At 49.4% G+C, this 72,089-nt stretch overlaps 2 protein-coding genes across 2 annotated transcripts in view; one reads left to right on the top strand and one right to left on the bottom strand.

The window, feature by feature from the left end:
- Positions 1-8,640, top strand: part of CPED1 (cadherin like and PC-esterase domain containing 1) — a 17,708-nt gene extending 9,068 nt beyond the window's left edge. The window contains exons 8-11 of the mRNA XM_078612872.1: positions 3,583-3,684; positions 3,837-3,924; positions 5,743-5,889; positions 6,646-8,640. Of these exons, the coding sequence (XP_078468998.1) occupies positions 3,583-3,684; positions 3,837-3,924; positions 5,743-5,889; positions 6,646-6,771 (463 nt within the window). The 3' untranslated portion in view covers positions 6,772-8,640. The remainder of the gene's footprint in view (positions 1-3,582; positions 3,685-3,836; positions 3,925-5,742; positions 5,890-6,645) is intronic.
- Positions 8,641-29,440: 20,800 nt separating this feature from the next.
- LOC144731853 (uncharacterized) lies at positions 29,441-61,128 on the bottom strand. The gene is made up of 6 exons (XM_078613142.1): positions 61,057-61,128; positions 54,091-54,339; positions 52,124-52,525; positions 43,004-43,357; positions 38,909-39,067; positions 29,441-29,950 (listed from the first exon to the last, which is right to left on the bottom strand). The coding sequence occupies exons 3-6, from the start codon at positions 52,497-52,499 to the stop codon at positions 29,712-29,714; spliced, it is 1,128 nt and encodes a 375-aa protein (XP_078469268.1). The 5' UTR covers positions 52,500-52,525; positions 54,091-54,339; positions 61,057-61,128; the 3' UTR covers positions 29,441-29,711.
- Positions 61,129-72,089: the final 10,961 nt, after the last annotated feature.

Below are 72,089 nucleotides of genomic sequence, written 5' to 3'. Positions count from 1 at the left end.
GAAACTCCGATCAAAACTGTCACGTTACCATACATAGCAGGCGTGACCAAAAAGATCTCCAAAATTCTAAACAAACACAAGATCCAAGTCCGATTCAGTACAGTACATAAAATCCGTGATCTAATTCCATCTGTGAAGGATGTCATCCCTGACTTGCAATACCTTGGAGTCTATAAACTGAGTTGCAGCTGTGGTGACTGTTACATTGGGGAAACGAAACGTCATGTCTCTGATCGTGTCCGCGAGCACAAGTCAGATTTGAAACACGGCAAAATTGAGTCTTCCGCCGTTGCCGATCATTGCTACAACGCGGTGGGCTCTCATGAGATTGTTTTCTCCGAGACTAAGGTGCTCTGCAAACCCTCTGGCTACCATCAAAGGTTTGTACAGGAAGCCATTCAGATATACAAACACAGACATAATTTCAACCGTGATGATGGGTACAAACTTAGTAATCATTGGAAAGATGTTATCAACCATGCAAAAAAGACTTAATTACACATTTTTGGACCATCTTATCTGACAGGCACTATTTTACTTTATTTTACCGAGTGTTAACATCCCCAGTGTTTAACAGTACTCTTTTTATTGTTCAGCCAGCACTGGTATAAACATGGGCATTTTCGTTATTTTCTATCATGTGTATCAACAGGTGCTTGTACATACACATGTCCACGTACACTTGCACCCCACACTCTCTTTTGGCCTCCCCTCCCCCTCTCCATCCAATACGTTGGCGTGTGCAACAATAGTTGCTTGCGCACAACCACGTCCACGTCGCCGACTCTCGTGTACCACTTCGTGCATTCTTTTGGCCCCGCCCCCCTCCCGATACGTTCTACGTAGCACTTCGTGCCTTCTTTTAGCCCCGCCCCCCTCCCTCCCGATACGTCCCATTCATTGGCTACCACATTCTGATGAGCTCCCCCCCCCCCCCTCTCCTCCCCCCCACAACTTGCATTTAAGGGATTACATCTGGAATCCTTGCCTCACTTGATGCAGCAAATCTGGCTGTGACTGTCCCACCTGCTGACGGAGACTTGTGTTGCCTCCGAAACGTCGTGATTTTTATTGTTTTATTTTTATTAATTTAATTTTTTACCTACGTGACTTTACCGAAAGAACTAAGAGTATGTATACGTTTAGTGTATTTGGCTGCTAGAATTTTTTTTATTATGCCCCGGTTTAATGATGGGTGGCTGCTTCTGCGGATCTCGGCCGTGCCAGCTCAGCTACCAACGGTATCGTCGGTGCAACATTTTTACTCTTTGAGAGTCATGAATCTGTGCAGTCGTTGGTGATTGTGCTCAGGGCTTTGCGTCTCACCTGCTCAGCCTCTCAACTGGCCAGGCGGGTCACAGCGGTACAGCGAGCCGCTTACATTCGGAAAAGGTTTGCGAGTTCAGTTCCTGGTTTGGGGGGTTGACGCAGCCTCTCAATCCTTCCGGGGTCAATAAAATTAGTACCGCTTTGTGCGAAGATCAACAGCGGTTGCCCTATGTATATACTTGCCCCCTGCCAGAGGAATGTGGAATTTCCATTACTGGCTCAGCTCTGTTAAGAGGAGATGAGCACCGTTGCAATGTTCGTTCCAGCAGGACTTGTAAACCTCTGACCATTGTGAGGGTTTCCACTGTAATAGTTTGTCAAGAGCAGCGGGGTTCGCTGTGGGGGGTAACTGGTGTGACATTAGCGGTGCGGGGTAACTGGTGTGACATAAGCAGAGTGGGGTAACTGGTGCGGGGTAACTGGTGCGACGTAAGCGGAGTGGGGTAACTGGTGCGGGGTAACTGGTGCGACGTAAGCGGAGCGGGGTAACTGGTGCAGGGTAACTGGTGCGACGTAAGCAGAGTGGGGTAACTGGTGCAGGGTAACTGGTGCGACGTAAGCGGAATGGGGTAACTGGTGCGGGGTAACTGGTGCGACGTAAGTGGAGCGGGGTAACTGGTGCGACGTAAGCAGAGCGGGGTAACTGGTGCGTGGTAACTGGTGCGACGTAAGCGGAATGGGGTAACTGGTGCGGGGTAACTGGTGCAACATAAGCGGAGCTGGGTAACTGGTGCGACGTAAGCAGAGCGGGGTAACTGGTGTGGGGTAACTGGTGCGACGTGAGTGGAGCGGGGTAACTGGTGCGGGGTAAGCGGAGAGGGGTAACTGGTGTGGCGTAAGCGGAGCGGGGTAACTGGTGCAGCCTAAGCGGAGCGGGGTAACTGGTGTGACGTGAACGGAGCGGGGTAACTGGTGCGACGTGAGCGGAGCGGGGTAACTGGTGCGACGTAAGCGGAGCGGGGTAACTGGTGCGACGTGAGCGGAGCGGGGTAACTGGTGCGACGTGAGCGGAGCGGGGTAACTGGTGCAGCGTAAGCGGAGCGGGGTAACTGGTGCGACGTAAGCGGAGCGGGGTAACTGGTGCGGCGTAAGCGGAGCGGGGTAACTGGTGCGACGTGAACGGAGTGGGGTAACTGGTCCGACGTGAGCGGAGCGGGGTAACTGGTGCGATGTAAGCGGAGCGGGGTAACTGGTGCGACGTGAGCAGAGCGGGGTAACTCGTGCGATGTAAGCATAGTGGGGTAACAGGTGCGACGTAAGTGGAGCGGGTAACAGGTGCGACGTGAGCGGAACGAGGTAACTGGTGAGGGGTAACTGGTGCGACGTGAGTGGAGCGGGGTAACTGGTGCGACGTGAGCGGAGCGGGGTAACTGGTGCGGAGTAACTGGTGCGACGTGAGTGGAGCGGGGTAACTGGTGCGGGGTAACTGGTGCGACGTGAGTGGAGCGGGGTAACTGGTGCGGGGTAACTGGTGTGACATAAGTGGAGCGGGTAACTGGTGCGACGTAAGCGGAATGGGGTAACTGGTGCGACGTAAGCGGAGCGGGGTAACTGGTGCAACGTAAGCGGAGCGGGGTAACTGGTGCGACGTAAGCGGAGCGGGGTAACTGGTGCAACGTAAGCGGAGCGGGGTAACTGGTGCAGCGGGAGTGGAACGGGGTAACTGGTGCGGCGTAAGCAGAATGGGGTAACTGGTGCGGCGTAAGCGGAGCGAGGTAACTGGTGCGACGTGCACGGAGCGGGGTAACTGGTGTGACGTGAGTGGAGCGTGGTAACTGGTGTGATGTGAGTGGAGCGGGGTAACTGGTATGACGTGAGTGGAGCGGGGTAACTGGTGCGGCATAAGCGGAGCTGGGTAACTGGTGCGACGTAAGCGGAGCAGGGTAACTGGCGCGACGTAAGATCCTTCCTCATATTGTCTCTGTGGCCCCAAGCAGCGGCATCTGCCACTGCGACGTTCGTCGGTCCATGCACGCTAACGCGAGTTGCAGCACAACCCATGCTGCGCACAAACGTGCACCCTCGGCACCGCGTGTCCCCATCACTCATCGTCGTACGCAGAGCAGCAGCAACAGCCAGCTGCTGCACGGCCTCTCGGTTCGTTCAGGAGGAGCCTCACGGTGTGAGGCTGTTGTGTGTGTGCGTGCGGTGTGCATGTGTGGTGTGTGTGTTCGTGCGGTGTGCACGTGCGATGTGTGTGTGCGTGTGGTGTGCACGTGCGTTGTGTGTGCCGTCTGTGCGTGCGGTGTGCAGCTCGCGACCCCTTATCGACGGGTGGCGCACCGTGCTGCTGCTGGGCGGCGTGCACTGGCTGTGGCCCCACCACCTGCGCTCACTGGACCTCCTACTGCGGCGGTATCTACCGAAATTCGTTGCCATGAGCTACATCTTTGATGTTTCGGCAATATATATATATTTTAAAATAAATGTACATACCCCCAGTTGTGAGCGGAATATTGATGCGCGCTGCTTGCCCGATGTACGTTGCCGAATGCCTGTGGCCGCAGGGAGGGCTTGTCCAGGGCACGAGTGCTGGTGAAGACGCTGAGCATGGGCTTTGGCCTGCCAGTGGAGAGCACGCGCTCCCTGTCTCTGGTGAGTGCGTCCGGCACAAGGGGCACTGGCCACGCGCGAGGCCCCAGCTATCCCTAGGCCCACACACAACTCTCAAGGTGACGGCAACCCCGAGACGGCAGCCAGAAAGAGAAAAGACCGGAGGTGGGAGAGAGACTTAGAATGAGCACGTGTTTGCAGTTTGACCTCTCTTTAACATCCCAAGTAGTTCGTGCCGTCCACCGGGCACGTGACCGTGGCTAGGGTAAGGGAGCTGAGCGTGCGTGGCTGCTTGATGGAAGCTCCAGATGCGGAGAAGTGACTTTCCCCACAGAGGAAAAGTTCACTCCGGCCTTCAATGGAAGGCCTTCGTAGCTAGGCGTTTGGGTCTATCAACGTGGCCTGTAATCCAGCACTGGAGGCGAGGGTTGGTGGATCGCACGAAGAATATTGTGAAAGTCCCTTCCAGTGGGCGTCAAAGAGTTGTATTCTATCACGCCAGAAGGCAGTACAGCAACATTTGGACTCGACCTGGTATGTCTCCCCCTTTGCACACGTGGGGGTTATCTTAGTGCTCCAGTTTTCTTCCACTCATTCCTTTGCCAATAACGCTCCATAATATATAGAGGACTGCAGAGCTTGGGAAATTGTTGGTGTTGGGTCTGTGTTTCCTCCTTGCGCCGCTTTCAGAGTGAGTGAATAACATGCGTCTTATATAAGTTTCAATTATTATATATATTAATTATAGTTGCTGTAGCAGCCAGCACTGCCAGTGATACGAGAGATGTCGAGTGATAGGAGAGGGGAGAGGTAGGCAGAGTGCGTGGAGAGGAGTCAGATGGGCCAGTGCAATGGAGGACGTGGAAGATGTTGAGGGTGATGTTGTCCAGGACTGAATTTGAAGCCAGCGGAGGGATTCAAGAGTTATGGTATGTACGTACGTGGAACTTCTTTCGCACCGTAAGTATAACCACCCGTGCTAATCGGAAGGTGCGTGGGAAGGACAACTCCTGCACAAATGCCGTCGGCCACAGTAGCACAGATTCACCAACACGGATGCCTTGGCTTGCCCTCCGGCCACCAAGAGTTCAACCCGTAGCCCGCTCCATCCACCTGAAATCCGCATTTGACTTCCGTGGACAGAAGCCCACCATATGGTTGAAGGGATTTTGGTTCTCAGCACCCCTCAGGGACCTACACACTAACATGGGGAAACAGGTCCATGGGTGTGAGCGAGAAGTTTTCCAGATGGCACGTGGATCATCTGAGGTTTGGAGGTGAGGCCACTGGGGAGGCCATGATATTGAGAGGTGGTCCAGACATTGATGAGAATCGCAGCATCAGCTGGGGCGAAGCAGGTGACAGGTTGTGGGAGAGGGTTGTGCAAAGGAGGAGCCAGGAGGCCGAGAGCTCGGGATCAACGATGATTCTCTGATGACGTCCTCTACCCACACTTTTCTGGGACATTATCGTGTCTGAGGGTGTGCATTGCATACGGAAGTGTGATACCAGGTTGTGCGCGTGCGTGTTTGTGCGTCTGTTGGGGAACGCTTAGCGCGCCGCGCCATGAACCATGCAACCCAAGTTCAATTCCCACTCGCCGCCCACACCAGTGATGATTATAATCGTCACAATTATCTGAACCAATCTTGGGCCTCCCCTAGGTTGATTCAGCCTGAAATGAGTACAAATGCGGTGTATAAAAGGTGTAACCGCTGGGGAAACAAAGGCAGCCGGGTGTGTTGACCACCCGCCCCCTCGTGCACCATGCTGGCCTTCATGGGTTTCTCGCTCGCAGCACTTGCCCCAAGAGTCTGTTCCAGGCTATACAGGGAATTTTGTATTTGTGTGTCCCTGCAGAGTGAGCAGAGGGCCTTGTGGCAGCGCAATGTAGGCATCGTGCAGGAAGCGCGCACGCTCGGATTCTCCATCGTGGACACGTGGAACGTAACCGTGGCTCGGCCTGCAGAGTTCCTGCCCGGCAAGTGCAGCTGCCACTTCCATGAGGTCCGCTCGCTTGCTTCACTAACTTCACCCCTCGCTCGCTTCGCCCGCTTCACTCCTCCTCGCTTCACCCGCGCTCACTTCACCCGCTTCACCTCTCCCTTGCTTAACCCCTCGCCCAATTCATCCGCGTGCTCCCTTCGCCCGCGCTCGCTTCATCCGCGCTCGCTTTACCCGCGCTCGCTTCACCCGGGCCTCCCATAGGTCGACTCAGCCTCAAATGAGTACCTTATGCGGTGTGTAAACATCGACACTGGGGAGACGAAGGCGGCCGGATGTGGTGCTGGTCAGCCACCCCCTCGTGTACCGTTCCAGCCTTCATAGGTGCTCACTAATAGCACTTTCCCCAAAAGTCTCTCAAAACTATACGGGGGATCTATGTCTTTGTAGCGGGTGTGGGTAGTGGGGTATGTACAGCGGTAGTATTGCGGTTAGTGTGCTGTGCTACGAACCCAGCGATCCGAGTTCGATTCCCGCTCACAGCCAACACCAGTGACTATTATCTGAACTGGTCCCTGGCCTCCCCAAGGTCAATTCATCCTTAAATGAGTACCTGGTGCGGCGTGTAAACATCACCACTGGAGAGACAAAGGCGGTCGGGCATGGTGCTGGCCACCCACCCCCTCGTGTACGTTCCTGTCTTCATAGGTGCTCGCTAACAGCACTTTCCCCGACAGTCTGTTAAGGCTACACGCGGAATGTTTGTGCTTTGTATCACGGTGTGTTCAACACGTGACGTGTGCCCTCTCTGCGCGTCAGGTAATCCCGAGGTCCCGTGTGGATGGGAGAAGCGCTCTCCCGGTCACCACCTTCCACGTGGAGGGAGCGATCAATGCTGCCTATTCCGAGATCCTCCTAGCGCTTCTCTGCTCTGACCAGCTGTGACACCGATTGGAACGGCCTCACCGGTGTTCCCTTAAATCTCGGCGCCCAGTGCCCGTATCCTCCGTGAGGTTTGAGGTGGCTAACTGGCATCATGCTGGAGAGAGGGCACGCGTCACACGGGCAGGGCGAGCCAACAAGGCACATTTGGAAGATTTTGCCAGACAGTATATTAACTCTTCAGGTAATTCAGGAGTTATGGGGGAAACTGCCTGGCACCGGCAGTGTCCTTCGTTTCTTATGGCCCCAGTGTCTCTCCACACTAAAGCGCCCTTGCTATGGGCTCAGTCGGGCTCACAGCGAGGCCCCTTTCCTCCTCAAAGACATCACTAGCGACGTGTTTCTTGGCTCCCTAGTCCACTGTGCTCTGCACATGAATGAACGTGAAGGTGGGCATGTGGTGTCCTGTGTGTGTATTGCCAACGTGGGGTCACTGCTGAACAGCGATCTTTACCGGATCAGTTAAGCGCAATGGTGCTCATCCGAACACGGCGAGTCCCTGAAAAGGTTTCAACTTCAACACGGTGTCATCAGTTACTTTGTAGTCCGTCAACCCAACGACAATGGTTTTGAGCAAGAGCAGTCCACCAAGTGGGGTCTGACATCGCGTGCCAGAAAATTTGTAGCAAAATCTGCACTTGATAACACGGCAGAATGTGTATACCTCGACCAACGGTTGAAAGTGGACTGAATTCAACGAAGGTGAAACATGTGGAGGAGAGAGGCAGGATGGAGTTGTTTGGGAATGCTGGACTTGAAGAGCAACGTACGAATGTGGCTCCCGGAGGAAGTTTCTAACGAGTGCGTACCACGATGCACAGTTCAGGGACACGCTCGTTACGAAACGGAGAACAACACTTAAGCCCACAGAAGAGGCATGGAGAGATGCACGCTTGGATTTGCATTGAGACACAGGGAGAGGAACACGTGGATGACAGAACATGTGCAGGTTCATAAAAGTGGGCTTGGGCAGGACAAGGATAAGTGACAGCCAAGGAATGGAATGCGTCCACTAAAGAGATGGAGCGACGAAAACGGTTTGTGTGCAGGTGAATTATTACATCGTAGGAATGTGGAGGCAGAAGATTGGGATCGCCTCCATCGAGCAGTGGATTGATCATGGCTGATGATGACTTTAAAAGGCACGACCTTCGGAAACCTTAATCCAAGTGGACTGCTGTTTTATGGAAGCAGATTATTATTTACTTTTCCTCTCCAGTTTGTGAGCATTGTTAGCGAGTGACCTTGCTGCTACGGAACCACTCAGCCAATCTGGATGCATCCATAAAATAGGCCCAGGCAGCAGAGCAAGGCTGCCGTTTGATGGATTCGGTGTTAATTTTCACGATTAATCCCCATTTATATCCCCCTGTCTGCGTGCTGGGGCAATTTTTTACATATTCATAAAACACATGTACTGTTATATACAATTCTTACAGCGTATACATCCCTGTACATAGCACATATACATTTGTATATAGACATATTTTATATGTATAAATGCACGTTACGTTTTCGATGTTTAATATATTCTGTGTAGTCAAATCCATACTCTATCTCAACACTTCTATCCAACCTCTTGTCTCAACATACCTAAAGCCTACGTGTCGAACTGATATCTATCCAAAATGCCACATTACACCATCTGGCGAGCTCTTGTGTAACGATTAAACAGCTCTGCCTCCCTGGAGCACTGCTCTCTATTTAAGACACCATTCACAATTGGAATAAGACGACGTCAATATCTCCAATGATGCCTGGGCCGATTCACACTTTTTTTTCCTGTACGTCATTTTCTACTGGTCCACATCCATGATCGGTATTTGTTATTGTTCAGTCTTCTATTGTTTGTAATAAAAGACTTGACCACGATGTCTGGCTCAGTGTCCTTTATTCGGTTCGTACTGTATTCCCACACGGCTGTCTCTACTCGTTCAGTCTCCACAGTGCTGACTCCGATGTCGCTCCAGTCCACAACAGCAGCCCCGCTGCTGTTACTCTCACACAGCCCCTTTTGGCTGTACTTGCTGCAGCTCCTCTCTCCTTCGTCCACTCCGCAGCTCTGACAGCCTCGTGCTGTCTCTCTCTCTTCGTCGCTCCTGCCACTCCTGGCAGCCACACCGCTGCCTCTAACACACAGCCCTTCTGGCTGTCTTCTCTGCAGCTCCACACCACTCTGTAGCTTCCTCCTGTCCTCGGGGTTGGCTCCCGCTGGCCGACGGTGCCCCCCCTCTTCTCACTCGCCCGCGTGGCCTTACTCTTTTCCATTCACACCCCGACTGACTTCCCCTTCCGGTTTACCCGCTTAAGGAGCCGAACCTTCCACCCACGTCACGTGACTCCACCCCCTGTGACGTCACATCCGGAAGGTCGCTTACGCCCGCATTACACCACCCTCCCCCGTAGAAAAATCCCAGCCGACCTCGGCTGACCAATAGCAAATCGTAATGCGGCGAACCGACCTTCCCCCCTAAAGGACACTAAGCATACAATATAACAGCAAGAACAACAACGCAAGTAACATCAACGAACGTACGAAAAGCATGCAATAAATACGACTGTAAGAACAAGAACAACAACACAGCAACAATCAACGAAACGTAAGCGATTTGGAACGTGTGCGGGTCGCCGGCCCGTCCCGGACGGTCGGCGGCCCACTCGCAGAACGGGAACGCGATGGAACTCGAGGAATGACAGGGGGTAATTCCCCTGTTACGGCTGGAAGTCCACCAACGTCCCGTGTCCCTAAAGAATTAGTCTTGGGCTTGTCCCGCGAATGTGCCTGCAGCGGGGTCGGAAGGGCTGCAGGGCTCGAAGGTCCCGCAGACCTGGCAGGCGTCCTTTGAGCAGGGCCCCTCGTCCCCCGCAGTGTCACGGCCGGCCTGTCTGGAACAGATACGACAGGCGCTCTAGCAAGATCAATGGATGCAGGCAGGGGAGAGTCAGCAGCAACAGACCCCGGCAAGGCAACATTGGGGGATGACGCATCATGTAGGGGAGCAACATATGGTTTCAAGCGCGACGTATGCACAACCCAGCGACGAGATCCAATTTGGACGCGTGCTGACTGTGGGTTGGGAACCGCAATGAGGCGTACGGGACCATGCCAAGGTTTGTGCAATTTAGGAGAGGTTCCCTGCCGTACCTGTGGACAATGAAGCCAGGCTAGGTCCCCAACCTTCCAGGGGCACTCCCCCTCGGACCGTCGAGCATACCGCTCGTTCCGGGCCTGGGCTTTGGCCGTAGCCACGCGGGCATTCTCCCGCGCCTCCGTGACTCGGCGAACCGTGTCCTGAATGTATTCAGGAAGTGGTTTACGAGGTCCCTTCACCCCAGTTCCCAATTGCACATCCACCGGCGGCACGTTTTCCCGACCATACATAAGGTAAAACGGCGAATACCCTGTAGCCGCATGAGGCGTCATCCTGTATGCCGAAAGCACTCCGGGGATGTGCAGATCCCAATCTGATTGTTGTTCGCTAACGGTATGGCAAAGCATGGCAGACAATGTCCTGTTCAGCCGTTCAACCATACCATCCGTCTGCGGATGGTATGGGGATGTCCGTACTTTCTTAGTCCCAAGGCCCGCGCACACTTCCGCCAATAATTTAGAAGAGAAATTCCTGCCCTGGTCCGTGAGGAGTCTCTCAGGTGCCCCCTTGTCCATAATGTACCCAAACAAAAAGGCGTCGGTAATGGCCGCGGCCGACTGATCGGGCAACGGCCAGGCCATCGGCCAACGGGAGAGGTACTCAACCCCTACCAGCAAATATTTATTACCCTTCGCCGATGGTGGGAAAGGTCCCAATATGTCCAGTGCCACCAATTCATTGACTCGAGACACCTGAATCGACTGGAGAGGCGGCACGTAAGGATGTTTAGGCGGCTTACGTCGGGCACATGCAGGGCACGCGCGCACGTGCCCTACGACATCTGTCGCCATGGCGTGCCAAAAATAATGACGTTGCAACGTCAATAAGGTCTTCTGCACCCCTAAATGTAAGAGAGTGTCACAATGGAGAGTTCTAATCAACTCGAATCGCAAGGACGTTGGCACCACCAGACGCCAGCGTTCCTGGAACCCCTCCCGCCACATAAGCAGACCATCTCGGAGAGCGGTTTGCGGCCCCACAGCCGTACTCGGACTCCCATTGTCCCTAGTAGACCGCTTCCGCAAGGACACCAACGACTCATCCATCATCTGTTCCCGGATCCAGACAGACCGCGGCAGATTCAAAACCCCGTCAGCCGGTCCCGGTTCCATCGGAGTATCCGACTTCTCGACGGCCAACGTAAGCGGCTGAGGGGGGTTTAGAATCGGCGAACACCTATGCGTCCCCAACGCACATTTACAAGGGGCGCGCCGCGGTAATCTGGAAAGTGCGTCAGCGTTCGCATGGCGCACTCCCTTCCGATGTTGAATTTGGAAGGAAAATTCCTGTAGCGTGTCCAACCAACGTGCCAACTGTCCGGATGGCTGGTCAATTTTAAGGGCATATTGCAAGGCCGCATGATCCGTACGCACAATAAAAGAACGACCGTAGAGGTACGGTCGAAATTGCCGTAGGAAAAAAACAACCGCCAATAGTTCTCTGCGAGTGACACAGTAGCGGGTTTCCGCAGGAGACAAGACTCGGCTACCATACGCCACGACACGCTCTACACCCCCTTTAGACTGTGATAATACCGCCCCAATACCTGTGTCACTCGCGTCCGTATCAAGAATGAATGGGTGATCTAAATCGGGATAATCCAATGTTGGGGCCGTAGCCAATAGATCACGCAGACTCCGAAAGGCCGCCTCCTCCGGCTGTCCCCAAACAAACTTCCGTCCTTTACCCGTAAGGAGATGCAAGGGCCTCGCAATCGTCGCAAAACCCGGCACAAATCTTCGGTAATACGAGGCAAATCCCAAAAACCGCCGAACATCCCCCACGGTGGCCGGAGTCGGCCAATTCCGGACGCACGCCGTCTTTTCCGGATCCGTGGACACCCCCTCAGCACTCACAATGTGCCCCAAATAACGGACGGACCGTTGCAGTAGGTGACATTTCTTTGGTTTGAATTTCAATTTGGCAGAACGCATCCTCGTGAACACTGTCTCCAGCCGCGTTAAATGTTCCTCAAATGTGCGGCTGAAGACAATAATATCGTCCAAATATATAAGACACGTCTCCCACTGCAACCCCGTCAAAACGAGCTCCATCAATCTTTGAAATGTAGCAGGGGCCGCATTCAATCCCATCGGAAGACAGTTGAATTGAAATAACCCCTGCGGCGTACGGAATGCGGTTTTCTCCCGTGAGGACTCGTCAAGGGGAAGCTGCCAAAATCCCGAAGAGAGGTCCAGTGTGGAAAAGAACTTAGCCCCCGACAATGCGTCGAGGGAGTCATCCATACGCGGCAGGGGGTACGCATCTGCCACCGATATCTTATTCAATTTCCGGAAATCAACACAAAATCGCAATTTGCCATCCTTTTTCTTAACCAAGACCACAGGAGTGCCCCATGGGCTGTTAGATGGCGATATAATGTCCGCAGCCAACATGTCTTCCACTGCCCCCCGAACGTGTTCTCGCTCCGCAGGACTCATCCGATGCGAATTTAATCGAATAGGGGCAGCATCGCCCGTCTCAATGTGATGGTAAAGCAACGATGTGCGGCCCAAATCCAAATCATCGGAGCTGAACACATCGGAATACGTCAACAACAATTTACGCAGCGCACCACGTTGCTCCATGGACAGGGAAGAATTTTCGTCACATAAGTCAGCAACCCAACGATTATCCGAACCCCTTGGCTCGGAAACCCCAGCAACCACTCCCCGGCTATGCGGACAATCGTGCGTCGCAAACGCCGTAGTGGCATGTGCCACAACCGTACCGGCCGGAACACGGACGTTTTCCACCCCCGCATTAAGCACCTGTAAAAACGGTAATTGATCCGGCCGGACGATGGTCTGTGCCCCCACTAACGCCAACCCGGTTGTTATCATGGCGGACGGTGACAACAAGACCCCTACTGCTCCTAGCCGATCAGGCAGGGGCTTCCGATACCGCAAGGGTATAAGCATCTGTGAACCAGGTGGGATGTCCACAGATGCGACGGACAGAGCCTGCACTTGTACGGCCGAAGCAGGTCGCCCCCAGGGCGACGGCAGAAACGAGATTTGACGGCCCCCCGGCAGTTCAATACAATTCTCATTGATTTTGATCAAAATGGGCATCTTAACCAAAAAATCGGTGCCTAACAAGCAAGGAACCGCCAAAGATCTCGATATTAACACAACGCCCGAAGCCGACACATCCCCAATAGATATCTTAGCATCCACCTGGCCCACGATACCCATGCTACCCCCGTTCGCAGAGACGCACGACCCATAAACCGGACGCACAGCCCCCGGCGGGATGCCCAACAGATGGAAAATGACATCCGAAATAATAGTCGCAGACGCGCCGGAGTCGACCAAAATGCGTACGTCCACCCCTTGTATAGACCCCGGTACAGTGGACGAACCCGTAGCGGCCGCGACGACTCTCCGTGCCAATTTGCGCCACTGCGTCACCGAGCGACAAGGCCCCGTCGAAGGCCTTTCTTTAACAACAACATTAGGATCGCGCAACGAAGGTGATGGGTGAGGTGCAAAGCCTTGCCGGGTGTCTGGTGCGTGCCGACATGCCTGTTTCGGAGGATCTTTAGTCGGCTTGTCCGGTACCGAGGCCTCCTGCTGCGGCGGAGCCGGGAAGCGGGCCCAGCAGTCTTTGGCGTAGTGGCCCCTACGCCCGCAGCGGAAGCAGTCGGCATCGTTGCGCCGAAGCGCAGGCCTTGCATCCCGACGGCCCCGTTCCGGTAGCGCAGCGCGCGGCCCCGGCCCGCCGCATCCCGTCCATGGAGCGGAGGCGGCCGTCAGCTGTTGAGGGCCCCGGTCATCCGGCACGTAGACAGCCTGCGCAGGGTCCCACCCCAGCGCGCCCCCTTCTTTGACGGGCCCGCCCGTCCACGCCGTCACTTGCTTCCAGCGACGGAGATTAAATTGCGCATCGAGACACTTAGCAGCCGCCCGGGAAGTTAGTTTCTCATGCCCACACACAGGCATGGGGATCCCTAGATCCCGAGACAGCTCCAACATTTTCCCTAATATGAGAGGCTCGAGCAGGTCCTGTGGCGTCTCAGGATAAGCTGCCATGGCCAGCTCCAGCACCGCACCCCTGAACGCCACGGGCGACTCCTCTGGTGCTCGTTGTCGTTGAGCGAATCGCCGATGCGCATCATCAGGTGGCTCATAAGCGTCGGCCATTTCTTCAAAAACTCCACATAAAGTCGTCTTCTTATCGGTCGTTATGGAACGGAAAAATCGAACAGATTCGTCATCCAGTAGAGTCGGCAACACCTCCAAGGCCTCAGCATCGGTCCATCTTGCTGTGCGTACCGCCGCCAAGAATCGGCAGGCGAAAGCGCTCCAATCGCCCCCGATGGAAAATTCCTTAACTGTGGTAAGGTGGCGACTCCGACTCCTCTTCACGCCATCTTCCAATGGTGGTTGTTGTGGTGGCAAATTCAAAATGGCGTCGGCCCGCGGCGTGGCCAAGATGGCGGTTTGGCGCCCCGGAGCGCGCAAGATGGCGGCTTCTTGCCGCGTGGCCAATGGCGGCGGCAGGGCAGGCAACGTGGCGGCCCGTGGAGCACCGACTGCTTCCTCCGTCGTCCCTGGCGTGACGAGGTGACATAATTGCGTCAGGACGTCCTTTAGTGCCTCCAGTTGTACCGCCATCTGTTGCCATCTTCGATCAGCGTCCGATGATGTCGACGGACCCGCCACCGCGCCGACATCTTCCACTCCCGTCCCCGTGCTCGCCTCAGCAGGGCTCTCCTCCACCACCCCAGCAGAATCCATGGTTGGAGGGAGATCGTCGTCGTCGGACGAAGAAGCCGATGCAGGCGCCGGAGTAACTTTCTTCCTTACTTGCTTCGACATGCCGTTGCACTTCTGACACCAGTGTAATAAAAGACTTGACCACGATGTCTGGCTCAGTGTCCTTTATTCGGTTCGTACTGTATTCCCACACGGCTGTCTCTACTCGTTCAGTCTCCACAGTGCTGACTCCGATGTCGCTCCAGTCCACAACAGCAGCCCCGCTGCTGTTACTCTCACACAGCCCCTTTTGGCTGTACTTGCTGCAGCTCCTCTCTCCTTCGTCCACTCCGCAGCTCTGACAGCCTCGTGCTGTCTCTCTCTCTTCGTCGCTCCTGCCACTCCTGGCAGCCACACCGCTGCCTCTAACACACAGCCCTTCTGGCTGTCTTCTCTGCAGCTCCACACCACTCTGTAGCTTCCTCCTGTCCTCGGGGTTGGCTCCCGCTGGCCGACGGTGCCCCCCCTCTTCTCACTCGCCCGCGTGGCCTTACTCTTTTCCATTCACACCCCGACTGACTTCCCCTTCCGGTTTACCCGCTTAAGGAGCCGAACCTTCCACCCACGTCACGTGACTCCACCCCCCGTGACGTCACATCCGGAAGGTCGCTTACACCCGCATTACACGTTTATGAATAATCTCTACAACGTAGTGGTGTCGGTGACAGCTGGGCGCTTTAATGACCTTGGATCCATCCCCCTTTCTTGCGTGCTAAAGGTGCTCTGTGGCGAGGTGACATCGTAAGCCGTGCAACTCGACTGTTGGTCCACCTGATTGCTTAATGCTGGCGTTACTCGGTCTCGCATTCCTCGTCCATAGCTCAGGCTCTGGCACTGGCTCAAAGTGAGCTATGGCTGAATGCTGCACTTGAGCCGGCTGACCGTGGTTCCCAGCCGCGCCCGGGGATTTTTGTGAGCCGAGCGCTGAGCCAGACCCCTGAGTGTTGGGAGGCCGAGCCATGACTACGCACAGCGGCCTTCGGTGTTTTCCCATAAAACTCGTTGCACTGCAGGCTGCCGCCTTCATGTTTGGCACAATAATGAAGTAATTCACTCTCCACGGTACCCTATAAGCATTTATTGTTACGGTTTTTGTAGCATCATTATGAACAGTTATATCGTGAGTATTTAAATACGACATCGGTACATGATGTACGTTGAATAAAATGCACAGCAACGCACCATCGGGACTCTTCTCTTTACGTGGCGGCATACAGTAGTAGCGGCGTCCATTTGAATAAAAAAATAAGAACTTGCGCTCGTCGATTTGCACACAAAGCAGCCTTGCACGTCGGGCTGTCCGAAGCGCGCACGCGAGAAAAGCAAAACCTCTCGACTGAAAAGCTGCACCCCCAGACGCGTGAAGTCCTGAGTCGTGGGAGTTTCCTTCTGACAGTGACCCAGACCGTTAGGGCTCCGGATCTCCCAGTGGCTTGCGTTCAGACACAAACCAAACCCGCAGTTGCCACGTCAGGTATTAAAACAGGCAATGCCACTTCCACTCTCTCAGTTGTGCTCGTCGTATTCCTCCGCCCAAAGCTGGGACACGACACCATCTTGCACTCGCCTTGATGTCACCGATTCTTACGCGCTTGCCACCATTGAATGTGAATGGCAGAAAACAAAGCAAGCGGAAATTGGGTCATCGCAGACAAATTCCACTGTGTATATGTGGTGGTCATGTTGACACACACGCGCCACAACCAGGGGGCTTACCGGTATGGGATGGTTGTGTACTCTTAGCCGGGACCCGCCGGGGGGAGGGGGCTGTGGCCAGTGTCTACGATCCCACAGAATCCCCCGCCCCTCGGTGGGGAGCAGTAGAAACCGGTCCGGACCGGTCGGGTCAACTGCGGTTGGAACCCCTCTGAGGGGAGGGGGCTGGGGGAAGCTATGATCCCCCAGAACCCCGCCCCTCATGGAGAAAGAGTATATAAAGCGGGTCCCTGAGAGCGCGAGTCAATCCGCCTCAAGCCGAAGCCAGAAGCCACCTGGAGAAGAAGACGACCCTGGACCCCAAGCCAACGACGTCCTTCTAAGGGTCAGGGCTCAGTGCGGTGCCAGTGGTCGAGAGGTTAGGACCCTGAGGTTCCCTCGGCCTGATGTCCTTCTAAGGGCCAGGTCCGGACGGGCCAGCGGTCAGGGACCCACCGGGCCAGCGGTGGGTCAGCCTCCCCTAGGTCTAGCCAGCCGGAGGGCTAGAGTAGTCAGAGTTCTAGGTACGATAGCCCGGAGGCTGTACCTCCCCAGGTTGTGGTTGGAAGCGGCCATTACCCCTTTGTGTTAGGGTTTAAGTGTAAACTGTTATGGTATAATAAACCGTGTTTCCTCTACGAAGACTATGTCTGCCTACAAGAACGTTACATATGTACACTCAACTCTGTTAAGATCTACAGCAGCAATAACACATTCCTGCGGAGGGAGCTGGTAGGAACGTTGGGTTGCTCGGTCAATGGCCAGGGTCAACGGCGGCGTGGTGTATTCCGCAAATATGCCCGACTGTGAGGGCGGGCACAAGCCGGCGTGAGTAGGTTAAACGTTGAGTTTTATAAGGGCACCACAGGGTGACCAGCCCCACCCCACCCCACCCAGCCCCTCCCCACCCTCCCCCCACCACCCAGCCCCTCCCCACCCAGCCCCTCCCTCCCCTCTCCACCCAGCCCCACCCCTCCCATTATTGGATGCACGACGGACGGACACAATAATCCCCTGTGGGCTGGTGGAACCAGGAGGTTCCTACCAGTATAAGGCATCGTAGAAACCTAAAACATCCACACCCACAACCAAAGTATGCTTGCCTTACACCTTTTGTCGTAAAGCGACTGCACCTGAACAACGCCATGACGTTGATGTCTCTTAAAGCATCGCCATCGGAGATCAGAAGTGCCGTCGCATATTGAAATCGGCTCAACATCAAATTAAAACCTGGTGGGACTGAAAAACGAAATGTAATATTTTGAAACATATACCGGTAACTTTACTGTCAAATTAAACAATATAAACTGTAATGATCATGAATATCCACTGGAAAGCTCCAGCAATCGTGCTAAATTAAACAACACTTTTACATTCTAGAATGTTGTAAATATGACGAATAAACTTATTTATGAGGCACACGTTTATTGTCTTTTACTACAGGGTCCCTAGCATGAAGGGTATATCGGTCCCTTCATCCGCTTCCTAGGGAGCTATGGCCTCCGAACTATACAGGACCTACTCTGGTGACCCTTTCCATATCGTCCTCTGGCTGGGACCTAGGGGAGGCTACCTGACCCTGACCTCCTGGTAGGCCTCCGCAAGGTAAGGTAATTTACCCTTTTTACCGGGTAAAAGGGTAAAGGGTAAAGGTGTCGACATGCCAAGGGGTAAGGTAAAGGCAGAGCCGGCCCAGCCACTAAGCGACCCTTGCAATTGCAAAGGGCCCCGTGGCCAGCAGAGGGCCCCCTAGAGTCACTGCTAGCTAGTGGGTGAAAAAAATCATACATCAAAGGGGCCTCCAACCAAATTTTGCTTAGGGCCCCCAAAGGTCTAGGGCCGGTTCTGGGTAAAGGGTAGGGTAAAGGTAGCTCGGAAGAATTACCCGGTAGGGTAAAGAAAGTGCGAAGTGTTACCCGGTAAATACGGTACCTTGTTTACCGCTAAAAGCTCCGTGGCACAGTCCGTGGCCTCCATTTAATAAGTAATGTTTAAAAAAAACTTTTTTTTAAAACATGCTTTTATGAAATGTACTAGTAATGGCAGAACTCCACGACTCCAGGAAGTGGCCCCGAGGCTTGCCACAACGTCAGGGACCGTGGCCAATTACAGCCGTCAGTTGAGCGTGGATAATTAGACCCAAGCCGAAATATAACATATAAAAAGTAATGTTTTAAAATGTTTTCTATTTTTTATAGAATATAGTATTGTCATCAGTATGACATAAGTATACCAAGTTTGCAGTCGATACCACATTGGGAAGTGGGTTAAAATTGAGTTACAATATTTGAGGACACGACAAGAGTGAGTTAAAAGAAAGCGTGTAAAATTGGAATAATCGAGCGTATTTTATATGAATAAAGCGCTCTACCTAGCATTTACTATTTAAAAATTTTATATGTGTAGTACCCCAGTATTTACCCTTTAATCGGGTAATTTGTATGGGGTAAGAGCAAAAATAGGGTAAAAGTAGGCTCGTTGCTTTTTACCTCTTACATTTCACCTTACCTGCTAAAGGGTAAAAGGTAGGGTAGAGTGATTGTATTGTGGTAAGGTAAAAGGTAGGCTCGTTGTTTTTACCTTTTAACTTTTACCTTACCTTGCCGAGGCCTACCTCCTGGTCCGTGGGTCCTGACCACTGGCCTCACTGAGCTCCAGCCCTTAGAAGGCTGCAGAGCTTGGGTCCAGGGTCCTATTCTCCAGCCCGGGCTTCAGTCTTCGGCGTGTAGATAACTGAGCCAGAGCTCCCTGAGCTCTGGCTTATATACCCGTTCGTGGCCGGCTCCGCCCTGGCCACGCCTTCCTTCTGGAACACTCTTCAGGTGACATCATTCCCCCGGTCCCCCCCTCCACCCGGGGACCCGGAGAATGTGTCCCAGGATCCGTTTACTGGGATCCACTGTTGGCCTCTCTCTGGCCCATGGCATGTGCCCTAGCGAGGTAACGCCTCTGCACTCTATTGACGGTAAGTGGAACCTACAGGCTGTTGAATGGTGAGTGACAATCACCCCGACACACCCATGAGACCAGAAGCCATTCGAGGTGGACTCGCTCCCACGCGAAGTGCACAGCATTCCACTTAAAGGGCAGTATTTTTTTGTATCTATTCTGTTTCCAACCACGAGCAATTGACGGGAGGGTGTGTCACGAGCCGTGTACACATTGACGAATTATCCTGTGCCATCTCGGCAGCCGACCCGCTCGAGTGTCTGCAATCCACTCTGCCCAGCGACGGGCGATTCGTGAGCGCCGGGGGATTTACCGGCACGCGTTCGTGGGCAGGTGCTTGTGAATGCAAACTGGTGAGCATCTGCAATCGACTGCTTCCGTCATCTGACCTTTACACACCCCGTCGTCTCATCCTTTACGCTTAACGATTGCAAGCCGGTTGCAGAAATTAACTTAAAAGAAAACCTAAGGGGGGCAACGGAGGGATATGGCGAATGCTTTTTTAAAGTCGGGTGTGTTTCCATCGGGCCACTTTAGGGAAAACCAGGAGGACCTAACTAATCTTCAGGCAGAAATGATTGCTGTCCTGCAAGCCAGGCTATAGTCCACAGATAGAAGAAGCCTACAGGAGGCACACATGGATACAAATACACAACACGGTTTTATTATTAAGCTTATTTACTGCAAAAAAGCCTCAGTGTCAAATTTGGTCAATTAGGACCATGACCGCTGGCACAATGGCCTAGCTACTCTTTGCATGACGTTATGGGATCTTTAATGTCAACTCTGAAGCACTGTACGGTTCATACAATGGCATTAGTGTTTAATTACACCAAATAACTAGCAATTATTACACGAGAGTATACAATGTTTTTTTTAAATTATGAAAATAACATTCAATGTTCATGAGCTATTAATAACATTTTAAATAATAAAAATGTTACATTATTGCAATATTACCAAACATTATGCAGGAGCAAATATCCACCGTATATCCGAAAGCGTTTATTCTCAGCTGCTATTAACACGATATATTAATTTTTGTGTAAGCATTATGGGCCACGTGTAGATTTCACGTTGCTTTAATGATTGGTTTAATTTAGTTACTTATAACTTCCACAACATGCTCGACTCGTTTAATATCTAATTAAAAGCCATCACATATGTCACTCAGCTCATTTCCTCATCCTATTTCCAACCGATACCCATAAAGAATTGCGTGTTACTTTAGGTAAATATAATCAGTCTCCAGGTGAAAACTCACAAATACCAACTTTCAATAAAAGTATGCAGTGCCGGTTGAAAGCACATACTTAGACCTGCATAAAGTCACAGGGAAAGCAAGTCTACGTACGTAAGCACATTTCATGTGGAGTGTGAATAACACGAAGTTGTATAAGGATGTCTTATTGTGTAGTCTGTGCAATATATCAGCAACAACTTTGTCATGAAATGTTTATATCTGTTCCCCCATGGATGTCCACATGAACCATGTTTTTTTGGGTTAGATCACGTAAGTATCGTGTCGTTAACCCACCACCACCCGATACAGCCAATTAGTAAGGTTTGTCACGTAAACAAAACGTGGCAATTCGTTATTAGTTCAGCACACCGGTGTGTTAGAGAGTAGATCCACAACATTTACAATTTGAGTACCGTGATGTTTCGCTGGTAATAACATACAGCATCATCGGGCGATTTTGCCAGAGTTGTACCAGAAATGTTACAGTACTCAAATTGTAACTGTTGTGGATTTACTCTCCAACACACCGGTGGGCTGAAGTAGTAACTAATTGGCACGTTTTGTTTCCGTGACAAACCTTACTAATTGGCTGTGTTGGGTGGTAGCAGGTTAAGGACAAATTTATACTTACACGATCTAATCCAAAAAACCTTTACTATGAATATTGGTCGCGAAAGCCTATATGTCAAACTCACATGAATCAGTTACCCTTGATTGATGTCACGAGATAACTATATCTGAGCTCAATAGGATGCCACCCGACTAAGATCACTTTTGTTTGTAATTATTCGTCTGAATGGTGCAGCACAGCCCAAGACATCCAATGTTAGGTGTGTCTCGGAAATGTGTGCGCCGTTTTGGTTTTAGGGCATGTAATGTTCCTTTTCTCACATATAGTTCAGTGGTGTAACTGAATGTCCTTTATTTGGTCAGTTGAGAGTCCATTTATTTTTTATTTTATCATCCCACTTGTTTACCAAGGAAAGCTTGGCAGGACCCTCCTGAAAAATGAGTCTTGAGGCTCAGGCTTTCCTTTACAGGACCCACCTTCTTTCAGGAGGGTCCTGCCAAGCTTTCAGTCAGAGATGTTGCTGCTGTGTCAAAATTTGCAGATATTTTCTTTTGAGCAATGGTATGTGTGGCCAAAGGCAGTTACTTTTTATGGTTTTTGTTTTGCTATGGGAAGAACCAGAGAACCTGGAGGAAACCCATACAGAACAGCCAAATAATACACTAGCACCACACAGCAACGCACCCGGGTCAGGAATCAAACCCAGGTACTTCTTGCTGCGAGGCACAATTATTACCACTGTGCCACAACCTGCCACCCATTAAGATCAATAACCACTTTTGCATTGGATTGATTAGAGGCATAAACATAGAGACAGGATTAAATGTATCATAATTGTTGATGAAATGGTAATTATAACCAATGAAAGCCAACTGCAAGAAATTATAGGAAAACATTCAAACAGGTTTGCAAAAGTTGGGCTGATGTGAATTATGGGCAAAATAAGAATATTTTTCAATCAAAACCATCACCTTGCCATACATAGCAGGGGTAACCAAAAAGATTTCCAAAATCATGAACAAACACAAGATCCAGGTCCCATTTAACACAGTACATAAAAATCGTGATCTGATCCCATCTGTGAAAAACAATATCACTGACATGCAATATCCCGGCATCTACAAACTAAGCTGTATCTGCGGCAGCAGTTACATTGGCGAAACTAAGCGACACGTCTCGGACAGTGTTCGTTAGCATAAGGCAGATTTGAAATACGGTAGGACCAACAATTCTGCCGTGGCTGATCATTATTTGAATGCGGCAGGTGCACACGAAATTGATTTCTCTAAGACGATGGTACTTTGCAAGCCCACTGGCTATCAACAAAGATTCGTTCATGAAGCCATCCATATATACAGACACAGACACAATGTCAACCAATGATTTGATTTGCGTTCTCTTGTCAAGGGAGCACAGGTCAAGTCATGACTTGATTTGTGTTTTGTTACCTTAACCCAGGGCACATATTGCACCGCCCACTTAATTCTGCCACCAAGACGTTTGGTTGGCACTGCATGTTCCATGCTTTCACCGCAGGAGTGCTTGTGCCACGCCCACTTTTTTTAAACCTTTAAAAAACGGTTGCCTTTGGTGACCTCCCCCTCTTTCCTCCTGAAGACGATCGCTTGTGTTGTGATCGAAACGTTGTGGTTTTTATTTTTTAATTTTACCAAAAGAACCCAAGAATAAGTCTACATTATAGACTGCCAGTACGATCACCAAGCTTAAAAACCAGGTTACAGTCGACATTACAGACTGCCAGTATACTCACCGAGGTTAAGAACCAGGCTACAGTCTACATTATAGACTACCAGTACGCTCACCGAGGTTAAGAACCAGGATACAGTCCATATTATAGACTGCCAGTACACTCACCTAGCTTAATAACCATTGCTAGTCTACATTATAGACTGCCAGTACACTCACTCAGATTAAGAAGCAGGCTAGTCTACATTAGTGGGTTTTGTTTTTATTATTTTTTATTCACTTTATTTTTATTTATTTTCTATCTACGTGACTTTTATCGAAATAACCAAAGAATATTAATTCCTGCAGTCACAAAAGTTTTGAGTCAAAATCTTTTTCAAGTCTGACCATTGTTGGAAGGAAACTGGAGAAAACAGTGTAACGTGTACACAATTCTTCAATGTGGATTGGGTCTGAAATGATGAAGAGGCCGGCGAAGGCAGGATGGACTGATTTTTGGAAGACTGAATTTTATCATGAATTGCAAATTACCACTGTGGCAAATCCCAGTGACTCTTAATATGAGCCATGTACAATAGGCTCAAGGAAGCTAACAGTGATTAAGATTTCAGAGATTGGTCCTGGCGTGGGAACATAATTACTGTGATTGGTTCCGCCACGGCAGTGAACAGCCTAAAAACTCAATACAACATTGTAAAATGTTTTTTCAGTTGAAACTCGGTTATTAACACGTGCCACATTAAAAAAAATATAAAAATCATGGATGTTCCATTCATACCTCATGAAGGTTCAACTGCAATGGACACAGTACAGTACATCTATTCACATGTCCTGAATGTCTTACATTATAATGGAAATATTCTCCATTCTTTGCGAGGACCTCTGTGTTTAGTTCAGCATCGGCCTCCACAGAGAAGGCTTGTATATCGCGAGTACCCAGCAGTCGGCTGCCACCTGTCCTCCAGAATCGACAGTAACAAGGCTTACAGAGAACCAAAGACACAGCACAGTGGAACTGTATCATACAGTCGCTAGAACACACCACATCCGCTGATGAAGAGTAAGGCCTAAACACTCGCGTCTCATCTCCGTGACCACCCGCCAGCATCGTTCGATTCACTGCACCCGGGTGCCCGTCTCGTGACGTTCTCCTCTGCACTAGGGATTGAACCATGACCCTACTCATTTCTTTGTACAATGCAATTTAACATTTTAGGCCCAGCGGGATATTTTACAAAGTATATTTGTGCTCTCAGGTAAGCAGGATTTAAGATCATAAATTCACAACACACCACCACCACCGCGTTTAAAAATTGATTCTTAAACTTCTTTCTAGCTCTCTCAAAACGTTCTGTACAAACTTTTAAGACAAACGTGCGTTTTCTAAAGTGGTTATTCTTAACTCTAAAAACATTACGAATCATGCTCAAGGCTCCCTTAAACAGCTATAGAGTACTCTAAGGGTACAATTAAAAGCACAGTGATTTTCTAACTTCAAACACATTCTTCCAGCACGTTCGAAAAACACAATTCGGATTTTAAAAGATGAAGAGTTCTGGCAGCATCAAATAGCTCGGCATAAGCTTGTTAAAACAGACACAAAGACTCAACGTCAAATAATGCCAGTTGTGAAAAAGCAGTTGAAATGCACAGTATCTTGGGAGGGTATAATCTGCACCCGGCAAGCAGACAAATTTAGCAGAGGCACATTATCTGGGGCTAACTTTCAGCTGTAGAGGTAATTTTTTTTTAAACTTCCTCTTACCACAATTTATATATTTTAAATCACTTGGATAATAATGCAAGGCACAGAAGACACTGTAAAAGTGCTTGCCACAATGTGTAAGCCCCAACGCCACCTTCACTGGAATCATTACCCACAGCAAACGCCATCACGGATAAAACTTTTGCGATTTGTAAAGTAAAAACAACTGCAGGAAGAGTGTCGGATTGCTCAAAACAACCAGGGGAAGGCTTCCTGTACACGCAGAGTAACTGGGCCATTACATCTCTACAGCACGGATAAATCTTTCAATTGGTTGTCATCTCCTCGCAGAGTCTTTAGGCGAGCTTCCCCCCCTTTATGCCATGGATCACAGGAAAAAAGTACCAATGCCTGGGTAAGTGGGATTCACAGATCGCCTTTGCAATGGATAACAACTCGGACAAAGGGGCCATGGATAAGAGACGTGGTACTCTTGTGGAGCACTCGTAAGTATAAAATAGCCTTTTTTTTAATACAGGAACCATTAAACTATTTTTATTTTATCAGGTAAGGTCCACTAAGCTATACGACTATTTTTCAGAAGCGACCTGACCACAAATGATAGCTCAACGAAGTGGCTTATCACGTGGAAATTTATAGCAGCCAAATACTATAAATGCATATTCATTCTAAATGTGAAGAGAAAAACCGGAGGACCCGGAGAAAAATCCACACGACCACGGGGAGAGCACGCAAATTACAAATATACAGACGTCAGGGTCGGGATCGAACCCATGACATCCTGTATACCAGGCGAGATAGTTAACATCTCACCACCGTGGCACACCTTTTTAAAAAATATCCCCAAGCTCTGGCCAAAAAATGTTCGATGATTGAAGAAATTTGTATTTTAGCCTTTTGTCATGTAATATAAAAAACGGTCCATGGTATTTAGAGCACAACGTATACAGTATTGTAATATTTCCATTACATATACCTTCCACGAATTAGGGGAACGCTAAGCATTACCGTAGTGTGGTTACTCGTACACAACGGATATAAAAAGCAATTAAAACAAGGTCCAAGTATCGTTACATGACCTTTTGAGTAAAACAGTCAGCAGATATCAAATCCCAGTGCTCCTGCCTCAGTGGTCTATGCACAGTTGGGAACACAAAAACAAAACTGTAAAAACGTAATAAAATAATTCTCACGACGTTTTGGCCACAACGCAAGCATCCGTCCTCAGGTGGAGAACAGGTCTGTCGAGAAGACAGTCTGAATGGCACGCCCCAGGCTTGGAGCGACTATTTATGCTGGGATGGAGGGGCGAAGAGCGTCTTGACAAAATAATTTGCATATCAAGAGGAATTGAGCATATTTATGGGAAATGCAGATATGCGATTAGTATTATTTGTGAAATGCGTAGGAGGTTTGGTGAGGGGTTTAAAGTCATTATGCCCATGCATTATGCAGGATTAGCAGTATCAAAGGGAGGGAGTAAGGTTAGAATTAATAAAGGGAAGGAATGTTAATAATATGGCGCCGCAGCAACTAATATGCTTATAGACTATACATTCTAATATTACACTATGTATTATTCTACCCACCCAACTGTATACCACACTGCTGTATATTCACTATACAATTACGATACTATATATTACCTTATACATTGTATTAAACATTACACTTTTATACTATTTATTATTATACGATATGCTATACACTATACCATTGACCGTCACGTGAAAGGTACTAAGAGGAAGCAACGAAATATGTCAATGGGAGAGTTGTGAGAGGAAGCTTGCAGCGGAGCAAAGAATCCATTCCCTGCGGAGAATACAAGATATATAGTCAATGTCAGTGAGTGGACTGCGGTCTGAAAGTCACCGTAAACGTGATCACAATCAGTTAAGATCCGAAATGGTTTATTACGTCCTTCCAATTATTGCTGAGCCAGAATCCATCTTCTCGGTTGAAATTATCTCTGTGTTTGTATATGTGGATTGCCTCATGGACGAATCTCTCATGGTAGCCGGATGGCTTGCAGAGAATCTCTGTCTTGGAGAAGTCAATATCATGTGAGCCCACTGAATTGTAACAATGATCTGCCACGGCTGAGGTGATTGTCCTACCGTGCTTCAAGTCTGCTTTATGTTCACGGATGCGTTCTGAGACATGTCGGTTTGGTTTCTCCAATGTAACTGCTACCACAGAGGCAACTTAGTTTGTATACGCCAGGGTACTGTATGTCTGGAACCACGTCTTTTACAGACGGGACCAGATCACGGATTTTATGTACCGTGTTGAATTGGACCTGGATCTTGTGTTTTACCAGGATTTTGGAGATCTTTTTTGTGACCCCAGCAATGTAGGGTAAAGTGATGGTTTTGAAAGGCTCAACAGGATCCTTCTTGATGGTTGGAGTGATGGCTTTGCGGATTGTGTAGTCGGAGTAACCATTAGCCTTAAGAGCTCAAACCAAACAGTTCTTGTTGAAACCTTCTGCAGCCAGGCCACCAAGATTATATGGCTTGCCAAAGATACATAAAGAAGATACACCTCTTCGTCCCATTATCTCTACTATCAACTCCCCCACTTACAAACTGGCTCGTTTTTTGTCTGAAATCCTGCGGCCTTTCACTGGAAAAACCACCTCTGCGGTACTAAACTCTACTGATCTGGTATCGACAATCAAGGGAATTTCCCTGTCTCCAGACGACCTGCTTGTCAGTTTTGATGTGGTTTCCTTATTCACCAAAGTTCCTGTACCTGACACCATCGCAATCATTGAAGACTTGGTTCATCAAAGACTGGATACTGGGGTACCCCCCCCTGGTGAGACACTGCTTAACCAACACATACTTCACCTGGAATGGAACTTTCTACAAACAAACTGAGGGCACCCCAATGGGCTCCCCCCTATATCCGGTTGTAGCCAACGCTTTCATGGAGAAATTTGAGACTGACGCCATCCAGACTGCCACTCTACACCCGACCTTATGGAAGAGGTACGTATATGACACTTTTGTCATATGGCCACACGGCCGGCCTGCTCTAGACCAATTCCTCGACCACATCAATTCCATACACCCAGCCATCAGATTCACCATGGAAGTCGATAAAAGATGGCAAGCTACCCTTTTTGGATGTCCTAATTAAAAGGAGACCTGATGGTTCAATGAGCCACTGTCTACAGGAAAGCCACCCATACAGATGCTTACCTAAAACCGGATTCCCACCACCATTCATCCCAGAAGAATTCCCTCATCAAGACTCTATACCATAGAGCCCAATGCATCTCCGACCAGGAACACATTGCCAGTGAACTCAAACACGTACGCCAAGCTCTTAAGGCTAATGGTTACTCCGACTACACAATCCGCAAAGCCATCACTCCAACCATCAAGAAGGATCCTGTTGAGGAGCCTTTCAAAACCATCACTTTACCCTACATTGCTGGGGTCACAAAAAAGATCTCCAAAATCCTGGTAAAACACAAGATCCAGGTCCGATTCAACACAGTACATAAAATCCGTGATCTGGTCCCGTCTGTAAAAGACGTGGTTCCAGACATACAGTACCCTGGCATCTACAAACTAAGTTGCCTCTGTGGTAGCAGTTACATTGGAGAAACCAAACGACATGTCTCGGAACGCATCCGTGAACATAAAGCAGACTTGAAACATGGTAGGACAAACACCTCAGCCGTGGCAGATCATTGTTACAATTCAGTGGGCTCACATGATATTGACTTCTCCAAGACAGAGATTCTCTGCAAGCCATCCGGCTACCATGAAAGATTCGTCCATGAGGCGATCCACATATACAAACACAGAGACAATTTCAACCGAGAAGATGGATTCTGGCTCAGCAATCATTGGAAGGACGTAATAAACCATTTCGGATCTTAACTGATTGTGATCACGTTTACGGTGACTTTCAGACCGCAGTCCACTCACTGACATTGACTATATATCTTGTATTCTCCGCAGGGAATGGATTCTTTGCTCCGCTGCAAGCTTCCTCTCACCACTCTCCCATTGACATATGTTGTTGCTTCCTCTTAGTACCTAGTATAAAAGTGTAATGTTTAATACAATGTATAAGGTAATATATAGTATCGTAATTGTATAGTGAATATACAGCAGTGTGGTATACAGTTGGGTGGGTAGAATAATACAGTGTAATATTACAATGTATAGTCTATAAGCATATTAGTTGCTGCGGCACCATATTATTAACATTCCTTCCCTTTATTAATTCTAACCTTACTCCCTCCCTTTGATACTGCTAATCCTGCATAATGCATGGGCATAATGACTTTAAACCCCTCGCCAAACCTCCTACGCATTTCACAAATAGTACTAATCGCATATCTGCATTTCCCATAAATATGCTAAATTCCTCTTGATATGCAAATTATTTTGTCAAGACGCTCTTCGCTCCTCCATCCCAGCATAAATAGTCGCTCCAAGCCTGGGGCGTGCCATTCAGACTCTGTTTTCTCGACAGACCTGTTCTCCACCTGAGGACGGCTGCTTGCGTTGTGGCCGAAACATCGTGAAAATTATTTTATTACGTTTTAATAAATACAAATTTTTACTTATTTTATTATTTCCATTCTAAGTGACTTTACCGAAAGAACCAAGAAGATGAATCCCTGCAGTCACGAAAGCTTTAAATCAAAATTTAAAACAACTGTAGTTTTAAGAAAACCCAAAATAGAACAAAGCACACCAAACAGACACCAACCACCCTTCCCAAAATTGCAAAACATACATTACATTCCAATTCTTAGCTAAACACTTTCCTGCTTTTGGAGTAAACGCCTCATCACTGCAAATTAACATTTTCACTTTTGAATGAACCGTGACAGAATTGCAGTGCGATGCAAAAATGTCAGATTTTATTTTTTTTATAAAAAAAACACGTCGGAGTTACGGAACTCCCCTTCCACCTGCACCTTCGCTGAGCCGCCGGCAGAAGCGGGGCCGTGGGCTTCGGCGCCTACTTCACGGCCAGGCCCAGGGCGGCCTTCGCCTCCTTGTCGCGGTGGGTCTTTTGGTGGATCTTGAGCGTGGACGCCTGCGAGAAGCCCCTTTCACACTCGCCACACTTGTAGGGCCGCTCGCCCGTATGCGTGCGCACGTGCTTCTTAAGGTTGGACGTGTCCGAGAAGCCCCTGCCACACTCGTTGCATATGTGTGGCCGCTCGCCCGTGTGCGTTCGCTGGTGGGCCTTGAGGGAGGAGAGGTGTAGGAAGTCCTTGCCGCATGCCGTGCACACGTGCGGCCCGCTCGCCCCTGTGTGTCCGTTGGTGGTCCTTGAGGCCACCAACGTTGGCGAACCTTTTGTCGCACACCGTGCACATGTACGGCTTCTCGTTTACCCCACCTGGGTGCAGACACAATGGAGCGAGCGCGGTTTAGCGGCCGTATTACAGTCAGCGAGGCAGTCACAAGCAGAAATCCAAACATCCGCAATCGAATAACACGTGAATCTTTAATTTGCGGATTATTGGTGGTTTGCAAAGTTAAATGTCAGAGCACTCAACCAGCGTTGCGGAGATCCTCTGTTACAATCCTGGCAGCCACCTATGATGATTCATAAATGTTTGCAAATACAGTAGAACCTCGCAGATCGAACGCACCAGAACTCTAACAAATCGGTGTTCGAACGATATTTCCGAACATTTTTTGCCCCGGAAACCGAACGAAATTCGGAGGTCGAACGGGCAATCGCGATTTGAAAGAACCTGTACGGCTGAAATGCGTATGGCCAGCGTGCATGACGCCTCCTCCTCCTCACCACCTTCCACTCAAACCATCAACAAAGTGACGTTCAATGTTCATTTATTTCATTTATTCCAAATATTTATTCATTTATTACATTTATTGTTTCTTGTTTTTTTGTATGATTTTATGCATGTAATTACTGTAAACTTTGTGTAAAAATGCTTTATAATGAGATATTTCTTGTGTCTTGAACCAATTAATTAATTTAAATGCATTCTTATGGGGAAAATTAATTTGGTGTTTAAACAAATCGGTGTTCAAATGGCCTTCTGGAACGAATTAAGTTCGATCTCTGGGGTACCACTGTATAGTACATTGATATATATGGGAACTTTTTGCCAGAATCCAAATAATGAAAAAATAAGAATAGCCTTTACCCTTTCTGGCAATAAAACAGGTGTTAAGATGTTCAAACACCAAATAGATACCTATTTCGAGGCATCAAGTCTGCATTAACCACACACCTTTCAAACTGAATGGCCTACACCAGAGACAGCCTTCTTGCTGCAAGGCACAAGTGTTGCCACTACATCATGCAATTACACCACATTTTAGCTTTTAGCTAAAGCCTTACTTAATCTCAAGTTAAATTAAACTTTTGTAACTTATCACCACCCCCTCACCTCAACCTCGATTCCTGTCCAGTGAGAGATCGGTACATGGTGACAGGCGGTAGGTGTGTGACGAACAAGGGGCTGTGGAGAGTGGGATGGGCCGGTATGAGGTCACGTGGTTCAGAGGAATTGGAATTCGGCCACACTCCACTCGGTTCAAGCATTTACATATTTTTTCCAGTCATTGCACTCTTTTTCAGCAGGGTCCTGGATAGGCGCCCCCCAACAACCACAGCGTGCGGCGGCCCCCAACAGACTGGTCAAGTACATCCTTAAGATTGTGCGGTGGGCCTTCATGCAGCAGTGGATTTAAGCACAAAAAAACCTCCAGCACTAATGTAATGGACAAAGCACGGCTCTGCCTCAGGGCAGCAGTGGACCGAGCATGGCTCTGCCTCAGGCCAGCAGTGGAGAGAGTGCGTCTGGCTCCCTCACGGCAGCAGTGTAGAGAGCGCGGCTCTCCCTCGGGGCAGCAGTGGACAGAGCACGGCTCTCCCTCAGGGCAGCAGTGGTGTTGTATATGCCGGATTATGAAATTTTGATGAAAAAATAAAAATTAAAAAAATTTCGAAAAATGCGTAATTCGCATAAATTATGATAATCACGGAGATAATCGTATTGATTTATGCGAATGCTTGCGATTATGTTAATGTGTGCAGTTATGCTAACTAGGCTTAGTTCGTTATCCAGAGTTGTATCAATCGGGATAAACGATTATCTTTGATTTAACATTTATTGATTATCTTAGTGTGTTTATGTTATGTTAGGTCTCCAAATTCATATCTCAACGCAGGTTACAGTTCTTATGAATAAGACAGTTTTGCATGGACTGGGAAAGAAGCACTCGAACACTTGGTGTTAAACAATTTTAATTCTAAACAAACATATGACACTCTAATATGCAAAGGCAAAAGTATACGTCAATAGATTCATCGGCAAGATTATGCAATTAACGAAAATAAATGACTAAAACATTTCTTATTCATGTAACTCGACGGCAGCAACTGCTTTGCACGATCAGTTGATATTGAACGCACCACCTTGAAATGACAACCCTTTTTGAAACACAAAGATAACTTTTTGAAAGTCTTATTCGTGTGCGTGTTGTGTGTGCGTTGTCCCCTTGTAAAATTAATTATTATTATTTTTTTAGAGCCGGGAGTTGTGTCGTTAGCTTGCGGGGGGTGGGGGAGGGGTTATACAACCAGCGGCCAGAGAGGTTCTCTCACGCTTGGGCGTGGCCGCAGCGAGCCCGTCCTGCTTTCTCTCTCCACTGCTGGATTGAGCGGCGTTGGCACGATGTTCCTTGAAGAAACTTGCTTGCTTGGCGCTTGATGGTTCCGGGGGCTTGGTGCTGCTCGTGCACTCTCTCTCCGCTGCTAGATTGAGCGGCGTTGGCACGATGTTCGCCGTCGTGGTGCGCGATGATTCCGTTGTCGGATAGCGCGCAGCTCCTCCACCGCTGGATGACGAGTTGGCACAACGCTCGGTGACGCCCGGGTGTGCTGCTCGTGCGCTCTCTCTCTCTACTGCTAGATGAGTGGCGTCGGCACGACGCTCCTTGAGGAAACTTGGTTGCTTGGCGCTTGATGGCGCCCGGGCTTGGTGCTGCTTGTGCACTCTCTCTCCGCTGCTAGATTGAGTGGCGTTGGCACGATGTTCGCCGTCGTGGTGCATTGTTTCCATCGTCCACTGCTGGACGTCTTGTCTGTTCTCAGCGGGTGCTGGTCGGTGTGTGTGCATCAAACACACGGCGCATTCGATGGCGCTCTCCTCTTCAATTGGTGGCAGCTCCAGGCTTCTCCACTGCTGGATGATAACATGTTGAGTCGGCACGATGCTCGCCTTCGGCGGTGCCCAAAAGCGCTCGCAGATCATCCGCAGGTCGTCAGTGCTGACACTCTTTCTCGGTTGCTGGTCACGCTCTCTCCCTTGGAGTGCAGCTACCAGATTCACCCGGGTACCCGATGGCGCCTCTCCCGCCCTTCCTTCAGGTTTTCGCTGGTTCAGGTTCTCTCACGAGAATGATAGCTGGAATTTCGCAAGCTTCACTCGCACTTAACCACACCTCGCCACTTAGTTCTGCGAGAAGCGACACCGGCCATCGGTATCGGTGTTTGCTCCCTCACGACGCTCCGCCAGCCGGAGCACGGCTGAAACCCAGCCTCGACCCAGGCTGAACTCAGACTTCTGCCCTAACGACCCCTCGTCGTCCCATCTCTCCTCGAGGCATGATGCGCCCCAGCTCCCTTGCGAGCCCCGTCGCAACGCTGCGTCGCAAGCCGAGTCCCGAGACTGAGCGCGACTCGAACCAGACTGCACTGCGTGATGTGCGTTTGTGTTTTAAACCCAAAAACGTGAACCCCTCCCCTCTGCGCATCTCTTGCGAGAGAAACAACAACCGAAAAACAGACGTCCCTGCTATCCAAGGCACAGACCCCCCCTCGCGACCCTTTGACCCCTTCTCCCCCTGAGTGGGTCGTCCCGAGGCCAGATCCCTCTCTATTTGATGGCATTCCACGTTTCCCAGATGCCTGTCGTGGAATGTGGCGAGTAGTGGGTTGTTTTCATTATTTAATAAAAAAATATAAATATTTAAAAAATGTTGGCCTAATTATTCTTAATATAAATTTTTGAAAAACGGGGCATAGATACAATAATCCGCCCTTTTAAAAATTATCAGTGGTCGATTTGGCCACTGGCGAATTTTTAAACAAAATAAATGCCCCTTTTTTCCGTTATGAAGCCATCAGCCGCCCTCGTGTTTCGGCGGTTATTCCTTACAACGCGCGCGTACGTATCACAAACTTAGCATGGTTACATTTGAAATAAGGAAAAAATTTTTTTAACATCAAGGCAACAAGTTACATTGGTTCTTATCCATCATAACTACTGAAATTTTTTTGTCATTTTTCTTTTTATATTTAAAAAAAAAATTTAAATTTTTTTTTATATCCTGGGAAACACTAGGTAGTGGTTTCGAACGCATTTATGCGTTATTTTCCTCATGTTACCTCCTTGCCATATTTTTTCCAAGCTCCGAGTGTCTGGTTTACCACTTATCGCTTTGATCATTCGATCACGGTTTTCAGGTTCGTTTTTGTAATTTCCTCTATCACTCTCTCGCGTTGTGGGAGTGTGTGGTGTAAAATTGTGCTGCGCATAATCAGAATTCGCGCACACAACCAACTTCTGCACTCCGTTATCAGTGGCACTTGCTCCCTCTGCGACAACATGCACATTTGCCGAGTCAGTGTGTCGATTCTGTGCCCCGTGGTGTCTCCCCCTCCGTGTCCGTGAGGGTGCTGGATTTCGACACAACTCTCGATACGTTCTGGAAATTCACCTCCTCCATTTCAGCACTCCGATCCACATTAATTTTTGTTTCATTGGGATATTTTCCATTCAAATGCTGACGCCTACACTCCTCAGGGCGTGTCTGTGTGCTCCATCTCCCTGCACCACCATCGCGCAATCCTGCAACGTGCTGCACTGTTTTTCCTGCGCGATCCGGTCCTTCTCTTTGTCTCTGCTGTCCGTTATCTACTGTCCGATCACACTTCACTGCAGTCATGTTTTTACGTGCGTCAATTACGGGAGCAGTGTTTGCGTTCTCTACCACATTCGAATTGGTACTCGACGCATTTAGGTTTTCCTTATTATCTGTCTCTCTATTCCCTCCTGGTATAGCCGGTGGGGGAATCGGTCGGAAGTGGACCGATTGTGTTTGACCTCCCCTCCTGCGATCGTCATGAATGTTTGCCTTTGTGCCTCCGCAGTCTATGTGCCACCCTCCCTCTATATGGTTATCTCGCCATCGGGGTGTGTACTTTTGACCTTGCTTGTGTCGTGGCATGGGGTGGTGATATGGTTCTGCTCTTAACCTCCACATCCTGCGATTCTCGTACATTTTTGGCCCCATGCTTCTCCAATTTGTGTGCCACCTTTTTCCTGGATTGTTACCTTGCCATCTGTGTGTGTAATTTTGACCTGGCGTGTGTTGGGGCATGGGGTGCTGATATGGATCTGCCCTTGACCTCCACATCCTGCGATTCCTATAAATGTTTGGCCCCGTGCTCCAATCTGTGTGCCAATCTCTCTCTGTGTTATTTTGCCGTCTGTGCGTGCGTGTTCGCTCCTCTCTGTATTGTGGGGCAGCTTGATGGTTTTTATTTCTCTCTGAGAGGCTGGGTTCATTATCCCTCTCCCTGTGTTCTGGATCCGAATTATGATTCTTAGCTCTGTATAACCATGCCATGTACGCCTTGCTCTCTATGCGGTGTAAGGAGGCTGTTTCTGGGTTCAAACCCATTCTCACACTTTCTGTAATCTCTGGGCTCAAGGATTCAAAAAAACATCATTTTGAACATATGGTCCCCTACGTGATACCGATTCACATCGCCTGCATAATACGCTTTTTTAAATTGTAAAAGGTAGTCACGTGGGTCCTGGTCCATGCTCTGGGTCGATTTTACAGCATAAAACCCCTCAGTGAGTGTCGAATATTCTCCAAACTTCCGAATCACTGCCAGGCTCAGTTGTTTGAAATCATTCCTAACCTTGTATGGTAGCGACTTTACCCATGGTATAGATTGTCCATGTAAACTCCTTTTCAACAGAATCGCTTTCTCATCCCGTCTCCTCAGACCTCTGATCATTGCCTCCTCTTCTACTGTTGCGATGTGGGTGTGTATATCCCTGTTCTTATTGTGTGGGTCAAAATCGGGAATTCTGATGAGAGCTTTGTCCATCAATTTAATGGTTTTACTGTTGAAAGAGTATTCGGATAGTTGGTCATTGTCAGGAGTCATCAGACGAGCTGCCACTTTGATCTGTGCTGTGTCGGGCGTGTTGCCAATTCCCTGCAGTTTTTGCCTCTGCTCTTAGTGGAGCATATCCTGGCAACTTTATTTTAACATTTTGCCTCACTCTAGCTTCGGGGTTGTCAGTCCCAGCTTTTTTTATTTTCCTCTGTATCTCTCCATCCCTTCTCTCGAATTGTGAGGAATTTTCTTTGTCAAGGATATTTTGGTCGATACCCATAATTTTTGTGCGATCTGTCCCTGGACCATGTGCACGTACCCAAGAGTGTTGTGTACTCTTACTTTCATATTTATTCTGTGGATCAACGTCTGTGAGTTTCGCTGGTGTCGCGAACACTGATTTCTCCTCCCTTGCGAGGGTGTGGGGACATTTTACCTCGTTGAGTAGAGACGGTTTCTCTCCCGTTTCCTTTCCGAATTTTTCCTCATTCCACAATCTCTGTCTGTATGCCTGTGTGAAAAGGCATGAGTCCTGTCCTGCTTTTTCTGCAGTTTTTACATCGTGTTCGCCTTTGTCACATTTTATCGAGTCAATTAGTTTCCCTTGAGGTGTATTAGTGTCATCGATACAGCTCCCTTCTCATATGTCTCTCTGCCTTGTCTGTTCTGTAGCAGAAATGCCTGTACGTTTTAATACGAGTTCCCAGTATTCCACAATCCATTCAAAAATTCCTCCTAATCCTAGCATCTCAAGTGTGGCAGGAGCTACTTTGACATTCCCTTTCAGAGTGCATATAACAATTATATCACAGTGTAGTCAGTTTGACTCGAGCTATTCTGTTATTTTCAATTCAGAGTGCGTATCTCTAACACAGTTTATCACAGGATGCAATCGGTTCGATATGATGTTATCTTAATCCCACTGTATTTGTTCCAACCTGCTATTCTGGAGTTTAACCTCAGAGTGCGTTTTTTTTTAAGGTTTACGCCCGTTTACAATCACAAGGCAATGTTGGATCACAATACTCTGGTTAACACGTAGTGATTTGTTCCTTCATCCATGCAAAACACTGTCTGCGAGAAATCCCGGATGATGCCACCCACTATGTTGTATATGCCGGATTATGAAATTTTGATAAAAATGAAAATTAATAAAATTTCAAAAATGCGTAATTAGCATAAATTATGGTAATGTATATAATTATATGCATAAATTATGATAATCACAGACATAATCGTATTAATTTATGCAAATGCTTGCGATTATGTTGATGTCTGCAGTCATGATAACTAGGCTTAGTTTGGTTATCCAGAGTTGTATCAATCGGGATAAACGATTATCTTTGATTAAACATTTATTGATTATCTTAGTGTGTTTATGTTATGTTAGGTCTCCAAATTCATATCTCAACGCAGGTTACAGTTCTTATGAATAAGACAGTTTTGCATGGACTGGGAAAGAAGCACTCGAACACTTCGTGTTAAGCAATTTTAATTCTAAACAAACATATGACACTCTAATATGCAAAGGCAAAAGTATACGTCAATATATTCATCGGCAAGATTATGCAATTAACGAAAATAAATGACTAAAACATTTCTTATTCATGTAACTCGACGGCAGCAACTGCTTTGCACGATCAGTTGATATTGAACGCACCACCTTGAAATGACAACCCTTTTTGAAACACAAAGATAACTTTTTTAAAGTCTTATTCGTGTGCGTGTTGTGTGTGCATTGTCCCCTTGTAAAATTAATTATTATTATTTTTTTAGAGCCGGGAGTTGTGTCGTTAGCTTGCGGGGGGTGGGGGAGGGGTTATACAACCAGCGGCCAGAGAGGTGCTTGCTCGCGGTCACGTGACACACTTCAACCAATCCGGGGGCGTACATGTTTGGGAGGGGCGCACCTCTGGTTGGCTGCTTGCTCACGGTCATGTGACGCACTTCAACCAATCCAGGGGCGTACATGTTTTGGAGGGGCGCACCTCTGGTTGGCTGCTTGCTCGCGGTCACGTGACGCACTTCAAGCAATCCATGCCGCGTTAATCAGTCACAGAATTTACACTATGAGACCTCCTTTACCAGTGGCAAAATATAGTAATAGGTTTTTACCCTTTCAACTGGTACAAAACTGACACCTTTATACAAGGGGTCATGTTTGCAATAACCACAACACAAGCAGTCAAAATGCAAACAAAAAGAAACAACTCTGATAATGATATGCACTGTCCTTGAAGTTGATTGGTCCACACCAGAGACAGCTTTTCTTAGAGCCTAGTCTCCATTGGTGTTGGACCAGATGACGCCAAAAAGGTGTCAGTTTTTGTACCAGTTGAAAGGTTAAAAACATATTACTACTAGAGTCACAGAATGTTAGAGCTGGGTGTTTATTTTAAAATGTCATCCAATTAATGAGCGTTCATACAAATGTAGGAAATCTGAGCTCCCTGAGCAAACCCATGCCTTGGACGAGGGGACAATACTCTATATCCCCATGTATAGATGGAAATAAACAGATGGCGATGATTCAACTTTCTGTGCCGCCTTCTCGCGAACCAAGATATGGCACCTCGACGCCCAGAGTGCTGGATTACAGGCCATGTGCCCAGTCACCCCCAAGTAAGGTTCAAGCACCAGGATGGCCCAAATACAACCGATGGTGGAAACAAGCTCCAGATCAGCTTGGTTTTGATATGGCTTGCAGTGGATGTAAAAACTAAGGTACTGCAAGGATGCAGAGGATGGCCGAGGAATGGTGCCACAAAACAATAAACTAAACTAAAACTTTAAATTTTATCAGGTAAGGCTCACTGAGCTATATAGCTCTTTTTCAGAAGCGACTTGGCCACAGATGAAATAGCTTAACCACGTGGTGTATCACGTGGACATTTAAAGCAGCCAAATACTCTAAACACGTGTTTATAAACGTGGAGGGAAAAACTGGAGGACTCGGAGAAAAATCCAAGTAACCATGGGGAGACAGGCAAATACAAAATACAGGCGTCAGGGTCGGCATTGAACCCACAACCTCCTATATACCCTGTGAAGTAGTTTACATCTCGCCACCGTGGCATGCAGCTAACTAAAGTGTGCTCATACAAGTGTACTCTGCGTGAGGCTCATGCATTCATTTTACTTTGTGAGAGGCGAGTAATGGTGTCGCGAGCTGGGACCCACCGTCACTGAACACGTCACATTCACTTTCCACATCCCGGTCTCCCAAGGCTTCCTCCTCCCCATCCACCCAGCCAAGGGGCACGGGTCCATCTCCTGGGGGGCACGTCTCGTCTGGCAGCTCGTAGCTCCCAGCCTCCACCTGCACCTCCTCTCCTGGGACTGACAGAGGGGGTGGGTGGGAGGCTGATTGATGCCTGGGTGGTCAGTGTTAGAATTAGACATGGCAAATAGCAGCAGAATTGACACGAGGCACAGGTAAATTATAAAGTGACAACAGTTATATTTCGGCATAGGAAATGGACAAGCGTGTCTGGGTTGGACATGAGGAATAGGTGGCCGGGACAGGATTAGACAAGGAGAATGGTGACTAGGGGAAGGGACAGGGCTAGACACAACGAATTAACTAATAAGAGGGTGAGAAGCAATGTGGATTTCCATATAGGTGGCTGCTATTGCTTGTAGTATCAGGTTAACCAGCAGATTGTGTTTTATGCTAAATATTGCTGTTAAAACTCATATAAACAGGTCCAAAAGTTGATAAGTTAAACAATATCTCAACTAGATGTAAGCCTATATTCCAACCAATTAAATGTTAATTAGTTTCAAGAAAATTACCATAAATTACACGTGTACAGTTAAGGGGTGCATCGAATATTTGCTTCACCTTCAGATTTCGCTGAGCACCACGTGTTTTTTAGTCCTGGTATTTTGCTGAATGTAGCATAGAATAATTCCAAGTATAATTTTTGATTAAATTGCATTATTATATGTTTGGGTCACATGTTGTGTGTGAACTGGTGTGGGTCAAGAGGTGTGTATCTAGTGGTGTATATGGTGTTTGTGATGTGTGGTGTGTGTGACGTGGTGTGTGTGGTGTAGTTGTATGCATGACGGTGTGTGGGTGGGTGGCGTGTGTGTAGATTGCCCGGGAGAAAAATAAATTTAGAAACTTCTTAAAACTTAAAAACATAACATATACAAATGAAAAGAAAACTTAGATCATTACCTCATTGATTAAAATAAAATCCAACGCGCAGTGGAAATAAAAACTTAAGCTCGCGCGCCAATATTCGATTCTTTAAATCGAGCAAAGGAATCGAAGGTTGTAGATTTATTTAGAATCGGCCTATTCCCGTTTAATCGATACCACAAACGCTCTCCAGATATCCATTCTCGCCAGTCCTGTATGAGGGTTGACGCCACACACTTCATGGTGATTCCCCCCCCCCCCAAATACAAAAGTATATTTTTAAACGTTTTACATTGTGTACAGAATGGGAGCTAGCCACATGGCAAATTTAAAGTTTGTAGCCTAGTATATTATATCCATTATTTCCTCCCCCAGCTGCGCATTTGTGCGAGGGCCAACGCAGAGGGTTTGGGTGACATGACAGAGATGTGACGTCACAGCTCACTTGCCGTGCAAAATATATGCATTATTGCGCCCCCCCCCCCCCCAAAAAAAAGTTTATTTTTATAATTTTTGCATGGTGTACAGTCTGGAAAGTACCCACATGGCAAATTTCAATTTGTTGCATGTCGGGAAGTACGCTAAACATGTTTAACAGACACATTCACAAATTTCCCTTTTATACACAGAACCTTGGAGATCGAACGCACCAGAACTCGAACAAATCGTAGTTCGAATATTTCCGAAAAAAAATTGCCCCAGAAACCGAACGAAATTTGGAGGTTGAACGGGCAATCGCGACTTGAAAAAACCTGTACGGCTGAGACGCGTATGGCCAGCGTGTATGATGCTTGCCCAGACAAAGGGGACTCCCCTTCCAAACAATAACACCACCACCTCCTCCTCCTCACCACCTTCCACTCAAGCCATAAACTCTCCTTACTACAGGTAAAGTGAAGTTCAAAGTTCATTTATTTCATTTATTCCATATATTTATTCATTTATTCCATTTATTTCTTGTTTCTTGTATGATTTTATGCATGTAATTACTGCAAACTTTGTGTAAAAATGCTTTATAATGAGAGATTTCTTGTGTCTGGAACCAATTCATGTCATTTACATTAATTCTTATGGGGAAAATTAATTTGGTGTTCGAACAAATCGGTGTTCGAATGGCCTTCTGGAACGAATTAAGTTCGATCTCCGGGGTACCACTGTATATAGATTACCACAGTCTGGATGGGTTCCGCAGGATTGAAAGTATGACCTGGTGGTCTCCCTATTTAAGTAGGGGGACCGCACAGACTGTGACAACTACTGGGGTTATCTCCCTCCTCAGTGTGCCGGGAAAGGTCCTAGCAAGGAGTATTTAACATGGTCTTGCCAGGCAGCACGCTGAGGAGAGGCTTGCAGAGCCCCAATGTCGTTTCAGGCCGGGGCGGCAGTGCACGGACGCCATATTCTCTGGCCGTCTGCTACGGCAGAGCTGCAGGGAATTCCAACAGGACCTACATCTGTGCTATATTGACGTGGTCAAGGCCTATGATACCATCAATAGGCCAGGGCTCTGGGTTGTTCTTCGTGCTTTCGGAGTCCCTGACTGCTCACAATCGTAAGGACTTTCATGATGGTGGGCAGGCCCAGGTAAATACTGCATGGCCAGGAGTCACCTTGGGATGCGACAGGGATGTCCTCTGGCTCCTACACTATTTAACATCTCTTTCGACCACATAGTTCGAAAAGCTTTCCATGGCTGTACTTCCCATTGTACAGATACAATGGGAGGCTGATTGATGCCTGGGTGCGGTCGAGGGATAGCTCCCTATTGGTTAACCATGTTATATATGTTCATGATCTGGTGGTTGCTGTGCACTCAAATAAGTTGGATACACTGCTGTTGAAACTGGAGCATACTACTAAGAGGTGGGGCCTTACCATCAGCCCCACCAAAACTAAGCACCTGACTAGGTATTTTGTGTCATCCAACACTCCACCCCCTCAACTCCCTATTACTTATGGGGCAGTTGTGGAGAGAGTAGAGAGGTTTCTGTACCTGAGTAATATGCTGTTGATCAGCTCCGATTTGACAGCAGAGGTCTCATTCCGTAACACTGGGTGGAAGCTACCTGGGTCTGTCAATCCGCATGAAACTTCCGGTCTTCTTGGCCAGTCATGTCCTCCCTTCTCTATGCTTGCGAAATGTGAGACCCTCTAATGGAACATCTGTGCCTACAATCCATCCTGGGTTTAACCAGACTGGATTGTGTGAGCTCACAAATCCTTGAAAGATCATGACACAATCCCATCAGTGAGCTTCTCCAGCAGACAATGCTGCGTTGCCTGGGGTATATAGGCCGCATGTCCAGCCACAGCCTGCACAAACAGCTTTTGTTTGGCTGGATAGAGGGGACTATTCGGGTATGGCAACCTATGGCAACTGGGTTTGTCCCGTGACGTCCTGCCAGCGAGCATTTGCCACTGCACATGGCCTCAAAGTGCACCTAGCTTGGCAGAAGCGCCGTGGTAATATTACCACCACTTAGTGGCAAATAACGGTACTTATTGTGACGGTGTGTTGGTGTGGTGTGTTGGTGTGGTGTGTGACGTGGTGTGTCTGTGTCTCCGTGTGTATGTCTCCTCCTTTTTGTGTGTCACCATCTGTCTGCTTGTCTGTATCCGTGTCTGTGTATGGCTGTCTTTGTAAGGGTCTGTGTGTGTGTACGTGTTTTCGTGATAAAATCAAGTGGTGCTCATGCAGTTCCTTTGGTCACACTGCATTGTTGCTTTACGAAATTGAGGCTTACCAGGGATAATATGAAGAAACTGGACCATGGATAATGGGTGTTTCCAAGGATCATACAGCTGTCGCAGATAATAGGAGTCTCGGGTAATAGGGCCGTGGATAAGAAGAGTTCCCATTTAAGTGCTATTCGAGGAACCCCTAGTACAGGGATCGGCAATCTGCGGCTCCGGAGCCGCATGCGGCTCTTTAAGGACTGCTTCATGGCATTATTCACATGCGTTGTGGCTCTTGAAATATATATATTCTTTACCGAATTCGAAAAAGAATGGCTATTCTTGTTATTTTCTTTACAGACCCCTGTCCTAGCAAACATTGTGTGACGAGATGAGTAACGCTCGCCTACACTGTGCAGTGCGGCGAGGGTAGAGGGATAAACACGAACCCGGCGTCTTCAGGGAGTGCATCTTTTGATGAATCCTCATGGTGGACGCTTGTGAGAAGCCCTTGGCGCACACGCCGCACTTGTAGGGCCGCTCGCCCGTGTGCGTGCGCACGTGTTTCTTCAGGTTGGACGTGTCCGAGAAGCCCTTGCCGCACTCGTCACACACGTGCAGCCGCTCGCCCGTGTGGATGGTCCGGTGGACCTTGAGGGACGACAGGTGCTTGAAGACTTTCCCGCACGCTGTGCACACGTGCGGCTGTTGGCCCTTGCCCCTCTGCCGCCTCTTGGGGGTTTTGGTGTCGACGGCAGACGCCTTCTCAGCCGCCATGCGCACGCACTGCTTTTCTGCAGCCTCTGCACAATCAAAATATAAGCTCTTTTTATAAAGTTTTTACTATTACGCTCATTTACTCGGGAAAGCCTCACCGAGTCAATGGTGACCTGTAACATCCACTGCGAAGCAGACGGCGTGGAGTGTGTTAACAGTTATTACACACTGCAGTCATGACCAGGGCAGCCACTGGATTTGAACCGCGAACCTCAGCAACAAGCGGCGAATGTGCTAGCACTTGTCCGTGTCACCACACTGTCACCAATAGGAATGAGATTAGTCTTGGATTCAATACCCCAGCGGAATGCCCTGCTGCTTTTAGAAGTCGTTAATTCACAAGTGTGAAAGAGATTGGACAGTCGTGGATTTGCAGAGACATGTAGAAAGACGGAAAGTGCAATTGAAAAAAAACGAGCTTTGGAAAGGGACATCGAGAGAGATAACGTTGAATTTCATGGTGAGTCATAGAAAATGAGAAATAGGTGAACAAAAACGTGGACACAGAGACGCAGAGACGGAAAGTGAGAATTGGTGACAAAGTAACAGATTGAGAAATATGGAGATGGCCACAAGAAGGTACCGACAGAGTGAATCATGGAACGGGGAAAATGAGACAGACACAGAGATGGGAGAAACTGGCAAGGGGATTTCCAGCAGTGCTCAGATCACACATGCCCCCTGCCAGGGACACAACTATGGGGGGTATGCAGTGTCATGCGATGCATAGAGGCCCAGTCGGCCACAACGGGGCCCCGAATCAACAGATGATAAACAAGGACAAAATTTTACACCATTGGAACCTCATTTGTCAGTAAGACAGTCTCATGGTGACAGTGCACATTATCAGAGTTGTGTTTTTTGTTTGCATTATGACTACAGGTATTGTGGTCTATGCAAACATGACTCCTTGTAATAAGGTGTCAGTTTTGTTGCCAGATAGAAGGGTAAAAAACCAATTATCAAGGACAAAAATGTTAAGAAATTTTTGTTAAAAAAAATGTTCCAACAATTAACCATAAATACCAAAAAGCATTATTACAAATGAAAAATATTTGTGAACATCCACAGCGTAAAATATAGTAGCACTACTGCTGGTGTTTTGCTACTGAACACCACCAGGCTTTTTTGCGGACATGCGCATGAAAGCAAAACGGATGATAACTTAATTGTGAGTATTGTTATCTTTAAATCCTCTTATTAATACTGTCACCATAAGACTGTCTTCCTCTAAACCCAATACACGGATAAGCCATAACAGAGGTTTTTGGTACTCTTTGGTTCTTTCGGTGAAGTCACATAGGTAGAAGAAATAATAGATCACGACGTTTCGATCGCAACGCAAGCAATCGTCATCAGGCGATTGCTTGCGTTGCGATCGAAACGTCATCAGGCGATTGCTTGCGTTGCGATCGAAACGTCGTGATCTATTATTTATTCTACCTACGTGACTTTGCCGAAAGAGCCAAAGAGTATGGATACCTGCAGTCACAAAAGCTTCAAATCAATAGAGGTTTTTGGGTTAGATCGCGTAAATATGTGTCGTTAAAACCCGCCACCACCCGACACAGCCAACTAGTAAAGGTTGTCACGTAAACAGAACATGCCAATTCGTCACTAGTACAGTACACCGGTGTGTTGGAGAGCCAAGCCACAACATTTACAATCTGAGTACGACGTTTCGCCAGCAATTACAACTAGCTTCATCAGGCGATAGCCAGATTTGTGGAGAAATCTTACTGTTTCATTCATTAAATAGAGGCGTAGATGTGTTGACCACGCTTCTGCGCTCTTGCACAATGTGGGGGGCTGTGTTGGGTCATGGCGGGTTTTAACGACACATATATATACTTACGCGATCTAACCCAAAAACCTTTAGTAATGGATATCGGTCACGAAAGCCCACGTGTTAAACTAGTTATAGCCTACATATTGTATACGGGCTAGAAACATCCATAGCTATTTCAGTAAAAGTGAGTCGGCAGAAAGGAGGCGGGCCCACAGTCGTATATTTCATAGTCACCCCCCCCCCCCCCGTGAAATAGGTTGTTGTGCCCCTGCCCCTTGCACAGCTCAGGTGGGGATGTCAAATCCACAGCAGTGCAGTCGCCACACAAACTCAACTTCCACAGCTACCACTCAAGATATTTTCATGTAGATTTTTTAAACCAAGTTTCTCAGGCTCACACGACGGTTTAAAACATTGTAAATAGCGCTCTATACGCCGGAACGTCTCTTGGCCTAGATCGACAAATCAATTTTGTCTCATCCAAACGTCACCGATACTGCGGTGGGACTCACCAGCAGACTCGGCCCAGCATCCACCGTGCAGAAGGAAGTGTTGATCGGTCAACTTTCCAGTTCAAACTACTCGAGTTCCGCACCCACTATGCTACGTACTGCTGTGGAAATGGCGACCCCCTACCCGACTGTGTTAGTCACTTGTTGCGATGCCTCGCAAATAGTTGTGCTACAGATCTGGTCAGTTCATCTTTCGCCCTACATCCACACGATCACAGAAGAGTGCCTTCGTCGCCATACTGCTGCTGTCGGATATCGAGTCAAAGCCTGGACCAGGGATTAATCAACACACGCTCCAGAGTTAAACAAGATGGTGCTGATCCAAGATCTAATCAAAGATTGTGGACTTGACATATTGGCCATTACCGAAACCTAGGTATATGAAAACTCACCGGACGTAATTAAGCGTGAGGCTGCACCTAACGGATAGGCTATTCAGACTCTTTGGTTGGATCCTTGCAGTCACGAAAACGTCAAATCTAGGATAGGCTATTGTACATCAGCTCCGTCGCGGGAAGCCTGGCGCACTGATTCACAGCGTGAAAGTCCTGAGAGACTCGTGAAAATACCAAACAGCATGCGGAGGCTTACAATCGCTGTCATCTATCGACCGCCATCTTCACCGCTGTTGGAATTCCTTTCCGAGCTTTGCGGTCTGCTAGATGGTGGGTCACTTGGCTCTCGTTACATCATCTGCGGTGACCTGAACTGTCCCGGACAGTGATCTCTCCAAGATTATCGATGGTCACAGTTTAACCCAACACGTCAGCAGTGCAACATGTCGCTTAGGAAACATATTGGATCACATCCACTGAGGCCGTAACTGTGACCAATGTTGTTATCTAAAACGTGGGTATTTCAGATCAAAGTCTTGTGAGGTGCAAAGTGGTATTACTGACTATTCACCCACCCATTACAACGATATCAGACTGGAAATGACTGGACCAAGACCGTTTCCATCAGAAGATCCGGTCATCTAAATCCTGCATCGACGGCCAATTCATTTGCAGCTTAATTAGAAAATGACATGACTGCTGTTCTTGATGTACTCGTGCCGATGCGAACAAGCAAAAAAAGAATGGGGAAAGTGTGCAGTCAATGGTTGTCACCGGAGGCGATCGCTGCGGAGCAGATGCAAAGGAGGCCAGAGCATCTTTGGAAGAAAACTTGTTTTGACACTGTCCGACTTGCTTACAGAGCAGCCTGCAGATCTGCCAACTGACTTCATTGAAAACTAGATTCAAAGCTTTTGTGACTGCAGGAATTACTCTTTGGTTCTTTCGGTAAAATAACGTCTAAAATAAAAGAATAATAGAATACGACGTTTCGATTGCAACACAAGCAACCGTCATCAGGTAAGAATGAATGAGAAGCGTGATCCTCTGCCCCAATCCCCCCCCTCTCTCTCTGCCCCAACCCCTCCCCCCTCTCTCTATTTCAAGCCTCGACACAGTGGCGCTGTCTTTCTTTTTGTCATTCTTTGGAGGAGCATGGTCAGCCAGGTGGGGTGTTGGCTGTTGTGTTGTCCTGCTCTATGTGTTGTGTTGCATTGTGTTTCTAAGTTTACTATGTTTTTTTCTCATTCATTCTTACCTAATGACGGTTGCTTGTGTGGCAATCGAAACGTCGTATTCTATTATTATTACATTTTATTTTCTACGTGACTTTACCGAAATAACCAAAAAGTGACTCATTGCAACGCATTCTCCCAGTCTGCCATCTGAGTTTCATCAACCTGCAACCAATGCAAAACTCGAGACCCTGGTGTAATGCGAGCGTAAGCGGGGTTCGCTGCTGGCCTCTGGGCCAATCATACGGCCCGGGGTATTGGGGGGCGGAGCCAGTATGGGGGCGTATGTGAAGGTCCACCGCTCACCTCGGGTCCAATCGGAAGCGAGGTGAGAGGGGGCGGAACCTAGGGGTGGAGCCAGCAGGGCGCTATGCGGAGGCCAGATCTGGAAGGTTCGGAAGGGCGTGGTGAGAGGAAGGAGACAGGATCACGTGGTGAAGGGGATATATGTGGGAGCCCGGAAGGGCTCCGGGTCAGTTGGTGAGGAGCAGCTGGTCCGGTGTCAGGACCAGCGGGGTGCGGGTGTTACCCCAAATAATGAGTGACAGAGACCAGGCAGTGCGTGGCGAAGTCCTTTATTACACTGGCACCAATATCGGCGGCAGAAGTGTCAATGTTCATAGCACGGCTGCCAAAATATGACATCGCGTTCGACTACATCCACATGTCGATTCTCAAATCATGCTCGGACGTGCTTGCACCGCTGACTGTCCACCTGCCAAATCTTTTGTTAAGCGAGAGCTGTTTCACAGACTGGTTCAAAATGGCACAGGTAACACTACTCCTGCAATAAGTTGCTTTGAGCCATAGTGACACCACAAACTATCACCCAACCTCAAATCTGAGTACGATTTCCAAGGTCATAGAGCACCGGTGTCTTAAGCGGTTTCTTCCCCACGTCACTTCGATGAGCAGATTCCACCCATTGCAGTCGGCATACCGGAAGTTCCACAAAGATCACTGATGATCTCGACAAGACCATGGATGACCAGTGTGCCGCAGCGTTGGTTGGCCTCGATCTCTCAGCCACCTTCGACACCAGTGACCATGAGATCCATATCGGCCGGCTAAGGTCAAGGTTTGGTGTATCGGGTACGGGACTGGGGTAGATTGAGTCATACCTACATGGTCGATCACAGTTCATCAAGGTGAGCAACGAACAGTAATCGCCTGTGCCGTACCTTGTCGGCGTACCACAGGGGTAGACCGCGGCAAAGTAAGGTAAAAGGTAAAAATAACGAGCCTACCTTTACCCTACCTTTTACACTTACCCCACACAAATTACCCAATTACAGGGTAATTACCGGGGTAATACACATGAAAAAGGTTTATAACAGGTAAATGCTAGGTAGACCGCTTTATTCATATAGAATACTCTTGAATCGGGTGTTGAGGCTGTCGACGACACCGTCCTCCATAACCTCCTCATCCCAGACGTCTTGGTCGATGACGACCTGATCAAGTTCGTCATTGCCGTCGTCCTCGGACGAACGACAGGCAATAAGATCCTGCACCGCTCCGGCCCATTTAGACGGGACCTTCAGGCAGCTGGCCGCGATCCACGAGCGCAAGCACATGGACTGGATGAAAAGCGTCTACGACCGCGACTGACGAACGCATGTGAACTCCCACCCGGCTCCGCTATTCACGGGTTCGCAGGCGGGGAGATCACCACTGCATCACACCACTGGCGGTCGTGACGCCCATGCTCAGAAATCTATCGACTTCATCACCGTCATCGATGGAGCTGCCTACGTTGCCAAATAAGGTGCTGAACAGCGACCCCTCCTCCATATGGGCAGCGACTGCCGTCGTCGGGATCGTGTGCATGTCCGAGTAGCGATGCTGCAGGACAGAGCGGAACGTGGCCTTCAGTGTAGCCAGCTCGTCTTGGTCTTTCGTTTTCGGCAGCTGTGGATTCAAGTAGGATGCCACAATGGCAGGTTCCTGAACCAGGAAGTCGCGGTACCACACCAGCTCGGCCTTCATCCCCATCGCGGTCAAGAACTCATCGATCGCTCTAAGAGCGATCACAATGACGGATCAGATTCTCCATCGTCACCGGAACGAGATCCAATGTCGACTTGCGGTCTGCCGCCAACGAGGTCATGACCTGGCATTCACAGGAATGTTGTCACGCCCTCTATGTTTGCCCACTGCAGTTCAGAAAGCACCGACGCCGATCACATCTTAGAAGCGCACCATGATAATGTCCAATGGGACACACTTTTTCATGGCGTCGTCGCCCATGTCAAACGTCGAATTCGACCTGGTCGGCGAGTCCTGGTGTGTCGGCTCCTTGCTGGCGAGCTTGGCAATCTAGGCCTTGCGGCGGTACGACTGCCGGGCGACCTTGCTGCACCTGATATTGATGAGCGCAGTTCGGCGTTGGTCGATTTCATCAGTTTGAGAACTTAGACGACGCCGATCTGGACCGAATGATCCACGCAGCGAATATGGTGGCAAACCCCCAACTGCTCATATCCGGCATCCGCGCTGACCAGGGCGAACAACGTCTTGACAGCACTGATCGTATCGGAGCCATTGTCGCTGGTGACAGCGAGCAGCTTAGTTGAGACGTTGTGCCCGAGACTTTGGAGGTGCTCAAGCAAAATGGTGCCAATGCGCTTGCCGACAGCGCTTTCAGACTGCACATCGAGGATCGTCAGCAGCATGGACTTCAACGCACCAGATTTGGTGTCGATCCAGTGCACCGTGACCATCCAAAATCCCTTCAGGTTGCGGTTCGACCACCCGTTGATGGTGAGTGAGATGGCGACGTCCAGGTTGGAGAAGAACGCCCCGACGATGGGCAGCATGATAGTGTGATGCCCGACAATCCTGCGAATGATGGTGCGTGTCGACGGGACCTTCGTATCCCTGCGTCAATGTGTGGACCAAGGTCTTTAACTTGTCGCTGCCGGCGGCTCGCAAAGAGATTGCACCTTCGATAACAAAATCAACCACCGCGTTCTCCGGGATTGCTGACCGGCTCAGTGTTTGCTGCATTAGGTGGCTCGCGGACGCTGACGTCCCAACCTCGCTGCCTGGGGCGAGCATGTTGTGCTTCTTGAGGTGGGCTTTCCACAAATGTACACTGCAGTGAATTCAAAGTTAGATATTGAGAGCCTCGGCAACCTCGAAAATTGCACACTAGCGGTGCACGTGTAGCTTGCATGAAAAAAAATGCTGCTTAATCCAGAAAAATCTGACATTCTGCTGGTTGGCACCCAGGCGCTGGTGAAAAATATTGTGGGAGGATCAGGTGTGGGAGGATCAGGTGTGGGAGGATCAGGTGTGGCAGTCACGAACTCCAGGATTAAAGTTTTCTACTCATCTAAAGAGCCTCGGCATCATACTCGACCAGAATTTGTCGTTTGATCACGTGCAAAATATAGTCAAGTCCTTTCATCTCAGGGCTCTACGACACATTCGACCACTATTGAGTCGTGACATAGCCACCACGGTGGTGCGTAGCATAATATCGACAAAGCTCAATAATCATTGCAAATCACTACTTTACAAAACTTCTTGCAAAAAGATAAGCAAGCTGCAGAGTGTAAAAAAATTGCTGGTATGTGTCGTGATGGGTACTGCAAGATCCGACCGTGTCCGTCCAGGACTCACTGAGCTGCATTGGTTTCTAGTTGCCAACCGAATACATTATAAGGTGCTACTCATTACACACAGTGCTTGCCACAAATGAACCACAATGTCTTGCTGATCTCGTCAAGGAGCATAAACCATCACGCAAACTCTGGTCATCCTCGCAGCGGCTTTTGGCTATCCATTGAACCAAGACAGCTACCGCATCGCACACGGAGACACAGACAGACACACAAGCAGAGAGAGACAACATAGACACACAGAGAGAGACACACAACATAGACACACAGAGACCCAATGCCTCTGTGTCGAGGCCTTAAATAGAGAAATAGAGGGGGGGGGGGGGTGGCAGAGAAAGAGGTGGGTCTGCTGGGGCACTGCTGGAGCAGAGAAATTAGCATGTCAATGAATCCACCCCAAAGCGACCGAGGGAAAAAAGATCGAATGGTCCTATGAGAGCCTGGTAAATTTTAGAGAAATAGTTTGAGAAAACAACATTTAGCAAATCTTTTAGAAATGTAATATAATGCAACACAGAGAGTCGGCTAACACGCAATTAACGCATAGCCTTGTTGATTACGATCTCCAAAGATTGCTAAAATTAGAAGTCAAGTGTTAAATTTGACAAACAGAGACACACAGAGAGATGTGTGGAAATCCACCCCGAAGCGGCCGGGGGAGAGAAAGAGCGAATGGACCTATGAGAGCCTGGTAAATTTTAGAGAGAGAAATAGGCCGTTTGAGAAAACAAACTTAGAATTTTTTTTGGAAACGTAATGTAATGCAACACAGAGAGTCGGCTAACACACAGTTAACGCATAGCCTGGTTGATTACGATCTCCAAAGATTGCTAAATTTGAAGTTAAGTGTGAAATTTGACAAACAGAAACACAGAGAGAGAGAGAAAACAGCTTACATCCTCCTCGTAGAGGTGGTTCAAACTGTATTTGAAGCTTTTATGACTGCAGGAATTACTCTTTGGTTCACGTAGACAGAAAATAAATAAAATAGAGTACGACGTTTCGAATGCAACATAAGCAACCGTCATCAGGTAGAACAAAATTTGATGGCCGGGACAAAAATAATCAACAAAAATAATATGTAGCATGCAAAGTCTCCACCGCAAAACATTTTCTATCAGTGGGATTTTTAAGAGCAGGTGTCCTCTTCCTTTACAAGCCTTCACAGTGTGCTAATTCGTATTTTGTTAAGGCCCTCAACAGCCACATTCGATATTACACAGTTATTTTGCTGCTGCTGAAGATTATAACAATGCATCATCACCAGAAAAAAACATGAGCAGTAAGTTACTCACCGCGGTGGGACCTCTGGTGAACCTTGAGTGTGGACGCCTGCGAGAAGCCCCTTCCACACTCATCACACTTGTAGGGCCGCTCGCCCGTGTGCGTGCGCACGTGCTTCTTCAGGTTGGACGTGTCCGAGAAGCCCTTGCCGCACTCGTTGCACACGTGCAGCCGCTCGCCTGTGTGCGTGCGGTGATGGGCTCGCAGCGAGGACAAGTGCAGGAAATCCTTGCCGCACTCCATGCACACGTGCGGCCGCTCGCCCGTGTGCATGCGCTGGTGGTCCTTGAGGTTTCCGATCTGCGTGAAGCTCATGTTGCACACCGTGCACACGTAGGGCTTCTCCTCGCCCTGCACCGCACCGCGCTGAGCCTGGGGCCTCGGCATCTTCGTCGCTCGTGCCGGGAGACTCCCTGCATGGCCCAGGGGCCCCCGTGGGAGGAAAGATCATTGACTTCATCGCCACCAACGAAAATTAAAACATTTCACCTGGATAAACCGTCGAGATGGAATGTCTCGTTTGCAAAGGGTACACTTAATCAGAGGGGCAAATTCAAACTTTACAACACACACAAGTATAAGTTATACAATGTCAACTGCATTTCTACAGTATCATGAACTGGACCAAACCGAACAAGGCAGTGCCATAAACATACTGCAACCTAACTCATATTTTATAAGTGGTGCACATAGCCGGGTCATGGAGAATATTATGTCTCTCTCACAGTCGAAAGTCTTGTGCAAGTGCGATTTAATGCACGAACGTGCGATTAAATTGCGTGTAACGAATCGTCTCCAAGCACAGATCCGTGCCCCCGATTGGCAGTCGTCCATGCGCGGCCTAAGGTGACTCAACAACCTAATAAGGCATTAGTCTGCCACGAGGGGGCGATGATTGTTATGCAAAGACTGCAGGATAATTTGTGGGTATACTTTTATTCATTTTCCGAATTTTAACTCACGTTGAGGTTTGTTTTTATGGCGGAAACCCGGGGGAACCCGGATGATTCCAATACAGAAGTAGAGAACAGACACATCTCCGCACAGAAAGGCGCCAAATTCACAGAATCAAACGCAGTCACTTTTTGCTACACCACTCACCACCTTGACTATTCATCACTGCCACCCCAAGATGTAATTGAAGATGTAACGACTACTGACAGGTCTCATGCAGAGGCAACCAAATTAACATTTTGACTTAAAATCATTACCAGTGGGGGTGTGATATAACGTCCATCAGCCGCCGAGTCTTACAAATTCATAAGCAGTAAAATGTGCGCGCAATGTATTTGGGGAAGCATTGGCTTAACGAGCACGAGAGGGCTGACGAGAAACAGTACAGTAAAATATACGAAGGTTTGAGTTTAAATGCTCCTGGGAAACAAATCCAGGTCCATAGACAGGACGGATTGAACATCATTTTTTTACGGCAATTAAATATAAATGTGCAAGATATGCCCGGGCGCAGTGACGGTGATTGATATGAAATGGGTCAGACAGTGATGTTGAGTGATGTAGTGAAGTGGGTGATATAGTGAAATTAGTGATGTCATGCCGATTGCTGATATGATTGTTATCTCACGACGCAGTGGTGTAATATTGCTGCGTCAATGTTATGATGTCGAGTGATGCGATGGTGAATGATGCTCAGTGATGTCATGAAGAGTCATGTGGCGTTCAGAGTAGTACAGGTACTGACCGATGGTAATATAGTGATGGTGAGTGATGTAGCGATGGTGATATAGTGATGTATTGATGGTGAGTGATATCGTGATGGCGAGTGAAGGTGATGTAGTTATGGTGAGGATGTCGTGGATGGCGAGTAACGGTTATTGATGTAACAAAGTAGTGATAGGTTATCGTGATCTTAGTGACTGAGCGATGTAACAAAGTAGTGATAGGTTATCGTGATGCAGTGACGGTGAGCGATGTATTCAGTCACGGCGATGTCGCGAGGGGTGAGCGCCGCTGAGTTTACGTGGTGATGGTGGAGTTGGCTGTTTGGCACCGCTCCCAGGCCGCGGAGGGGGAGGGGTCACGCGTTCTGCCACTTGAAGACGGAACGCGCGGGGTCACGCGGGGACCTCGGGGGCTCCTCTGCGGGGACTCCTCAGCGGGAGTCGAACCTCGAGGCGGCGGCGGTGGCGGGAGACGCGGGCGCCGCGCGGCGGTCCAGGCCCGAGCGACGAAAGAATCGCGACTGTCGATTCCGTTCTGTGCGTTGGTGCTGCGGGATGATGAGGGAATCGAATCGCACCGTGAATTTAAGGTACGCGATCATTTGGCGAGGATACGGCCGCACGGGCTGCAACGCGCCACGGTCGTTTCGTTGAGGCTCAGTGGCGGTGGTGGTTGGGGCGGGGGTGGAATTGAGCCCCTTGGCACGCCCGAGGCAAGCAGCGCTGAGGAGACCGCAGACGAATCGATTTTTAAAATCTGCATCGCGATCCCTCGAAATCGCTCCGCGTGCGGTAATCGACAGAGGCCCGGATCGGCTCTGCTGTCGACGGCGGGGTGGGAGGCACCTCGCGGTGGCAGTCCTCGGCCTCGGCATAGGAACGGCGCGTGGCGAGGGTGGGGAGCGGGGCCTCGTAATGATGGCCGTGGCACAGCTGAGCCGGCACCGTGGCTTCCGGTGTAAAACTCACTCCTTTAAAACTGCTTCGTGTTGTTTAGTGTTGTCCTTTCCCCCGCGTCTCTGATTAGCGCGTTTGGCTACGTACGGTGCGAAAGAAGTTCAACGTCCATATAGGTCCACATACGCAACAGCCATACAACACACACGTAGCAAGTTCATCAAGCCATGGCTCCCAGCCGCCAATGACCGCGCTGCCAATCAGAACGAACCGCAGTGGAGTCCGCGCGATTTCCAAAGTGACGAGCGAACCCCGTGGTGGGCATTCCTCTGCGTGGGTATGAGAGGGCAGTGCAGCCCCTGCGTGGGTAGCGGGAGGCAGTGCGGTCCACACAATGGAGGCACTAAACGTTCACATCCAATCGTGAGGACCGTTGCCGCAAACTCTTCCTCTCCCGTCGAAAGAGAGGTTCGTGGCAGTCACGGTGAAACAGAGACAGGCCGACGACCAATCAAGGGAGCACTGTTTTTAGGAAAAGTTTCTGAACCAGCGACCACACAAATGAACTGTTTCGCATACCTGTCAATCCCTTATAAGTGCCTACCTTATTACAGACCAACTCAGACCTTATTGGTCACCCCGTGCCCCTTATAAATCTCAACGTGCATCCTACAAAGTCCCATCACAAGAGAGAAACAAACAAATAAAAAACTAATTTTGGCCATATTGAAACGGCTACATGCCGTATTGACCTGAAAACTCAATTTCCCTGGCCAGGAATGCGGGCACACGGTATGGGTTGACATGTATGGTTCCGGTAACTATAAATTGTGAAGAAGAAAATTACTTAATATCCCAAACCATAGTACCTCGGCTTAGTTTGTGCGTGTATTGTGGTGTAAACTCACACGGAGACGAGATTCTCTGTAAGGGCTCTTGCCAGTTTATTAACTACTACACTCACGTACAGTATCACCGGAACACACCCGAGGTAGACACTTCTACACTTGGTCCTTCCCGTGGACCGTCCCGGTACCCGCCTAACTCCTCGGTCTATCCTCACCTAAGCTCCCCACGAATCCTACTCTTTCCTCCACCTAGGGCCGCGGTCGGGAACCTATGGCTCGCGAGCATGTCACGGGTCATTGTAAAGGTGAAGAAATCCATTTGATCAGATAGCCAACTAGTTTATCCGCTTCAACCCTTGTAACGGAAAAGATGGCGAAAAGAAAATAAGTATAACCCGTAAAAACAAAGTTTTTCACTATAAATCCTTTATATGCGTGGCAGCGAACTTAATATAAAGGATTTAAAAATATATTCGCCTGTGGAGGACGCGGGGATCGATCCTGCGACCTTTGGCATGGGAAGCGAGGGCACTACCAACTGCGCTACTCCGCCACGGCCTGTGGAGGGGTTACGCTCTGGGCTCTTATACTGTGACGTTCAACCAAAGCCAAGAATGAGTTCTATTTGAATATATGTAAAATAAAATTGTTTTGCCTAAAAAGTGTAAAATTTTGGGAATTTTTTTTCACGAACATTAATTGTCTGGCACAACGAGTCTGTGTGGAAAATGTCAGCTCGATTGGATCACGGGAAGTGGGTTAAAAAACGACCGAAAGATTTGCACGGTCGTAAGCAAGCAAGCACGCAAGCAATCAAGCAAGCATGCGAACTTAATATAAAGGATTTAAAAAAGACGATGATTACCGTGCATTCCAGGCTGCGTGGACAGAGGAATTTGCATTTGTGGAGAGAGCAGGATCTGCGGTATGTCTAATATGCAATGATAAAATTGCATCGATGAAACGGTCAAATATAAAGCGGCACTTTGATACGCACCATGCTTCATTTGCATCGAAATATCCAGCGGGGGACAGCAGGAAAAAGGCATGCGAAGAGCTACAGCGGAGAGTGCAGACGAGTCAGCAGCAACTACGTGTGTGGACCAAGCAAGGTGACGGGAATTCCGCTAGCTTTGCGGGTGCTTTGGCAATAGTAAGGAATGGAAAGCCATTCACAGATGGCGATTATGCCAAAACATTCATGCTTGATGTGGCCAATGAACTGTTTGATGACTTCCCAAATAAAGACAAGAAAATCAAACGAATAAAAGACATGCCTCTGTCAGCAAGAACTGTTCACGATCGTAGCATCATGATGGCAAATCAAGTCGAGGAAACACAAATTAAGGACATAAACGCCGGGACATACTTTTCTCTCGCGTTAGATGAGTCAACAGACGTTAGCCATCTAGCTCAGTTCAGTATAATTGCCAGGTATGCTGCAGGTGACAGACTGCGTGAGGAAAGCTTGGCTGTTTTGCCAATGAAAGGGACAACAAGAGGAGAGGATTTATTCACGTCTTTCATGGAGTTTGCTAAAGAAAAAAAACTACCGATGGATAAACTTATTTCTGTCTGTACTGATGGTGGAAGAACAAAGGATTTGTATCGCTTCTCCGTGAACATGAAAAGAGAGCCATCCTAAGTTTTCATTGCATCCTGCACCAGGAGGCGCTTTGCGCTCAGACGTGTGGCCAGGAGCTTGGTGAGGTGATGTCGCTGGTCATTCGAGTGGTCAACTTTATTGTTGCCCGAGCTTTAAATGATCGCCAGTTTAAAGCTCTGTTAGAAGAAGTTGGGAATCATTATCCCGGTCTGCTTTTACACGGCAACGTGCGTTGGTTGTCAAGGGGGAAGGTGCTCAGCCGTTTTGCAGCTTGCCTGAGTGAAATCCGGACTTTTCTTGAAATGAAAGGCGTCAAGCATCCTGAACTAGACAACACTGACTGGCTCCTGCAGTTTCACTATCTCGTGGACATAACTGGCCATCTGAACCAGCTCAATGGCCTAGGGCAGGGGTCGGGAACCTTTTTGACTGGGAGAGCCATAAAAGCCAAATATTTCTAAATATATTTCATTGAGAGCCATATAGTATTTTTAACGTATAATAAATTAAATATGTCTTACTTTTAATGCGACTTCTGGTGCTGCATGGTTTTGCTGATGGCCTTGTAGTCTGGTTCATACGTGGTGAGGTTGAGCTTCATGCAGGCGTTGAGGCTTCCATCAGTTAAACGTGAGCATAGGTTGGTCTTAATGTTCCTCATATGCGAGAATGACTGCTCACATGCATATGTAGAGCCAAATATGATCAATACGGCAATACTCACACGCTGCATTGTGTGGTATGTCACAGGAAGCTCGTTCCAAGTTTTAAGAATCAGCTGGTCTTCAGGTTGAAGATTTTTCATTTCTGTCCACTTGTGTTCCCTCGCCAGCTCTGCTCGCTGTCGCGCAAGACTTTCCAACTCTCGATTAAGTGACTTGAACTTACTCATCCACATGTCTGATGCCTTCAGGTCAGCAACTTCCAGCTCAAAGTCTCCGATAGAGACCCCGGGGATACATGTCAGGTCGACTTTCTCCACTGCACACTCATGTGGATGAGTGATGAGCTTGAAAAGACCAGTGCGCGCACGAAATTCTCCAAAACGTGCTTTGAATGACTGCAGGAGATTGGACGTAAAGCCAGCTAGCTGCTGGAGATCCAGATGTTGAGTGGAGTCACTTGCTAAGCATGCATCTCTAAATTGTCGCAGTCTTTCAAAGTGCAGAAGACGACCTGTTTCAATGTCCCTGAGAAAGACTTCCAGCTTGCTTTCAAATGCAAACACTGCTTGTTGAAGGGATGAGATTGTATTTCCAATACCTTGCATTTTCACATTGAGCTGGTTCAGATGGCCAGTTATGTCCACGAGATAGTGAAACTGCAGGAGCCAGTCAGTGTTGTCTAGTTCAGGATGCTTGACACCTTTCATTTCAAGAAAAGTCCGGATTTCACTCAGGCAAGCTGCAAAACGGCTGAGCACCTTCCCCCTTGACAACGAACGCACGTTGCTGTGTAAAAGCAGACCGGGATAATGATTCCTAACTTCTTCTAACAGAGCTTTAAACTGGCGATCATTTAAAGCTCGGGCAACAATAAAGTTGATCACGCGAATGACCAGCGACATCACCTCACCAAGCTCCTGGCCACACGTCTGAGCGCAAAGCGCCTGCTGGTGCAGAATGCAATGAAAACTTAGGATGGCTCTCTTTTCATGTTCACGGAGAAGCGCTACAAATCCTTTGTTCTTCCACCATCAGTACAGACAGAAATAAGATTATCCATCCGTAGTTTTTTTTCTTTAGCAAACTCCATGAAAGACGCGAATAAATCCTCTCCTCTTGTTGTCCCTTTCATTCGCAAAACAGCCAAGCTTTCCTCATGCACAAAGACAAAGGTCCACCACATAGGCTTTAGCAAGATGTGGGGGATAGTGCAAGCGGCGAGTACTGAGCCAGGATCTCTGAGATCCTGGGCTCCACATTCAGGAGGGTCCTGCTGAGATGTCAGTTCTCAGCGTTCGGATATTTGGCCAATGTCAGATGTCACACTTGGATTAACAATGAGACACGTGTGTATTTAAAGGACACACGCAGGTTAATGGCATCCTTCAAACTGTTAAGAGAAGTAGGGCTGGGCCAGGACATGCAACGGCCACGAGGAACAACGATGGTTGATGGTCTAGAACAGGGGTCGGCAACCTGCGGCTCCGGAGCCGCATGCGGCTCTTTTGAACCTTGACCGCGGCTCCGGGGCGGATGCTAGCGAGGGGAGGAGGCGCACTGTGACACCTGCTCTGGCGTTGCCGCTGCTGACAGGTCGCCGCTCCGCTCCACACTGCCCGCCCGGTGACAGGCAATAACGTTGCCGTTGCTTTGTCACATGTTTGGAAGAAGTAAAAACCTTCCTGGGCAGCAAAGAGCTCACCTTTGCTGAGCTGGAACAGCCAGAGTGGCTGGAAAAATTACATTTTATGGTAGACATGACAGCACATCTAAACACGCTAAATACAACCCTTCAGGGGAAAGGAGGCACAGCCCTGCACATGCTGGAGGAGGTTTTGGCATTCGAGCGCAAGTTGACAGTGTTTGTCAAAGATTTACAGAGAGGTACACTGTCTCACTTTCCCTCTTTGAGAGAGTTCAAACAAAGTCATGATACGATAAATTTGGAATATTTCAAGTCTGCAATCACCACAATGCAAAGTTCGTTTGGGAAACGATTCTGTGAGTTCAGAGAGGAAAAAACGACATTATCCTTCCCTGTCACTCCCCTGGCGATCGATCCATCCCTATTGAATATGACTGCATTTGCAGGTGTAAGTCAACCTGATCTTGAGATGGAACTGGCCGATATAGCCGACAAAGATATATGGGTGTCCAAGTTCAAATGCTTGACCGCTACTCTTGAGGATGTTGCCCGTCAGAAGGCCATTCTGGCTCAGAATCATAAATGGAGTGATATTGAAAACCTTCCCAAACAGGACAAACTTGTATTCGAAACATGGAATGCCATCCCCAACACTTATATAAACATGAAAAAGTATGCATTTGGAGTCCTGTCGATCTTCGGCTCCACATATGTATGTGAGCAGGTCTTCTCCAACATGAACTATATTAAAAACAAACATCGATCACGCCTCACAGATGACAGCTTGCAAGCATGTGTGGAAATGAAGGTGACGTCTTACAGCCCTGATGTGCAGTCACTGTGCACTGAGGTTCAGGAGCAAAAATCCCATTAACCAGGTAATTTAGCTATTAATTTGCAAAAATATATTTTACATTGTTAAGTGAAAAAGTCCTTTTTTTATTCAGATTGACAGCTGACTGCACGATCCTGTATATAGCAATAAGGTAAGAAACAATATATGCAGTGTTATATTTGTTTTAATAGTTGCAATGGTTTTGCGGCTCCCAGTTTATTTTTTCCTTCGGAAACGGGTCCAAGTGGCTCTTTATGTCTTAAAGGTTGCAGACCCCTGGTCTAGAACAATAACGGAGGTGCAGCCAAGTATCGGAACACGTCTGAGAGGACGGCTGCTAAAAAGATGGAGCGACAAAATCGGTGCTTGGTGGATTATTCCATCGCAGGATCGTGAGGGGTAGCAGGGTCTCAAGGAAGGAGGCCTTCATCCAGTAGTGGATAGATAAAAGCAGAGGTGGGACAAAGTCATTGTTATGCAAGTCCAAGTCGAGTCGCAAGTCATCAAATTCATGACTCGAGTCTGACTCGAGTCCAAGTCACATGACTCGAGTCCACACCTCTGGATAAAAGTACAGTAGATTATTAAAACGTAGAAAGGCAGGTGCACAGAGAGGATCTTGGGGAGATACTCTGATAGATGCACACACACTCAGGCAGCCAAGCAGATGCACACTTAGGTGTATGGATAGGTGACAGGTAGCCACACGCGGAGTGGAGAGCACACGTCCATTAATACTTCACCACACGAGTCGAAGAGCCACACGTACCTCCATGGTGGCCAATTGCAGAGCAGGGTGCACAGAACTAACAGCGTCTCTCGCGCAGTCCAGGTCTCTGCGTGCGAAACAGGAGACGAAGCCGAGGATCACATAGAGTCGAGGGGGTGTGACGGCACCCACATCTCAACACGAGTCAAGTCACAATGCGGACTCACACCATGAACCCACATCATCAACACAGACTCACATCATCACCAATCACTCACAACACTAAACACAAAAAGAACAACCGACATTCGCCACTAAGTAGCGATGATGTCACCACGGCGCCTTTGCCAGGCCAGGTGCACTTTCAGGCCACACGAAGTGTCGAAGGCTCGCTGACAAGACGTCACGGGACAGACCCAGGTTCCAAAGGTTGGCTGAGATGATTGGTAGATACACCAGCTGTATGCCCAACTGTGCCAACTTGCCGAATTTTATCCGCCGCTCGTTGTGAGCGTCACTCCTCTGCCCTCAGTTGTTGTTGGAGGCAGTCTGCCTCCAACTGTCCAGTAGCCTCCTTCACGAGCTTCCTCGTGAAGGATGCTATTTACACCGCTGGTACCAGTCTTTCACAAGTCCACTCAACTCAACATCCTCCCATACAGCATCAGTCCATATTTTCGACAACCCATGTCGTGGCCGTTTAGCCCCCTTTATGCGGCCAAAAAGAAACTGCTTGGGTATGCGGGCTACAAGACCCAGCAAACGCAGCCTTGCCTGCCGGAGGAGCTTACTGGTGGGAATGTGTCCAGATCCTTCAAGGATTTGTGAGTTCCTCACACAATCCAGCTAGGTTAAACCCAGGATGGCTCTTTGGAACCACCACCGACACCACCACCAACACCACTAAAACCATCAACATCACCACTAACAACACCAGTACCACCACCAACAAGAATATCACCATCATCAACACCGTCACCAGCACCACCAACAACACCAACAGCACCACCACCAACAACACCAATAGCACCACCATCAACACCAACAACACCACCATCAACACCACCACCATCACCACCACGAACAACAAAGATAAATATCCCCCTTATAGCTGAAATAAACTGTTGGGGCAAGTGCTGTTAGCCAGCATCACCTATGAAGGCCGGAAAAGCATACACGGTGCGCGGGTGGCCAACATCACGCCCTTTGTCTCCGAGTGGCGATATTTACACACCACACCAGGTACTCATTTGAGGCTGAGTCGACCTAGGGGACGCCCAGGACCGGTTCATATAATCGTCACTGGTGTTGACAGCGCGTTAACTACTCCACACACACAGACTCACACACGGATACAAACACACACGGACTCACACAAACACAGACTCACACCACACACAGACTCACACCACCGCACCACCCACCCACAGCTAGGATCCACTCCTCACCTTCGCCAGAGTTTCTCCCCGCCTCTCTAACGGACAAACTGCCAGGGGGAAGCGCGTGACTCGAGACGAGGGGGCGGTACCAGGTGACCACGCCCACCGAGACGTAGAGCCCTGAGCCCCTCACCCGAGCCCCCCCCCCATGCCCACCCCCTGGCCCCACCTCTTCACCCCCCTCGGCCCGCCCCCTCTTCCCCGCCCCTCCCTCCGCTGAGGCTGGGGCGAGTGGAGGCAGCGCTGTGCATTGTGGGTGGCGAGCGGCTGATTTGGATTCCCGCTCGCGGCCACCATCGGTAGCTCGCGAGCTGCTGAAGCGGCGGCTCGCTGGCTGGTCCTCCTCTACATCGACTCAGCCCGAAGAAGGTGAAAACCTTGCACGGTGTGGACACATCAGCAGTGGCGGTGGTGGAGAGGCAGAGGAGGCGCCTGGCTCATAGCCATTACGTTCTGGGCGCCTGCTGAGTTCACGGCGCTGCTCCAAGCAGAGCGCGGCCCTGCTGATGATGAGGAGAGGCACTGCCAGATTGTGGCTGATGGGATGAGTTAAATTTAGTTTTTTTGTATCTGGAGGGGCGGATTTGTTGTCGTGGCAGAAATGGCCTCCCCACTAGAGGCCGCTATGGGGAGTATTTGGTCTACTCTTCCACGCTGGTCCAGACCCGTTGGAGCGAGGTGGGTGTACCCACAACTTTACCCCTCCACACGCGGGGGGCGTCAGCTCACTGCACTTGCAATGCAGAGGTGCAGGTTCGAGTCCATTTCACACTCAGCCATTCACCCACCCACTCACCCACCCACAGAGAGATAAAGACCCTTTATGCAGTGGTTGTGTAGTATCTGCATCAATGTTTTTGTTGTTTAGTTATGGTGGTTGTGTTTGCGGTTATAATCTTGGCTTTAGTTTTGGTTGTATAGGTGGTTGTAGTGTTGGTTGTAATTGTGGTGGCTCTGGTTGTGGTGCCTTTGGTGGTTTTGGTTGTGGTTATAATTGTGGTTGAGTAGGTTGTGGGTATATGTGCGGTTGTGGTGTTTGTGGTTATAACTTGATTTGAAGCTTTGGTGACTGCAGGAATTACTCTCTGGTTCTTTCTGTAAAGTCACGTAGAAAGAAAATAAATTAAATAATAGAGTACGACGTTGCGATTGCAACACAAGCAACCGTCATCAGGTAGAACTAAATTTGAGAGAGAGACAAAACACAGACACGGAGACACACAGACAGACACACAAGCAGAGAGAGACAACACAGACACAGAGAGGGGGGGGGGCAGAGAGAGAGGTGGGTCTGCTGGAGCAGCTGCTGGAGCAGAGAAATTAGCATGTCAATGAATCCACCCCGAAGTGACCGAGGGAAAGAAGATCGAATGGCCCTATGAGAGCCTGGTAAATTTTAGAGAGAGAAATAGTTTGAGAAAACAATGTAGCAAATCTTTTGGAAATGTAATGTAATGCAACACAGAGTCGGCTAACACACAGTTAACGCATAGCCTGGTTGATTACGATCTCCAAAGATTGCTATAATTGGAAGTTAAGTGTGAAATTTGACGAACAGAGACACACAGAGAGATGTGTAGAAATCCACCCAGAAGCGGCCGGGGGAGAGAAAGAGCAAAGGGACCTATGAGAGACTGGTAAATTTTAGAGAGAGAAATAGGCAATTTTCTCTCTCTCTGTCACTGTGTTGCATTACATTACATTTCCAAAAGATTTGCTAAATTTTGTTTTCTCAAACTATTTCTCTAAAATTTACCAGGCTCTAATAGGGCCATTCGATCTTCTTTCCCTCGGTCGCGTCGGGGTGGATTCATTGACATTTGTGGTTATATTTGTTGTTGTTATAATTGTGTAATAAACGACTGGACCACGATGTCTGGCTCAGTGTCCTTTATTCGGTTCGTGCTGTACACCCACACGGCTGTCTTTACTCTGTAACTTCTCCACGGTGCTGACTCCAATGTCGGCCCGATCCACAACAGCAGCCCCGCTGCTGTTTCTCTCACACAGCCCCCCTTGGCTGTACTCGCTGCAACTCCTCTCTCTCCACAGCTCTGACAGCCTCGTGCTGTCTCTCTCTCTCTCCGCAGCTCCTCCTGGCAGCCACACCGCTGCCTCTAACACGCAGCCCTTCTGGCTGTCTCCTCTGCAGCTGCACACCACTCCGCAGCTTCCTCTTGTCTTCGGGGTTGGCTCCCGATGGCCGTCGGTGCCCCCCCTCTTCTCACCCGCCCGCGTGGCCTCACTCTTTTCCGCTCACACCCCGACTGCCTTCCCCTTCCGGTTTACCCGCTTAAGGACCCGAACCTTCCACCCACGTCACATGACTCCACCCCCCGTGACGTCACATCCGGAAGGTCGCTTACGCCCGCATTACACCACCCTCCCCCGTAGAAAAATCCCAGCCGACCTCGGCTGACCAATAGCAAATCGTAATGCGGCGAACCGAGCTTCCCCCCCTAAAGGACACTAAGCATACAATGTAACAGCAAGAACAACAACAACAACGCAATTAACATCAACGAACGTACAAAAAGCATGCAATAAATACAACTGTAAGAAAAAAAATAACAAGACAGCAACAATCAACGAAACGTAAGCGATTTGGAACGTGTGCGGGTCGCCGGCCCGTCCCGGACGGTCGGCGGCCCACTCGCAGAACGGGAACGCGATGAAAGTCGAGGAATGACAGGGGGTAATCCCCCTGTCGCAGCTGGAAGTCCACCGACGTCCCGTGTCCCTAAAGAGTTAGTCTTGGGCTTGTCCTGTGACCGTGCCCGCAGCTGGGTCGGAAGGGCTGCAGGGCTCGAAGGTCCCGCAGACCTGGCAGGCGTCCTCCGAGCAGGGCCCCTCGTCCCCCGCAATGTCACGGCCGGCCTGTCTGGAACAGGTACGACAGGCGCTCTAGCAAGATCAATGGACGCAGGCAGGGGAGAGTCAGCAGCAACAGACCCCGGCAAGGCAACATTGGGGGATGACGCATCATGTAAGGGAGCAACATATGGTTTCAAGCGCGACGTATGCACAACCCAGCGACGAGACCCAATCTGGACGCGTGCTGACTGTGGGTTGGGAACCGCAATGAGGCGTACGGGACCATGCCAGGGTTTGTGCAATTTCGGCGAGGTCCCCGGACGTACCTGTGGACAATGAAGCCAGGCTAGGTCCCCAACCTTCCAAGGGCACTCCCCCTCAGACCGTCGCGCATATCGCTCGTTCCGGGCCTGGGCTTTGGCCGTAGCCACGCGGGCATTCTCCCGCGCCTCCGTGACTCGGCGAACCGTGTCCTGAATGTATTCAGGAAGTGGTTTACGAGGTCCCTTCACCCCAGTTCCCAATTGCACATCCACCGGCGGCACGTTTTCCCGACCATACATAAGGTAAAACGGCGAATATCCTGTAGCCGCATGAGGCGTCATCCTGTACGCCGAAAGCACCCCGGGGATGTGCAGATCCCAATCTGATTGTTGTTCACTCACGGTATGGCAAAGCATGGCAGACAATGTCCTGTTCAGCCGTTCAACCATACCATCCGTCTGCGGATGGTATGGGGATGTCCGTACTTTCTTAGTCCCAAGGCCCGCGCACACTTCCGCCAATAATTTAGAAGAGAAATTCCTGCCCTGGTCCGTGAGGAGTCTCTCAGGCGCCCCCTTATCCATAATATACCCAAACAAAAAGGCGTCGGTAATGGCCGCGGCCGACTGATCGGGCAACGGCCAGGCCATCGGCCAACGGGAGAGGTACTCAACCCCTACCAGCAAATATTTATTACCCCTCGCCGATGGTGGAAAAGGTCCCAATATGTCCAGTGCCACCAATTCATTGACTCGAGACACCTGAATCGACTGGAGAGGCGGCACGTAAGGATGTTTCGGCGGCTTACGTCGTGCACACGCAGGGCACGCGCGCACGTGCCCTACGACATCTGTCGCCATGCCGTGCCAAAAATAATGACGTTGCAACGTCAACAAGGTCTTCTGCACCCCTAAATGTAAGAGAGTGTCACAATGGAGGGTTCTAATCAACTCGAATCGCAAGGACGTTGGTACCACCAGGCGCCAACGTTCCTGGAACCCCTCCCGCCACATAAGCAGACCATCTCGGAGAGCGGTTTGCGGCCCCATAGCCGTACTCGGACTCCCATTGTCCCTAGCAGACCGCTTCCGCAAGGACACCAATGACTCATCCATCATCTGTTCCCGGATCCAGACAGACCGCGGCAGATTCAAAACCCCGTCAGCCGGTCCCGGTTCCATCGGAGTGTCCGACTTCTCGACGGCCAACGTAAGCGGCTGAGGGGGGTTTGGAATCGGCGAACACCTATGCGTCCCCGACTCACATTTACAAGGGGCGCGCCGCGGTAATCTGGAAAGTGCGTCAGCGTTCGCATGGCGCACTCCCTTCCGATGTTGAATTTGGAAGGAAAATTCCTGTAGCGTGTCCAACCAACGTGCCAACTGTCCGGATGGCTGGTCAATTTTAAGGGCATATTGCAAGGCCGCATGATCCGTACGCACAATAAAAGAACGACCGTAGAGGTATGGTCGAAATTGCCGTAGGAAAAAAACAACCGCCAATAGTTCTCTGCGAGTGACACAGTAGCGGGTTTCCGCAGGAGACAAGACTCGGCTACCATACGCCACGACACGCTCTACACCCCCTTTAGACTGTGATAACACCGCCCCAATACCTGTGTCACTCGTGTCCGTATCAAGAATGAATGGGTGATCGAAATCGGGATAATCCAATGTTGGGGCCGTGGCCAATAGATCACGCAGACTCCGAAAGGCCGCCTCCTCCGGCTGTCCCCAAACAAACTTCCGTCCTTTACCCGTAAGGAGATGCAAGGGCCTCGCAATCGTCGCAAAACCCGGCACAAATCTTCGGTAATACGAGGCAAATCCCAAAAACCGCCGAACATCCCCCACGGTGGCCGGAGTCGGCCAATCCCGGACGCACGCCGTCTTTTCCGGATCCGTGGACACTCCCTCAGCACTGACAATGTGCCCCAAATAGCGGACGGACCGTTGCAGTAGGTGACATTTCTTTGGTTTGAATTTCAATTTGGCAGAACGCATCCTCGTGAACACTGTCTCCAGCCGCGTCAAATGTTCATCAAATGTGCGGCTGAAGACAATAATATCGTCCAAATATATAAGACACGTCTCCCACTGCAACCCCGTCAAAACGAGCTCCATCAATCTTTGAAATGTAGCAGGGGCCGCATTCAATCCCATCGGGAGACAGTTGAATTGAAATAACCCCTGCGGCGTACGGAATGCGGTTTTCTCCCGTGAGGACTCGTCAAAGGGAAGCTGCCAAAATCCCGAAGAGAGGTCCAGTGTGGAAAAGAACTTAGCCCCCGACAATGCGTCGAGGGAGTCATCCATACGCGGCAGGGGGTACGCATCTGCCACCGATATCTTATTCAATTTGCGGAAATCAACACAAAATCGCAATTTGCCATCCTTCTTCTTAACCAAGACGACTGGAGCGCCCCATGGGCTGTTAGATGGCGATATAATGTCCGCAGCCAACATGTCTTCCACTGCCCCCCGTACGTGTTCTCGCTCCGCAGGACTCATCCGATGCGAATTTAATCGAATAGGGGCAGCATCGCCCGTCTCAATGTGATGGTAAAGCAACGAAGTGCGGCCCAAATCCAAATCATCGGAGCTGAACACATCGGAATATGTCAACAACAATTTACGCAGCGCACCACGTTGCTCCATGGACAGGGAAGAATTTCCGTCACATAAATGAGCAACCCAACGATCATCCGAACTCCTTGGCTCGGAAACCCCAGCAACAATTCCCCGGCTATGTGGACAATCATGGGTCGCAAACGCCGTAGTGGCATGTGCCACAACCGTACCGGCCGGGACACGGACGTTTTCTCCCCCCGCATTAAGCACCTGTAAAAACGGTAATTGATCCGGCCGGACGATGGTCTGTGCCCCCACTAACGCCAACCCGGTTGTTATCGTGGCGGACGGTGACAACAAGACCCCTACTGCTCCTAGCCGATCAGGCAGGGGCTTCCGATACCGCAAGGGTATAAGCATCTGTGTACCAGGTGGGATGTCCACAGATGCGACGGACAGCGCCTGCACTTGTACGGCCGAAGCAGGTCGCCCCCAGGGCGACGGCAGAAACGAGATTTGACGGCCCCCCGGCAGTTCAATACAATTCTCATTGATTTTGATCAAAATGGGCATCTTAGCCAAAAAATCGGTGCCTAACAAACAAGGAACCGCCAAAGATCTCGATATCAACACAACACCCGAGGCCGACACATCCCCAATAGATATCTTAGCATCCACCTGACCCACGATACCCATGCTACCCCCGTTCGCAGCGACGCACGACCCATAAACCGGACGCACAGCCCCCGGCGGGATGCCCAACAGATGGAAAATGACATCCGAAATAATAGTCGCAGACGCGCCGGAGTCGACCAAAATGCGTACGTCCACCCCTTGTATAGACCCCGGTACAGTGGACGAGCCCGTAGCGGCCGCGACGACTCTCCGTGCCAACTTGCGCCACTGCGTGACCGAGCGACAAGGCCCCGTTGAAGGGCATGCTTTAACCACAACGTTAGGATGGCGCAAATACGGTGATGGGTGAGGTGTAAAGCCTTGCCGAGTGTGGTGCGTGCCGACATGCCTGTTTCGGAGGATCTTTAGCCGACTTGACCGGTGCCGAGGCCTCCTGCTGCGGCGGAGCCGGGAAGCGGGCCCAGCAGTCTCTGGCGTAGTGGCCCCTACGCCCGCAGCGGAAACATTCGGCCTCGTTGCGCCGAAGCGCAGGCCTCGCCTCCTGACGGCCCCGTTCTGGTAGCGCCGCGCGCGGTCTCGGCCCGCCGCGTCCCGTCCATGGAGCGGAGGCGGCCGTCAGTTGTTGAGGGCCCCGGTCATCCGGAACATAGACAGCCTGCGCAGGGTTCCACCCCAGCGCATCCCCTTCTTTGACGGGCCCCCCCGTCCACGCCGTCACTTGTTTCCAGCGACGGAGGTTGAATTGCGCATCGAGACACTTAGCAGCCGTCCGGGAAGTTAGCTTCTCATGCCCACACACAGGCATGGGGATCCCTAGATCCCGAGACAGCTCCAACATCTTCCCTAATATGAGAGGCTCGAGCAGGTCCTGTGGCGTCTCAGGATAAGCTGCCATGGCCAGCTCCAGCACCGCACCCCTGAACGCCACGGGCGACTCCTCTGGTGCTCGTTGTCGTTGAGCGAATCGCCGATGCGCATCATCTGGTGGCTCATAAGCATCGGCCATTTCTTGAAAAACACCACAGTTGCCTTCTTATCGGTCGTTATGGAACGGAAGAATCGGACAGATTCGTCGTCCAGGAGAGTCGGCAACACCTCCAAAGCCTCCGCATCGGTCCATCTTGCTGTGCGTACCGCCGCCAAGAAGCGGCAGGCGAACGCGCTCCAGTCCCCACCGACGGAAAATTCTTTAACCGTTGTAAGGTGGCGACTCCGACTCCTCTTCCCGCCGTCTTCCAATGGTGGTGGTTGTGATGGCAAATTCAAAATGGTGTCGGCCCGCGGCGTGGCCAAGATGGCGGTTTGGCGCCACGGAGCGCGCAAAATGGCGGCCTCTTGCCGCGTGGGCAATGGCGGCGGCAGGACAGGCAACGTGGCGGCCCGCGGAGCACCAATTGCATCATCCATCGTCCCTGGCGCGACGAGATGGCATAGATGCGCCAGGACGTCCTTAAGTGCCTCCAGTTGTACCGCCATCGCTTGCCATCGTTGATCCGCGTCTGATGATGTCGACGGACCCGCCACCGCGCCAACATCCTCCACTCCCGTTCCCGTGGTCGCCTCAGCCGGGCTCTCCTCCACCACCCCAACAGGATCCGTGGTTGGAGGGAGTTCGTCGTCGTCGGACGAAGAAGCCGATGCAGGCGCCGGATTAACTTTCTTCCTCACTTGTTTCGACATGCCGTTGCACTTCCGACACCAGTGTAATAAACGACTGGACCACGATGTCTGGCTCAGTGTCCTTTATTCGGTTCGTGCTGTACACCCACACGGCTGTCTTTACTCTGTAACTTCTCCACGGTGCTGACTCCAATGTCGGCCCGATCCACAACAGCAGCCCCGCTGCTGTTTCTCTCACACAGCCCCCCTTGGCTGTACTCGCTGCAACTCCTCTCTCTCCACAGCTCTGACAGCCTCGTGCTGTCTCTCTCTCTCTCCGCAGCTCCTCCTGGCAGCCACACTGCTGCCTCTAACACGCAGCCCTTCTGGCTGTCTCCTCTGCAGCTGCACACCACTCCGCAGCTTCCTCTTGTCTTCGGGGTTGGCTCCCGATGGCCGTCGGTGCTCCCCCTCTTCTCACCCGCCCGCGTGGCCTCACTCTTTTCCGCTCACACCCCGACTGCCTTCCCCTTCCGGTTTACCCGCTTAAGGACCCGAACCTTCCACCCACGTCACATGACTCCACCCCCCGTGACGTCACATCCGGAAGGTCGCTTACGCCCGCATTACAATTGTAATGGTAATAGTTGTGGTGTAGGTTGTTATGATGGTTTTTATGGTGTTTATGGTAGTTGTATGTATTTTGAACTTCTATCGCACTGTACCCAGCCAACTGTGCTAATTTGAGGTGTGGTTATAGTTGTTATTTTATGGTTGTTTTGGTTATTGTTGTGGTGGTGATTGTAGTTGGTGCAGGTGCTGGGATGAAGGATGCGTTCCATGTCCCCTGCCCATGCGGCTCCAACAGCGATGGCTCCAGCCAGCACTTCCACCCCTGTGCCACATGGGTCACATGACCTCGCCTCCCATCATACCTTGTAGTCGTCATTGATTCTGGGGCATCTTTACCTCATGCATCTCTATCGAAGCTCTCACTTTCTCCACACACTCTCCTCCTACCTCTCCTCTCTCTCCCTTTGTCTCCCTCCACTCTCTCCCTGTGTATCCATCCCCCCTCCTCTTTCTGGGTGGTCCAGGTTCAGGGGTCAGGAGTTTACTGGCTGCACTCCGACCTTTGCCCTTGGCTGTCACCCGAGTTGAATTGTCGCATAACAGTCAACCCATAGAATCAGGATCTGTCCCGTGACCTCCTCCTCCTGCACCAAGCTTGGAACAGCCAACTTGTGGCACCCGGATCTGTCCCATGACCTCCACCTGCACCTAGCCTGGCACAGCAGTTAACCCATGGCACCTGGGTCTGTCCCGTGACCTCCTCCTCCTGCATTTAGTCTGGTACAGCAGTCAACCCATGGCACCTGGGTTGTTGTGATGACATCACTGCCACATCGTGGCGAATGGCGGCCATTGTCGTGAGTTTGTGGGCTTGTGAGTATGTGACTAGCATTTAGTGTGTGTTGGATGGTAGGGGTGTGTTTATATGGGTGAATGTGTGTGGGTGTGTGAGTATCGTGTTGAGTATGTGAGTGATGGTATGAATGTGATGGTGAGTGTATCGTGGTGAGTGCAAGCAATACTCACATTTTCTCCCTCCCTCCCTTTACCCACTCTTCCCCCCTCTACCTCTCTCCCTCACTTTCCCCCACTCCCTCTACCTCCCTCTCCTTTCTCAAAGTAACTACCTCGCCTGTTATACAGAAGGTGGTGGGTTCGATCCCTACCCTCACACCTGCTGTATATTTTGAGATTGCGT

The sequence above is a fragment of the Lampetra planeri genome, chromosome 40 (assembly GCF_965212315.1).
Source record: "Lampetra planeri chromosome 40, kcLamPlan1.2.h2, whole genome shotgun sequence".
NCBI classification, from domain to species: domain Eukaryota; kingdom Metazoa; phylum Chordata; class Hyperoartia; order Petromyzontiformes; family Petromyzontidae; genus Lampetra; species Lampetra planeri.
This window is presented reverse-complemented; position numbering and strand designations above follow the sequence as displayed.

Excerpts from the sequence above, each read along its gene's own strand:
- LOC144731853 (XM_078613142.1), bottom strand. The coding sequence starts at position 52,499 with ATGCCGAGGCCCCAGGCTCAGCGCGGTGCGGTGCAGGGCGAGGAGAAG. Across the intron at positions 43,358-52,123 it reads TCACCAGAGGTCCCACCGCG|AGGCTGCAGAAAAGCAGTGC; the intron begins GTGAGTAACTTA and ends TTGATTGTGCAG. Across the intron at positions 29,951-38,908 it reads ATGTGACGTGTTCAGTGACG|GTGGGGTAAACGAGAAGCCG; the intron begins GTGGGTCCCAGC and ends GTCTGCACCCAG.